The following is a 72,089-nucleotide window of genomic DNA, read 5'->3' on the forward strand; positions in this document are numbered from 1 at the left end:
CAGGCAAAAAGCTGAGTGACTGCCAGAGCAGAAGAAGGCTTCTCACATGCCACCATGACAGGTTCTAGTATCATTGAATGGGAGAAGGGATTCGGAAGATGCCCATGAGGACAGGAGCACCTCAATGAGAACAGTTGTCTTAATTTCTTTGGCTGGCAATTGCAGATCTAACACCTCAGCTGGGTTAAGCGTGATTTATACAGAGATATGAGTCTGGCATAGGTGTTCTGGTGGGGAAGTCCATAACCAGCTCTGGTGAAGTATCTAAACCACTGACTGAAGAGAGGCCTTGAATTTTAAGAGGGTTATGAACTGGGGCACCACCAGACAAACAATTCACACGTCAGAATCTGTGCCACATATTTCATGGAGGCGTGATCTATAAGCCTTCTCTTCAAGTAACTTCTGGGCCTGAGTGCAAGAGTGAATCTAAGGCTTGACATAGGCCACTGAAGCCGTCAATGCTGCCTATGGAGCTGAAAGAGCAGGCAGTGATAGCGGTGCCATCAACAGCATCAGCTGCGGCACCAAGAAGCGGAGTGATGGATCACAGCAATGTAATAAAGGCACTGGAGCCGGTAGTACAGTGATGAAGGACACTGGCTGAAAAAGCATGAACAGTGGAAAACCTGATGGGGCCGTCAGGCCCGAAACAGAGTAGGATGGCAATGAAGCCTTGACAAAGATCAAAAGCATGGCAATGAGAAAAACTGCAAGGTCTGATCCTGGAGTCTGGAACTCAGGAAAAGCTGAAGTTGGAGTTGGTGGCTTAATAGGTGAATGTGTCGCGCTGAAGGCTCGGTAATGGAGGTCTGTCTGGTGCTAGGTCCATAGGAGGAGCAGGGTTGGTGGAAGAGCCATCAGCATCAAGTCAACAAATCCTGGTTTCAAAGACAAAGCTCCTGTAGGAGACAGGGAGCAACAAGGAGGCTTACATTTTGAGTGCTTTTTCTTCTTCCTTCTAGGTTTTATCTTCTTCTTAGCCAAAGATAAAGATAGAAGGAAGGAACAGCAACGGAAATGCTTCCTATGTCGATGGTCATCCTACGCTCCTTGATGGCCTTGGAATGCACACTAAGGCACGAGGAGCAGTTCTTCAATCATGGTCAGATCCCAAGCACTACACACAGACATCATGGGGTCCGTAATGGACATCTGTCCCTCACAATCCCTACGAAGTTTAAGCAAAGACTTTTTGGGAGGAGACATGGTACTGCACATTAGTTTAAAGTTGGGGAAGAAAACTTCCTCAGAAAGTGAAGCTCCAGAGCCGCGTTGAAGGAGCATAAAAAAGGGAACTGGTGTTCATGCACCAAGACAGGCGCTTTATGCCTCAGAGATGTTGCCTGATGTCGCTTCTGACATCGACTGAGTGCAGTGCTCTCTACCAGGAACACCACTGCTTTGAAGTTTCCCGGATCCAGTTTGATGCTTGGGGATTGTTCTACATGTAAGGAATCTGCGTGCAGAAGGATTCATCTGAAACATAACTGTTCACATTTTTTAGCAAACATGTCAAGCGGAAGCTAAATGAGTATAAGATTAATGAAACACTACCCTTTACCTTTTATCAACCTCCCACATGAGACAACCATTAACATGTCAAAAGAAACAGTGGTACAGCAAAGTGAACTGTGGGGCAGAGGGCTGACACAATAACTCAACGGAGATGGTACAAATAATGATCCTTACTAAGATACTCGGGTACGTGGCCTCCCCCCCTGTATGGTACTTAAGTGAATGAGCTGCTCCAAATCCAGGTCTAGTTCACAAAAAGTGCCAATATTATTGTATTGTTCTGATATACCATCTTAGCATAAAAACATCACTTTACCTACCATCCTTCCAAAAAGATTTCCCCTGCGGCAGAGTTGGGCTGGTTGTAGTTACATTCACCCTGCAAAAGAAATAAAATGTAAGTAATGAAGAGCAGCAAAACTGCCATTAAAAACAGAAAAGAGGCTTTATATTTTATGTCTGCCACAGAAAAACAAGTTTCTTACCTTCGGTAATTCTCTTTCTGGTAAAGACTCTATCTAGCAGCAGACTCATCACTTTCTGAATATTCCTCAGGAGTCAAGACTGCATCCAGAAAATATTCAGCAGTACCTCTGTGCTCAGGTAGGTAACACCATATGGCTCCACACTGATGCCATTCTGCTCCAGAAATGATGTGTGGAGGTATATAGGCACCACTCCCTGATGCGGACATCAGATGCTTTCTACAGTACCCCCAGATGGAGAGGCCCAAAACCAAATATGCATGACCAGTGTGCAGATTCCTATCCATTGGATCTTATCAATGGATAGAGTCCAACCATAGAACTGGGAGGATGGGAGAGTTGATGAACAATCTGAGGCTAGATACAGTCTCTACCAGAAAGTACGTTAACCAAGGTAAGTAACTTGTTCTTCTGCTAGAGACTAACCACTGATTCCTCACCTTTTAAATAGATAGGAAAGCAGTACCTATTTGGAGGTGGGTCTGTGGATGAATTCAAACCCGAATGTCCCGCAGGACCGAGCTGGCAAAATGCCTCTCTTGACAAATCCGAATGTCCAGACAATAGTGCTCAGTAAATGTATGTAAGGATGCCTTCGTAGAAAAGTGGCAAATGTCCAGGACAGGGACTCCACATGCCACCGCAGTGATAGCAGGTAGCAGCTTTGGCCCTGGTAGAATGAGCATGCAGTCCTTTCAGAGGCTGCTTTTTAGCCAATGTATAGCAGATCTTAATACACAGCACGATACAGCAGCAGATGCTGCTCTTTAGCACACCCGTGCCTTTTTTCTCTCCTGAGAGCCCCACAAAGAACTGATTGTCCACCCGCTGCTCTTTGGTACAATCTATTTAAAAGCTCAGGGCTCTCATGGTGTCCAAGCAATGGAGACACTCTTCCCCCTTACAGGGATTAGGTGGAGCATAGAACACTGGCAAAGGTGAGGAAGGATGTCACAATTTTAGGCAACGAGGATGCCCATATCCACAAAACTAGCTTGTTTGGGAAGAAGTTGGTGTAAGGCGGGTTGGCACAGAGAGCCTGGAAGGTCACTCACACACCACACCAATGTTATGGTGACAATGAACACTATCTTGAGGGTGGAAAGCAGCAAGGAGCAGCTGTGAAGCAGGTTGAGGGGGGTGCACATCCAAAATGTAAGGAACCATTTAAGGCCCTAATGTGGAATTACAAAGGGAGAGGGAGCATGCACATGTTGTAAATCTTTCAAAAAACACATAACAACTGAGGACTTGAACAATGAGGGCTCATGAAATGTGAACATGGTTTGAAAGTTGCCCTTTATTTTGGGCCTACTGAGGCTTTAGATCACATTGCAGAGCTGCATATACCACCTGGCGTGCTCAAACAGAAGGATGCAGGATGCCACCAATCCCAGCAGCCTCAGAGTCAACCTCACTGCAACCCAGGATTGCAGCTGAAAGATCAATATTATAGCCTGAATGTCCTGGACTTTCTTTCCCGGGAAAGGTATGAAACTGAACCATGTGCAGAATGGCTCAAATGAAGGGGAACATATTAGAACCAGTCAGGTGTGACTTTGGCATATAAATAGTGACTCTCAAAGATGACAGGAGTTTTGCTGTATTCTAGAGGTGGTTTACAACTGCCTGTGACAAGCCCGCCTTCAACAGGCATTTATCAAGGTAAGGAAAGACTGCTACCCTGACCTACAAAAGTGTGCTGTTAACACCATTACTTTCATGAACACCCAAGAAGAACTGGTGAGACCAATGGATGAACAAACTAAAAATGGTCCTGTTCCAAAATGAGCTGCAGGCTGTGTTGAATGACCCCCAGGACAAGTATAAGGGAAGAGGCATCCTGCAGACCCCACGCCACCATCCAGTCTCCATGGTCGAGGGCAGACAAGACGTGGGCCAAGGTGAGAAACTTGAATTTGTCCTTCCTGAAGAAAGCTTTGAGAAAGTGCAGGTCTAAAATAGGATGAAGGCCTCTGGGAATAGCAACCACACCCCACTTCAGGCACATGCACCATCTCAATAGCTCCTTTGGCCAAAATGGCTTGCACGTCCTGCCGCAAGAAAGACAGTTGGTCCTCCGTCACTCATTCCTAGGACAATAGAAGGTGCGGCGGAGTGGCTAAGAAGGGTAACGTTTACCCTTTCTGGACAATTTGCAGGACCTATATGTCTGATGTTATGGCCTGCCAACCTGGCAAGAAGCATCTGATCCTCCCTCCCACCAGGTTGCTCTGCTCCTCTAAGGATATGCTAAAGGGGTTTGGCAGGTGGAGCTGCAGAGAGGGAGTGAATTGGGTGGCCCGTTGACTTTGACCATTGGGGTAGTGGGCACCATGGGCTCAACCACAAAATTGTTAGGATCGTTGTGGGGGTTGTATTGACTGGCAGTATGCGGTACCTTTGCTGAAGCTGCGGAAGGAGCAGTAGGGCTGATGCAGCTGATAAGGTTGGGCTGAGAACCCCAGACAGCTTGCTGTGAGCTGCTCTCCTTGAACCTCTCGAGAGCGGAGTCTGCCTTGTCCTCAAGAAGATGAGTTCCATCGAACAGCATGTCCATGAGGGACGACTGGACATTGACTGAAAAACCAGTAAACCACAGCTAAGCGTGGCGGCGAATGGAGATACTGGTGCCAACAACACACCCTATGGTGTCCAAGCCACAACAAATTGTGAAGTTGGCCGTGTCATGACCGTCCTGTATGGCTGGAGGTGCACAGGTTGGAAATCTTCAGGAACAACAAGGAAGACTTGAGCCACCAAAACCCAAAGGGCACAGGAATAGCGCCCCATCAGGCATTTACTGATAGAAGAACAGGCTGGTGGACGAAACAACTCTTTTCCCTAACGTTTTCAACCATTTGGCTCCCTGTTAGGAGGAGTACTTGAGAACGTGTTGGGGTAAGTCTTGCTTGAAGACGCCTGCAACCCAAGCTTTCAGGGTCGGGGTGGTGCCTTGCCCCAAATCAGGGGAAATATCAAGGCCAGTGGCCTCCTGCAGGTTGTCATACCAATCCTCTTTGTGACACGGTTGGCAATCTCATCACCTGCATCGTAGTCATTATCCAAATCTGTAAAGAACAGGGAATGCAGTGTGTGCGTTCATCATTCTGGGGGCAGATCAAGTGGAGGAAGTGGGGGAAAGCGGGGTATCTGCTCCACAGGAAATAGGAATAAACATTAAATATAATTAAGTTATCCCTGTCTAGAAATCAACTACACATTTTGTTCTTCAACTTCAAGTGTGGTGATTAACTTTAAAGATGCCTACTTTGCCATAACAAATAGTGCCTTGCACCTGGGCAGAATCTTCCTTTATTCCCCCACTCAGGAAGGTGCCAGTCCTAGCGGGAGAGGAGATGCCCTTAGAACTGTTTTAGAGTAACCACAGAGGAGAGGTTGCTCATTTCCTTGGCCACACCTCTGGGGTGGGCACACAGGCTCTGCACATGGGAAGAGGGTTTCACTATCCTGGATTTAGACAGATGGGAGCATCCTGGGATTGTTTGAAGTAGGGAACACAGGAAGAGCCGCAAAGGTTGTTAGGGTCAGCCTGGAAACATTTACCCTACTGGTTAGGGAGGGATTTGGAGTCATCTCTACGCACAGGCTGGTGCCAGGAATAAATGTGGCACCCTACGTTACCTCCTTAGTTCACTGTCTGGACCTGTGGAAGAACAGAAGAGAACTGGATCCGCTGTACGAGACCTGAGAAGAGCCCAAAAGGCTGGACCTGCTCTCCTACTTGTATCCAGTACAAACAAGTTGACTCCAAAGGTCAAAAGGCTGACCTCCTGTTCAAGCTACAGGGGCACAACACGCTACAAGAGACCCTCCCTGCAAATTATGAGCCGACCAATCCCAACTGGACCTGACATGGACCCTGCTGTTGGCCTGTTATGAAATGAATGTTGACCCACAAGTGATGTCCTTAAGGTCCTGGACCCCTGGTTGGTGTGAAAGTGTACTCCTACTTTTCTTGAAACATGGGACTTGGAAACTTGATGGCTTTTAGAACCTCCGGAGAACCAGGCCTATCCTGCCAAGCCAATCTGACAAAGGTGCATTTCCACTTGGCCAAAGATTCAAGTTGCTCCCACAGTGCTTATCTGTTATAGCAAATCCGGTTCAGCTGGACTTTGTGGAGAAGATATCCAGCCCCTTGGAGCCCTCTTTGGCTACAGGCTGCAGCCCTTCCCCAGTGGAAGCATCTGAGTCAACGCCTTCACCAAGACCTTGTCCAGCAGCTAACTGACGTTACAGCAGCTAACTAGCATCTGCATGTAAGGAGATTTGACTCTTGATTTCCTTGTAACAAACATGCAAGTGTCTACTTTATAAGAGGTGCCTGGCTCCTGACCCGTTCTGCTGCACAGGCTAGACCTAGTTATTTAAATTTTATGTTTTCACCATTCTCACTATTATTTTAACTTCACCGTTGTTACCAGTAGTTTCCTGGTACAGGGGAGCCTGAGTCCAGGTAGCAGGGGTTGCTGGACCCCAATTAAGTTCTTTATGTGCCCAACTGCTATCAAATCCAAGCGCTGACTCACGCTCAGCTTCTATGGCACACTTCTGGCCACGCCCCCATCCTGGCCCTTATAACCGGATGCAGAGCGTGTTCGCGCAGCGTCTGCATCTGAGGAGACCTGACTTTTGATTTTCTTGCAACTGACACACAAGAGTCTACTTTATAGGAGGTACCTGGCTCCTGAAATGTATTACTGTATGGGCTAGACCCAGTTATTTTAATTTTATGTTTTTGCTGTTCTCACTTTTGTTTTAATGTCAACTTTGCTACCAGTAACTACCTGGTACAGGGGAGCCTGAGTCCAGGTGGCAGGGGATGCTGGACCCCAGTTAAGTGGCACTTGCCAGCCCAGCACAACCACCAACCTGGACCAAATAGTAGAGAATTTAAACACCTGGATCACCAATGCAGCTGATCTAGTCACCCCTACCAAGCCACTCAAGACACAAAGACCCATCAGACGAGCCAACCGAGACAGCTGGTACACACCTGGACTTGGCACATCACAACACGAATGCAAAAAGCTGGAAAGAAGCTTCAGAACCTGCAGAAATTACACTGACCATGCCGTCTACAAGGCAGCCCTCAAAGACTACCACCACCGGCTCAAAGCTGCAGAAAAGGAGGCCCTCACACTCCAGATCGAGAACAGCTCCAACCAAGGCAAGGAACTTTTCACCATCATCAGAGAATTCACATGTTCGTCAGCCACACAGAACTCAATCCCACTCTCACAGGAACTCTTTGACACCCTCACCGACCTTTTCCACAACAGAATAACAACCATTGACAGAAATTTCAATCTCCAACCCTCTGACCTCCTGAACCGATCAACCGCAACCACCAACCACATGCTCACCGTATGGGAACCACTAAGCACACCGGAAACAACCAGCTCTCCATCAACACCAGGAAAACTGCAACACAGGCCCTCAGCAACCCATCAACCGCAACCACCAATCACCCGCTCATCGCATGGGAACAACTAAGCAGATTGCCAGATGAACGTCATCCACTCGGAAGCACCCACTCACCCATGCCCCCATCGACTCTTCAACTTCGGAAGCAGAGATCAGCCACCAGCTCGCCATCATCCTCAATGCTTCCATAACTAATGCCACCATTCCCAACGCACGGAGGCACGCAGAGGTGAGACCTCCTCCTTAAGAAATTGTCGGACGACCCCAGCAAGCTTCAGAACTCTCAACCCATCTCCCTTCTTCCGTTCCCTGCCAAAGTCCTAGAAAAAGCCATCAACCTCCAACACACCGAGCATCTGGTAAGAAACAAACTGCTGGACCTTTCCCAAGCAGGCTTCAGAAACAATCACAGCACTGAGACAGCCCTTATCACTGCAGCAGACAACATTCAAGCTCTTCTTGACAGAGGAGAGTCAGCCACCCTCAACCTCCTGGACCTCTCTGCAGCTTTCGACAGTCTTCCACCACACACTCATCAACTGGCTATGCCTGACTAGAATCACTAACGACATGCTCATATGGATGGCATCCTTCCTCACAGGGTACACCCAGAGAGTTTGTCTCCCTCCCTTCTCCACACAAACTAAGCACACCATCTGCAGAGTAACCCCAAGGCTCATCTATCAGCGCCACCCTCTTTAACATCTACATGACACCGTTCGCAGACATTGTCAGAGCCCATTACCTCAACATTATCTCTTACACCAACAACACACAGCTAATCCTCTCCTCACAGAGGACCCCACTTCAGCAAAGACCAACTTCCACAACTGCATGACGAGCGTTGAGAAATGAATGAAAGACAACTGCCTGAAACTCAACATAAACAAAACAGAGGTGCTGATCTTTGGCAGAGACACCACCCTCTGGATAGATTCCTGGTGACCAACACAGCTCGGCTCAGACCGAAAGAACACGCCCGCAACTTTGGTATCATCCTGGACAGTGAACTCTTCATGAAATGACAGGTCAATGCCGTCTCCGCAGCCTGCTGCTACACATTCTGCATGCTCTGAAAAATGATCAGATGGCTCTCCATCAACACCAGGAAAAATGTAACACAGGCCCTACTTGACTACGGCAATGCTTTCTATGTCGGCACCACCAACAAACTCATGCAAAGACACCAGACTACCCAGAATGCAGCAGTCAGACCGATCCTCAACCTCCAGAAGAGAACACAAAACCCAGCATCTAAAAGACTTCCACTGGCTCCCCGTCCAGAAAAGATGCCATTTCAATCTCCTCATCCACGCCTACAAAGCGCGCTGTGACCAAGGCCCAGCCTGTTGAACCACCTCCTGACCTTACACCTACTGGCTAGAAACCTCTGCTCTGCACACCGTGCCCTCGCCCAGACACCATGCATCTTCCGCAGACGCTTCAGAGGACGCTCCTTTGCCTACCTCTCCACCAAAGCCTGGAATGACCTGCCCCTTCACCTCCGCACCACATCCTCATTGAACCAATTCAGGAAGGGACTCAAGACCTGTCTTTTCAACTGAATCCTGCAGCACAGCGCATGGATACCCCTAGGGGTGATTAGCTGCCATATACAAGTATATTTGACTTTGACTTTACTTGCCCAATTGCTTTTAAATCCAAGCGCTGACTTGCACTCTGCCTCTAGGCCATGCCCCAATGCCGGCCTTCATAACCAGACGCAGAGTGTGTTCATGCAGCGTCTACATGTGAGGAGACCCAACATTTGATTTGTAACTGATATGCAAGTATCTACTTTATAGGAGGTGCCTGGATCCTGAACTGTTCTACTGCACGGGTTCGACCCGATTATTTTATGTTTTTGCAGTTCTCACTTTTATTTTAACTTCAACTTTGTTACCAGTAGCTATTTGGTTCAGGGGAGCCTGAGTCCAGTGGCAGGGGTTGCTGGACCCCAGTTAAGTTCTTTATTAGCCCAATTGTTTTTAAATCCAAGTGCTGACTTGCGCTCAGCTTCTAGGCCACGCCTCCGGCCATTCCCCTATACCAACCTTCATAACCAGATGCAGAGCGCGTTTGTACAGTGGTGCACCACTGGCATGCCGAAGGCACACCTAAGACAAGCCTGTCAGTGCCTGATCCCGGCCGGACTGCAACCGGCGCCGGGACCCCTGCTCAATTTCTTAAATACTTCAAAGAATTGCTACTTCATCTTGAAGCGACCTGTAAGTCTTATTCATTATGTCCCAAATTTAAACTCAGCCTGGAACACCACAACATTTTCTGTAAAAATAGTCAATATTCTTGCTATATTAAGCCCCTTCTGTACCAAGCTATATTTAATCAAAAAAGTTCTCGGATACACCCATCTAACCAAAATCCCCAGAACTCTAAACTTAAATGTATGTCGCAGAACAAGAGTTCACCACTGAACAAGAGTTCAGTTATAAAATTGAAGTAGTTAGGCATTTGGACACAAATGCTCCTGTTATCGCATTTTTAACTGAAACTTGGGTGGATAGGTTTTTCGATCCAGATCTAGCTACTATATTGTCTTTTGAATATGATATTATTAAAATAGACTGAGTAGGAAAGCGAGGGGAGGGTAGCATTAATTTATCATGACCACCTCATCCTCACTGGTGAACAATCCAAAACAGAGGACTGTGAGGCTCTTTCCTTCAAGTGTAAGGTGGATAGTAACTCTATGCCTTAAGGACTACTCGTTTATAGACCTCCAGGACCTAAAACTAAATTTCTGGAAGCACTCAACCAGTTCCTGGAAGCTAGCATCCAATTTGTAAACTATACGATCATAAGTGACTTTAATTTTCACCTGGAAAATTTAAACAATAGAGATACTAAAACTTTGATTGATAATCTAACTTGTTTTAATCTCCTCCAACGAGTTGGTGCTGCTACACATACTGGCGGTCATATTTTGGACGGCGTTTCTACTAATCATCCAGACTTACAGCTGGAAGAAAAACTTCCCTTCAAATGGTCAGACCATATGGTGTTGGGTTTTAGTTTTAACTTATATTCAGGCAAACCTGTAATTAAAAATCTAGATCAGACCAAGTTATTGAAGGCTTGGAATAAAATAGACACGAGTGAGCTTTGCCATAATTTGGAGACAGCTCAACGCTCTCTGTCAGATGATCCTAACACTGCTGCCGCAGAATACAAAAAGTGGCTTAACCTAGCTGCCAACAGCTCCAGTTAAATCCATGAAATCTTTTAGAAACAAGGTGACAGTTCCTTGGTTCTCCTCCAATCTCAGAAAAATGAAAAACACATATAGGAGACAGGTAAGGGTTTAGAGTAGTAACTACTCCAGTGAGGAGAAGGTCAAATATACATCTTTGATTCAGAAGTATAAAAATATGATAATGAATGGAAAAAAGCTAAATTCTACACAGAAAAAATAAATAAGCCAAATAAACTAATCTCAAGAGCTCTTCAAAACGGTGCAGGATCTTATATGTCCTCCTTCTTGCAGAAAATTGATTCCTAGTCAAAATCTTTGAAATAATCTAATGAATTTCTTCAAAAATAAAGTAGAATTTGAATTCAAGGCATTTGATGCCACATTAAACTCTAGTACCTGCCCCACGACTAATGACGTGGTCAAGATGAACCATCCTAAGCTTCTCGGCTTTACTGTTCTCTCTACTGAAAGAGTGCTCACTCGGATTCAACAGACAAAACTGGGCACTTAAAAGGACCCCTGTCACTGAAATAATGTCATGAGATAGCAGATCCACTATGCCCTCCTCTCACTTCATTACTAATCCAGGTTATCAAGACAGGTATCTTCCCTTCAGAGGAGAAGAAAGTAAACGTTTTGTCATTACTTAAAAAACACACATTAGATCCTCAGGAAGAGAAGAATTATCGTCCTATTTCTCACCTTCCCTTCCTCCCCAAAATTCTAGAGAAAACACATGAACACTGTGGTTTCAGAATACCTTGACCATAATGAGATTATGAGGAAATTAGGGACATCATGGACAATGGAGGCAGGGCTGCAGTAGTCCTATTGGACCTATCCACAGCCTTTAACACCGTAAGCCTGTCTTCCCAACCTGTAGTCCGGGGACCCCTGGAGGACCTCGAAGCCTCCTCAGGGGTTCCATGACCACTGAGAAAATTAACTAATATTAACATTATTAAAATGTATATAAAGAAATGGCTAAATGTACAATTGAGATTTTTAAAACGTACTGTAACTGTCAAGGAATTTGACATTGGAGGCTAAAAATTAAATCAGTTCCTTCCGACTGACTCGTGCGAGCGGTGCAGATGCATCAAACAGAATATAGTATGGACAATGTGTGGCTTCAATTCAATTTAGAAAATCTCCAACCTTCCTATTAAAATGTTATTTTTTTTAATTGTATTTGCAAATTAAATAACATTTTATTATTTGTGTATGTGTTTCATGGAATGCTTGTTTCTGTATTTTATGTGTATTGTTTTTGGTTCAAATCATTGACAATGCTGAGGCCTGGGACTCTCTGGCTTCCAGTAATGACTCAGTTGGGGTTCCCAGCTTCCCATAATGATTAAGTTGGGATTCTAGTAACGATAAAGTGGGTGTCCACAGAAGTCAAAAGGATGGGAACCACTGCCGTGAGCTACCCGGTCTAATGCAAAGAATTGCAGGGATAGGGATAGGTGGGTCAGCCTAATATCTTCTCGGTTTCTTCCTGATGGAAAGAGTGTAACTGGCTAGGGGACTTTGTCTCCAATTCCTCCTTCTTACCACGTGGTGTTCCTCAGGGGTTTTCGCTTAGTCCCAACTTGTTCGACATTTATGTGGTTCCTTTTGTGAAACTTATAAGATCCTTTGGCTTCACCACCATCTCTTTTGCGGACAATACACAAATTGTTTTATTGGTCAGCAGTAACATTGGGGAGGCAGCATTGAGGTTCAACAACTGTATGCGAGCAGTGGTTACCTGGATGGGAAACCACAGTCTTACGTTGTACTCAAACAGAACTGAGGTACTCCTCTTGGGGAGAGACACTACTTCTTGCAATGCTACTTGGTGGCCTAAGAACCTTGGTTGTCCTCCCACCCTAGTTCCAAAAATAAGGAATCTTGGGGTAATATCTGATTCCAAACTTAACTTTTTGGATAAAATGAATAACCTTATTTCCATCTGCTTTTTCTACCTAAAAATCCTAAAAAAAGATTCTGCCTTTTCTTCCTGCAGACCTCCAGAAATCTGTTGTGATCTCTCTGGTCATATCAAGGTTGGATTACTGCAATGATTTCTCTTTGGGCTTGCAACAGGCCTCCCTTAAGAAATTACAGAGAGTGCAAAATGCAGCAGCACAACTGACTGAAAATTACAAAATTCGATTCGGTATCAAAAGCCCTTGAGGATCTCCACTGGTTTCCAGTAAAAAAAACAAGAATGGCTTTCAAGGCTCTATGCTTAACGCATAAAACAATCCATGGTCGGGGCGTGGCCAAGATGGCGGCGTGAGCGGACGTGTTTGTCCGTGCTCCGCTGCCTAGGCCTCCGATATGGCTCTGCGACCCCAGTTGGGGTGAATTTTGGCGGCCCGGTTACCGTGCCCGACGCCCCAGACAGCGGAGTGCCCCAGGGGACCCGGGGCACCTGCGGAAGCGCCGCGCAAGAGAGCGGAGCCGCGTGGCCGGTGCCTGCAGCAGGCGGGTGCAGCTCACGGCGGTTCGGGTCCGTGGTGGCCTTTGTGCCTGGTGGCCTGACGGCCGTGAAAAGTGGTGCGGCGGCGCCCCAGGAGGACGCCAGGCTGCTGGTGCTCGGCGGGGGTTGTGCTGTGCTCCTGAAGTGGCGCGGAGCACCGGAGCATTGAGGGCCGCAAGGCCTAGGTCCTTGGCTAGGGAGACGAGTGTCCTGGTGCATTGATGGTCAGCCGGATCTGGGCGTAGAGTGGCCCTTGGCGACATAGGGCCCTGGGTCCATTGATCGGCGGTGCAGGAGGCCCGTGGCGGACCTTGCTGGCGACAAGGCACGAGGGGCGGTGGAGAACCGACGTGCATTGCCAGTGAGAGGAGAGGTTAGTGGTGGCTGGTGACCTCGGTGGGTCTCGGGTGGCCCGACCCCTGGGCGTACTTGTGAGGAGGCTCCGATTAAACTAGACGCACAACGCAGTGAGGGAGCTGGAGTGATGGCGGCCGCTAAAGGCAAGCGGGAACGGACTGTCAGAGACATGCTCACTGGGGGTCGCCCAGTGCCGGGTGGGGCTCCTGAGGGGCCACCTGCTGCGAGGTCTCTGGAGGAGAGGGGTGAGGCGGAAGAGGATGAAGGGGCCCCGGTTACGAGGGGCTTTCTTGCCTCCCTGTTTGATTCGCTCCAGAGTGATCTCCAAGAGCTTCGAAGAGACATTTCTCATGAGGTAAAAGAGCTGAGAGCAGAGGTCACCTCCCTAGGAGGAGGTGTCGGATCTCCAACAAGAATGCATTCGCTTGCGGGAGCAACAGGATCTCCTTCAGCTTGCGGTGGAGGACCTAGAGAACCGGTCACGCAGGCATAATATTCGCATTAGAGGAGCACCGTCTGGGGCTGAGAAGGAGGACATCGGAAAGTTTGTGGTGGAGTTATTCCGTTCAATTCTTGGCTTGGAGGAGTCCCGAGAGATTACGCTTGATAGAGTGCATCGGGAGGGTCGAGCTCGAAGTGATGGAGATCGCCCCCCCCGGATATCCTGGCACGCGTCCACAATTATGGGCTCAAGGACACTATATTGCAGCGGGCACGCAATCTGCCGCAGATACAATTTAGAGGGCTCCAGCTCCAATTATTTCAGGACCTCTCGGCACGGACTTTGCAGCAGCGGCGTGAATTCAAGCCTATTACGGAACACTTGCGAGCACAGGATGTGTTATACTCTTGGGGTCACCCGTTCCGCCATATCTTTCGCTGGGAGGCGCAGCTCCATCAAGTGAAATCCATATCGGAGGCAAACCAGATCCTGGTGGAAGGTGGCCAGGACCTGGGTGCGAAGCCGGGCCCGAGCGGGGAGGACCGCCCGAGCTGGAGGAGAAAGGAGAGAAGGAGGAAGTGACAGCGACCTACTGCGTCGGAGCAATTGTCGGAGCGACAGTCGGCAGTGAGCAATGTAGCAGCTGGAACCAACATTTAAGACTGGGGCGCCTGAGGGCAGCTGGTTAGAATTGAGTCGCTTATTCGCTGGCCTGCGGGCTGTTAAGGAGGAGCCTGGGTGGCGGGGTGGACGGGCCTGCTGGTGAACTTGAGGGGGTTTCACGGCCCAGTTGAGACATTTTCCTCTTTGGAGATGAGGACGAGAGGGCTTTATGGTTGTGAGCACCTGTTGTGAGCAATGGCTATTTGTTGGTGTGCTTCCTTGGGAGTCCGGTCTATGAGTAGTGTTGGCGGAGTAGCCCTGAGCTCTTTTCCCCTGGGTGACTATCCCCCTGCGACAATATGACAGTTAAGTGTTTAAGTTTGAATGTTCGTGGGCTTAAAAATCCAACCAAGAGGCTGGCGATTCTGTCAGGTCTAGAGAAATCTGAGAGTTACATTTGTCTATTACAAGAGACCCACTTGATACACAAAGATACACTACGCATGCGCTCAAGATGGTTCCCTAGGCAGCTTTGGTCCTCAACTACCACGAAACGCGCGGGGTGGCAATATTGCTTTCAAGGACGTTTGCTGGGGAGATAGTTGGGAAGATATATGAAGTCCCAGGTAGGTTCCTGGCCATTAGAATGCGGCTTGGGGCGTTTTCTTTCACTGTTGCTTCCCTTTATGCTCCGAATTCCCAGCAGGAGGCTTTCCTGAGAGAGTCAATCTCCCCTTTATTTAGTTCGCCAGATAGCACCATCTTGATAGGGGGAGATTTTAATATAGTGATGGACAACGAGCTTGACCGCTCAGGTCAACGCTTTGGGCAGACTGGGGCATTGTCGGAGATGGGGCGTCAATGGATAGCTGAGTGTGGGTTGGAGGATGTGTGGAGGAAGTCGCATCCTACACTCCGAGATTATTCCTTCTACTCTGTGGCGACCAACACTTATGCACGGCTTGATCTTTTCTTGGCCTCGCAGGAGTTTATGTCCCGGGTTAGAGAGGCTACGATTGAGCCCAGGGCCTTGGCTGACCACGCCCCTATTACTGTTGAACTGGCCATAGAGGTAGATCGGATCGGTACCCCGAGCTGGCGTTTTAAGGATTCCCTGCTTCAGAGTGATTCAGCGGTGGAGTGGCTTCGGCGTGCGATTGTGGACTATATCGTCTTTAATGATGACGGCAGCACTTCCATGGAGACTGTCTGGGAGGCGTTGAAGGCTGTAGTGCGGGGCGAGGTGATGTCATTGTCAGCGAGGGATAATAGAGCGAGGAGGCAGGTGAGAGAGAAGTTAGAGCAGAGAGTGGCTGTCCTGGAGCGTTCCCATAAATTGACGGGTGCGCCCAGAATCTGTCGAGAGTTAGAGAAGACAAGGCAGCAGCTGAAGCGACTAGACTGGGATAGGGCGGAGTACGCAGTAGTACGTCTTAAGCACAAATATTATATTGGGAGCAATAGATGCGGAAAGCTATTAGCGCACCGGTTGCGAGCGCAGCGTGCGGCATCGACAGTTAAACGGATTCGTTCTCCTTCTGGTGAAGTGGCCTGCATGAGTGATCAGATTGCTGAGGCCTTTGCGGGGTTTTACCGGGGTTTATATGCGGCGGATGAGCAGGACGATGCTGCCCTGGACTCTTATTTAGAGGGCATAGCAATCACTCCTCTTGGGGGGAGGGAGGCGACGTTATTAGAACAGCAGATAAGGCCAGAAGAAGTTATATCGGCGATCTCCCGCCTGAAGAATGGGAAGTTCCCCGGCCCAGATGGGTTCACGGCGTTGTTTTATAAGATCTTTTGTGTGGAGTTCGTCCCGCTACTCACACAGCTTTTTAATTATTTTCGGACGACGGGGACCCTGGCGCCGAGTATGCTGGACGCTACCATTGCTGTTATACATAAATCGGGTAAGGATCCAGAGGACTGTGCTTCTTATAGACCGATCTCGCTTCTGAACATAGATGCCAAATCATTCACGGGGATACTTGCTTTTTGCCTTAATTCTTATATGCCGGGTCTTATTGATCCCGATCAGTCAGGTTTCATTCCAAATCGACAATGCAGCGCTAATACGAAGTGGCTTTTGCATCTGCTAGATAAGATAGATCTCGTAGAGAGGCACTTTTTCTCTCTATCGACGTGGAAAAGGCATTCGATAGGGTTCATTGGCCATACCTCTTCCGGGTCTTGAAGCGCTTCGGTCTGGGCCTGGGCTTTAGATCTTGGATCCAATGTGATTATCGGTCCCCTAGAGCGGAGCTTCGAGTCAATTGTGTGCTCTCTGCGTCGTTTCCGGTTCGGCGTGGGACTAGACAGGGTTGTCCACTTTCTCCCCTCTTGTTTGCGCTATATATGGAACCCCTCGCGCAGCGCTTGAGAGACAGCCCCTCGGCCTCTGGTGTGAAATTTGGTGGAGACCACCATCTTATTACCCTATACGCAGACGATGTGATTCTTACACTTGCGGAGCCTGCTACCTCTTTGCCAGCGCTTATGGAGCTATTAGTTGAGTTTAGCCAGGTTTCGGGATTTAAAGTGAATATGCAGAAGTCTCAGGTCCTTAGTCTGTTTTTGAGCGCAGACCATGAGGAAGATTTGAGAGCTCGATATTCCTTTATTTGGTCGTCCTCGCGCCTCTCCTATCTTGGGGTTGAGTTAGCGACGTCTGTCGCAGAAACGGTGAGCCTGAATTACACAAAGCTGGTACGCGATATACAGCGGGATCTGGAGCTGTGGGGGAAACATAAGCTGTCTTGGCTGGGTAGGGCAGCTGCGGTCAAGATGACAGTCTTGCCACTAATATTGTATATATTTCAGGTGCTCCCATTGACCCCATCCCCACGGACGATTGCCACCCTACAATCGGCGGTCCTGAGATTTATATGGGAGGGTCGACCGTCGCGTCTACCGCGGCAGGTTTTACACCGCCCCAAGAGCAGTGGGGGTCTGACGATCCCGTGTCTTCTGAGATATTTTCAGGCAGCAAAGCTGCGCTTTCTTGTAGAGTGGTGTCGCCCACTCACGGAGAAACACTGGTGTTTTATGGATCAGCCCGTAGCGGGCTCTCATATCTGGAAGGAGCCTTGGCTCTGGTGTAGGCATAGCGCTGGAGGTCTTTATCCGTCCCCGATTACGGGGACAATGTTGCGGGTATGGGATACGGTGGCCTGCCGTTTAGGGCTGACTTCTTTCCCCTCCCCGATGACCCCCATAGGTGCGAATCCTGATCTCGAGCCTGGACTCCGTCTGGAAGGCCTGAGACGTTGGTATGAGGGGGGCTGAAGGAGGGTGGGAAGCCTTTTTGATGAACATGGGGTTTTGTCCTTTGACCAGATGAGAGAGGCCTATGGCTTAGTGGAGGCGGATAGGCTGATGTATTATCAGGTTCGGCACTGGGCTCTCATGCCGGCGAACAGAGCTTTGATAGATAGGCCTCTCACGCCATTTGAGAAATGGCTGTTCCTAAAGAAGGATGATAGGAGAATTATCTCGGAGCTCTATCGCCTCCTGCAAGGAGAAAGCCGCCCGCCTAAGTCAAAGGGTCAGCTGAGATGGGAGAGGGAGTTGGAGAGAGAACTCTCGGATGAGGAATGGGACAGCATATTCTACAGAATACACCATACAGCATATAATGCTGCAGGGACAGAGACATCATACAAAGTCGCCTCTTACTGGTACTACACTCCTGCGCGGTTGCATGCATGGGATCATGATAAGACAGACCTTTGCTGGCTAGGGTGAGGAGCGACAGGCACACTGGTGCATCTGCTTTGGCACTGCCCCAAGCTACATCGTTACTGGGAAAACATTATAGATGATATAGACGCAGCGTTCCAGGTTAAGATCCCTAGATTCCCATCATATATCCTACTGGGGCTGCCCAATCCTCTTACTTTTCCTTTAAGATCTCTAAAAGGGAGGCAGAGGGCCCTAGCACTCAATGCAGCGCTGCAATTGATTCTAGCTCTTTGGGGTACAGATAGGGTCCCGACTCGTGTCTCATGGCTCCAGAAGCTCTGGTTTATTCTTGCAATGGAGAAACTTACATTAGCCTCCCAGCAGCGGGTAGAAGATCTGGGCGCATTGTGGAAGCCGTTTCTTCAGCTTCTTTCTGCAGAATTTACTGAGCTGACATGCCCGACCTACCTGAGAGTTTTGAGGCTGATTTGAATCATTGGTTGGTGTGTTGCGCGGGAGGTTGCTGGAGGGGGCGTGCGCCCGGATGATGTAGGGCTTAAGGAGGGGAAAGGTAGAAGGATGACACGGACTCTTGGAGGGAACCATTGTTGCAATGTTATTATTTATATGTTTATGTGGTTCTCATCTGTGAGACTGATATCTTGGATGACTATTGGACATCGCCAGTGGGCACTTGGCTCAACAAGGAGAGGATTGACTGAGGGGTTCCTTTGAGCATGGCTTTGGGATTCATGAGGGAGACCTCTGTATGAAGATACGACATAGCTTCTGTGCTGATATATTTCATCTCCGTTCCGCGATGAGTGGTGTTTTGTATGTTTATATCTTTATAAAACAATAAATAGATTTGATCTTAAAACACTCCATGGCACTGACCCAGGCTACCCTAGTAATAAGCTCTCCTGGTATGTCCCAGGTAGAAGCCTTCGATCCACAACACTGAAATCATTCAAGGTGAACAGAATTCAAATCGCCTCATGTGGCGGAAGAGGTTTTATCATTTCGGTGAGCAAAGCTTTATCGTTTCGGTGAGCAAACTTAGGAACCAACTCCCTCTTTAACTCAGAAGCCATCAAATTTGCTGACTTTCAGGAAACTGCACAAAGCTTGGTCATTCCGACTTCGTATGTAGCCAAGATATCTTTTATTCCTTCACAGAACTTCTTCTCATGGAGATGTTAGCGCCAAGACGGCCTCAGGCATATGTTGCGCACTACAAAATATATATCATATCACTGACGAAGTGGAGCTCTTTTCAGTCATAGTCTGCAGCCTTGCCCCACTGAGTATTTTTGATTTCCATTTCAGAAACTAATTCTAAACTTTTGGCTAGGTTGAACCTGGTTTCTGTATCTGACCCAGGATCTATATCCGTTGACTTTAACACTTTTTCAAGCTATTTTTATATTTGACATTTAAAAATTCATAACTCTTTTCTCCCTTATTAGATTTTTGTTTTGGTGTCATTTTGTTCATTAAAATAGTCAATATTTTTCTAATGGTCTGAATTTATTACTGTTTTGGTACTATATATATATATATATATGTATACATATATATATATATATATATATATATATATATATATATATATATATATATACTTTACACTTTGCTTCTAATTTATTCCTGTCTGCCCTATGCTATAGCTACCGGAGAGTTGTGCTCATTTTATATTAGTGCCTTTAGTGTCAAGAATTGTGATTATTATTTGAGGTGGTTACAGACTCCCCTCAATTAATCTCTCCAATTTCTTACAATAACCAAACTCGCAAATGTAATTTTATATTATTTCTTTCTTCCTGTGGCACAGTCACAATTTGAAATACTGTGCGCTACTTTCCTATGAAATATTTATTTCCCTTGATAGCCAATAAGTGCAACTATATGTGAGTATGTAAATACCTATAGATATAAATAAATATATATATATATTTACAGAAAGAAAAACAAAGGTTACAGGGACGTTATAGTTAGGCTCACATTTTAAACGCACAAACCAGTTACAGTTATTTCAACAAACCATAATTCGTGCACTAAGGTAACTATAACTGGCACCCCCGCCATGTACAGTTTTTTTGTCAAACATTTTACTGCAAATGTTACATTGATATTATTAATGATGTAATCAAAGATGTCATAAGTGCCATCACTTGTGGGTAATTACCAGTGCATGGCGAGGGCGCGAGTTATAGTCACCTTAGGCACGAGTTATAGTAAGCTGAGATAACTCTAACTTTAATTGGCTAAATTCTAAGGTTTTGTATATTTAAAATGTGAGCCTTACTATAACATCCCTGTAACCCTTGTTTTTTTCAGTGAATTTCTATGTTTTTTTTTAGTATATAGTAATTTTCATTACTATATGTTAATATGTGTTAATACAACCACTGCCACTAACCACTAATTCCTCGCAATTTGAATAGTAATTAAAGAAGTACCTCCCAAACATGGGGAGTCAGTGGAGGTAATCAGATCAAAAAGTTCTGCAGAACCGAGTGACAGAAGTGTCCTTCCTGCCAGTCCTGGCTGTCAAGGCTGTAGTGCTTTGTAAATCGATGCACTGAAGCTCACATTGCAGCCTGGTGGATGTTAAAGACAGGCACCCCTTGCACCAATGCTGTCGTAGCCACCTTGGCCCTGGTGGAATGGACTGTCAGACCTTAAGGAGCTGTTTCTTTTGGCCAGTGTGTAGCAGATCTTGATGCAGAGAACTAACCACCACGAAAGGGCCCTGTTCAAGAAAGCCTTCCATTTCTTCACTCCAAAAAATCCCACAAATAGCTAATTGTCCCCCCAATGGCCCTTTGTACAATCAATATAAAACCTCTCCTCGTTTGAGGGGTGAGCAAAAGACTGCTAAACATGGAAGTGAGTCACAACTGTAAGTAGGAAGGTCGCCCGAGTCCTCAGCATCAACTTTTCTGGGCAGAAATTGGTATAGGGCAGATGCACTGACAGTATCAGCAGTTTGGTCACGCAATGAGCAGACAAGAACAGTTTTTAGAGTCAAGACGTGTATCAAGCAACTATGCAGTGGCGTGAAGGGTGTACACATCAGAAATATCAAGACAAAGTTAAGGTCCCACAGAGGCATCACAAATGGTTTGGAAAGAAACATGGGAGTCAAACCTTTAATGAACTGTATCACAACTGGCAAATTAAACAAGGACGGTAGGTCCAACAAATATCAAAAGTTTGAAAGGGCTGACAAATATCAGTTTGAAAGGGCTGACAAATATCATTTTGCAGTGCCCACCGGAAGGCCTTGCTGGGCTAATGACAGAACAAACAAACAAAGCTGGGAAAGCTTGGCTTGTAAATGGTTACTGTCTCTGGCACCACACCAGGTTAAGAACATGTCCCTACACCCACCATAGATGTTTTTTGTGGAAGGGTGTCGGGCAGCGAGAATGACATCCATCACCTCAGACAATAAGTGAAATTCAGTTGATTGTGTCTGCTCAAACTCCATGCATAGAGGTGCAAGATGCAGAGTTTCAGATAAAGGACCCTGCCCTTGTGCTGGGACAGAAGATCCCACCAAACATCAATGGACAGCTGCTCATGGTCTAGAGTTCCAGGTATCACACTCTCTTGGTCCAGTCTGAGGCAAGTACGATTATTTTGTCCCAGTTGACGTTGATCTTCTTCAGAACTATGGGCCGAAGCGGCAACAACTGAAAGCATACAAGAATGCTTTCACAGAAAATCTGACAAGCAAAATTGTTGACACTGTGCATTCTCGATTGTGGCAAATAAATTGAGCCTGGGCTTTCCCACTGATCGAATACACCCCGCACCACCTCAAGATGTAGAAGCCACTCATCATCCGCCAAATGAGGTCTGCTCCATTCATCTGCTCTGGCATTCAGGGACCCCACCAGAAGAATGGCTCCGAGAAAGTTGTCCTGCTGCTACAGCCACCTCCCAAAAATATAAAGCCTCTTAGCACAACACAAAGAAACTCACTCCGTCCTGCTTGTTGCAGTTCCACCTGGTAGTGATGTTGTCTGTGAAAACTCTCACCAGCCTCCCCATGATGGACAGCAGGTAAGCTTTCAGGGACAAACAAATGGTTCAAAGCTCCAGAAAGTTTATGTGAAGCTGGCTCCACTGGAGACCAGATATTTTTGAGCTCCATCTCCTATAGATGACTAATTCAACCCAGTAGGGATGCATCCGTCGCCACTGTGAGCTCTGTGTAGGTAAGGAAGAGAGAACTGCTACAAACAAATTGTGATTGGTCAGCCACCACTGAAGATCTTAGGCTATCTCATGCAAGACCTGATGGAGTCGAAGAGGCAGCTCTGATGCTGGGCCCACTGGGATTTAAGGTTCAAGTACAGGGCCCGGGCGTGCCACAAGCAATTACTGATGAGGCAGATACACACAGCTGAGAGACCACAAAGCCTCACAGTCATCCTCAGTGAAATCCAGGACTGACCTGAAATATGGGGATCACAGCCTAAATGTCCCAGACTCACTGTGGTGGAGTCAGCCTCATCTTATCCAGTATTGCCCCAGTGAATGGAGCCTCTGTGAGGGGATCAGATGGGTCTGTGGATTGTTTATGGTGAAACTTAAAGAAATTATGAGTTCTGTCGTTGTCCAGAGGTGGTCTATGGCTGCCTGCAGTGAGTCCTGCTTCAGAAAACAGTCTTCAAAGTGAGGATGTAAAAGAATGCCCGACTTCCAAAGACAGACACCAACGATCACCTTTGTCAATACCCTAGGTGAGGCTGAAGGGGATCACGGCTAATTGAAGTGTTCCTGACCCACCTTGTACTGCAGGAAATGCCTGTGATAATGAAAGGTAATTATACGAAAATACGCATCCTACAACTGCAAGGACACAGACTTCCTGGTCCAGAACAGATAGTAACTTAAACAATGTGAGCTTTTTAAATGTATTCTTCCACAGGAAAGCATTCAGGGGTCAAAGGCCCAGGTTAGCCTAGGGCCCTCATCATTTCTCAGGACACGAAAGTAGAGTGAATAACAAACGTTGCCTCTATCCAAGTTCGGTACCCATTCAATGGCACTCTCAAAGATTATAAGAGATATACCTCCTGCAACAAGATAGACAGATGTACCACAAAAATAGGTATTGTGCATTAACCGTATAACTATACAAGGCAAAGGCCCACTGTGCCTGCAAGATAAATTCCACCGATTACTCCAATCAAGAACAGCACACCACTTTGTTTAACCCAGAGCTACTTCTGATAAATGGAAATCACTCAGAGCTACTAATATTAATAGTGCATCAGAAAAGAATAAACTAGAGGCCAACATGTGCAAGATTAGCAGCAGTGACCACCTCAGTGCAGGGTTGCTAGCAATGATGCAAAAAAGGCTTTGTAAATTTGAGGTGCCTCTACATGGGTAATACATAACATTGATAGCTGCAATGCCAGTGACTCCACGGTAATATTATTAATAATTAATCTCCAATGTTGTATATTCATCAGTCAAATACTTGATTTGAATATATTTTGAAAATTATAAGATCTTAAAATACACACATTTTCATCTCGAAAATGCACTTTTCTTTTGTAGTATTCATAAATATTAATTCAACCAAACAAAAGCTTCTAATTTACGAGGCTGGGCTGCATACAGGAAATCTCTTTACAGGTAGCTGGAGAGCTACCAGTAGCTCATGAGCTACTGGTTGGACAAGCTTGGTTTAAACATTCCCTCCCACAGGAAACAAAGCATTGGAGGAACAGCATTCTCAAAATATGGAACTTCTTGCCAACTAATATACAAAGTATAAAGGTTAAAAAGTTCAGAAAGAAAGTAAAGACCTGATTCTTCTCAGAATAAGGATAGAGAGCCAACGTAGCATCACAGTGGCAAATTTACTTCTCAGATAAAACTGGTCACAATTTGCGACCACTAAGCAATTTTCCAAACCAGCCTATGCTCAAGTAACTTGTTTCGGAAAATCAGATTGTGTCAGGAATGGAGGATCAGATTCTGCTTATCTCTTTCATGTTATTCACTCAGCAGCCTTAACAAAACATATTTTATGTAAAGACTACAAATCCCATAAGTCTTTGCACAGTTTAACATAACAACCATAGAGTAAGTCCCATATATACGACATCAAGGAAAATCACTTCCTCTTTCTTCACTGCTCAGCAGCCAGATAAGTGCTTTTTCTTGATGTTTTGATGTTGTTCTGCTATTGAACACTGCACGACTTATTGCTGTTATTCTGCCCGTAGTTTGTTTGCCGCACGCGCTGGAGTTTTCCTCAACTAGAATGGGTTTTTCTCAGCTCCAGTGTGGCGTGTTGCACGCTGGGGGGCGTATGTAGTGGCATGAACTCGCAGCAAATAGGCGAGTCCGTGTTGCATCACGTTCTCATGGGACAGACAACAAGGGGTCAGATGGGTGCTGCCTTTGGGCATTCACTGCTTCCTCGCCCCGCTCACTGCAGCAATCCACGAGGACTGTTGGCAGTGCTGGGAGGCCTGCAGTGTCTGCACAGCCTCCACCACATTGCTAACATTTAAATCTGTGCGGTACAAAGGACGCACAACTCCCCCTGTATGTTCCTCACATTCTAGAGTGCGTATCTCGGCATCTCGATGTTCGGCTCTCTTCCGCTGTCAATGAAGGGCAGTCAGCATGATGAGCGCTCGAGATAGCACCTGATTGCCCCAATCTTCTTCCTAGGTATTGCTCTAGGCGGTAATCTAGAGAGCGTTAATTACCTTGAAGGCCTGATATCTTTAGAAAGGTCGGTTCAGTGTTTTCCCTTTCACATGCAACAAGCATTGGCTAAGCCAACTTTTGCCTGGGCCTGCAACAGAGGTTTTATCACAGTGGCCCCCTCACTATTTCTGTCTGTGCCTCTAACTCCACCTAATCAACAATGGCAGGTGCTTCTGACGAGTACTGGGAGTCTGCTGAGGAGGAGCAGGTGCTTCTCCCCATTCATGAAGAGCAGGTGGATGACACTGCAGCATCCCTGCAGAGGGCCCGGTCGCAAATGGGGGTTCTCTTTGGAAAATCCTTTATTAAGACGTTGTCATTTTTCGGCAATACCTTTGCGTCCCTAGACAAGGAGGTAGGGTGCGCTCTGCCGAGTGTCTATTTCCAACCTCAGAAGCTTCAAACAAGGTGCTCCATCCAATGGCAAAACCACAAGAAATTTGGAGGGTTCTACACTTCTAGCGGTCGTGGTAGAGGATGTGGAGGCAAATGAGACTTCCGAGGGGCCAGCAACGGGCCAGATAGCACAACCAGTAAGTGATATCCCTTTTTCCTCACAAGGGGTGGGCGCGTGGGTGCTTCAGACTGTGAGGGGGTTTAACACAGCTTCTACAGGACACCCTGGCAACGCTTCCATCCTCATCCCTTAGTCTTTTCACACGAAGGGATGCAGGTGGTAAACCAAGAGATGAGAAAGGTTCTAGAAAGGGGCAATTAGACACTTTGTCCTTCACCCAAGGGGCTTCTTGAGCAACTTTTTTTTTTTTACAGACAAGTTATAAACTTGAAAGATTTCAACCAATGGGTGGTGTATCAGCATTTCAAAATGGAGGGCATTCACTTCCTCAGAGATATTTTGCTACCCAACAACTGGTTGGTAAGGCTCAATCTTAAAGACACCTATCCCACCATTCCGATTTTCCCTCCCTACTGACGGTTCCCTCTGTTCGCGTTGGACGGACAGATTTTCAAGTTCACATTCGGGCTGTCCTTGATGCCTTGGTGCTTCACCAAGGTGCTGAGGTATGTCATGGAATAGTTCAATGCACAGGGAGTCTGGCTAATAGTGTACCTGGACAACATTCTCCTAATGCATCAGGACACGTCCTCTTTAGCCTCCCCACTTCAGATGACAAGAACTCTGCTACAAGATCTAGGGTTTATTGTAAGTGTTCAGAAATCACTTATTGTCTGCCACAACAAATGACCTTTTTGGGATTTGAAGTTGACACAGTCCCAGAAAAAGTTGCTTCTGTTTTGTCAGGAGTTGGGCAAGATGCTGGCCAGTGAAACATTCTCCCTCCACCATTTGGCTGGGATTGTAGACCTCTTGTCTTCCTCTATCCATGCGATCTTCCCAAGCCTACTGCACTATCGAGCTCTGCAAACCCTTAAGGCTCAACACCTCAGGAAGGGCCTGACGTATGCACAAGAGATTTCTCTCTCCCCAGAGGACTGGACGGAACTCCGTGTGGCTCGACCACATGTATGCATGTAATAATATGGCCATCTTTAGGTCAGTCCCCAACCTGATTATCTAGTCCGATGTCAACAGTGAGATGTGGGGCTCATGTTGTAGAGATATTACCACAGGAGGATAGTGGTCAGAACAGGAGCAGGCCCTCCACATCAACTATCTGGAACTCCTCGCAGGCAACAAGGTGTCTAGTCCCATTCTCCTGAAGATGGACAATATTTTCATAGTGCAATATGTAAACCGCTTGGGTATGTACATGGTCCAAAGTACTGGAGGATCTGGCCAGGGACTTCTGGAACCTGTCTGAAACACAAGGTATTGATGACGGCAGAATACCTGCAGAGGAAATTCAATTAATCAGCAGACTGGCAGTCCAGAGACCTGAAGGTTTAGAGCATGTGGAGCTGGATCCCTCTAGTTTTCAGAAGGTCAAGGATCGATGGGGTCCATACCAGGTGAATATATATGCGTCAAGACTCAAATGCCGGCTTCCACATTTTTTGAGCTGGAAACCGGACCCTCTAACACAGGCGACAGACGCCTTCCTCCAAGATTGGAGTAAGCTTGGGGTGTATGATTTTCCTCCTTTCTTAATGATAGCCAGACTCACAGCATTGGTCAGATGACAGAAAGCGGAAGTGAGCCTGGTGACACTGCTTTGGAAATCACAAGTATGGTATGCAGTTCTTCTGGAAATTTCTATGGATTTTCCAATCCCACTTCCCCTAACTTCTCATCTACTGCCAGATCCACATAGCAACTTGCACCAATTGGTTCAGGATGGAACTCTTCTACTGATGGTTTGGAAGATTATGGGGTACATTGGGAAGTCCCAGGCATTTTGACACAGGCTGCCTTCCTCATCAGAAGAGCATGGGCAGATTCTACTGTCAAGAGATACGGCTTGGCCTGGAGGAGATGGTCACACTGGTGTATGCGACAGGATCTTGATCCTGTGGATGGAGGTGTAGTGCATGTAGTAAATTACTTGTCTGATTCTGCGAACAAAGGGTTGGCATACTGTACAATTAACGAATGCGAATCAGCAATTTCTGCAGGTTGTATGTCCCTTTGTGGCATTCTGGTATGTGAACACCCGTTAGTCTGCCAGGTTTTGAGGGGCATCCGGTTGTCTTTCCCACCTGAGCCGAAATATTCTTCCTTATGGCATGGTAATGTAGTACTCTGAATGCTGCATTCATTTCAGGATAGTCAACATTTGTCTCGTAAGGCATTAACAGGCTAGTTGACAATTCTGATATGTAATGTGACCCTGAGGTATCGAGGCGCTGAACGCATACCGCTGTGGAACCCCTCCTGGCTTTTCCCTGTGAGGTGACCACTCCTGGACAGACCCCAAGGTGAAGCCAGGCATCCCAGCACTGTTGGGCCGTTGTGGAGATTAAGCAAGCTAATTGTAAAATTGTAAAAAAGTGTCTGGTGCGTGGGCCTTAGATATTACAGCGCGTATGTTTAGCCCAGAAGCGGTGTCATATACTATTTTACGTGGTACCAAATCCAATACTGGGAGGGGGGGGAGTGTCATTATTGAGGCTCTCAGTTTTCCGTTTTTACTGATTTTCACTGGTAAATACAGACAGAAAAAAATTGTTTGCTGTCTGTAATTTCTTTTTTATCTGAAAATTACAGAAAATAAGTGCTTCTTGTGAGTGACTCTCAATGATATTCTTCATGAATTCCAGGCCAACAGCTGAATAGATAGATGGTGAATTAAAAATCAGGATGAGCTTTCCTTAAATAGAGGCAACAGTCAACATCTGTTTTATATAATAATGTAATATTTACATGTAGGTGTAGTATTTTGTTATATTTGGCTCCTCAATTTGCTAAAACTCGAAAGGCATCAAAGTATGAGTACATGTTTATTAGTTAAATAAATGTGGAAATATACCATTTTACGACTCTGCTTATTCTCAAAACACAAAATAAATATGGATAAATACCAGTAAGATGGCCAAAAAATTAATATGGATAAATACAGACGGAAATGTTAAAAAAAAGAAATCATAAAATCGGGAGCCCTATTCATTACCATGCTCTACTTGGGCATCCCAAATGATGTGTGGTCCATCGCCTGAGGGCATACGAAGCTATGAATGGGAAACATAGGCTGCATGGGACTGCACAACTATTTATTTCCCTCAAGAAGCCATTCAAACAGGTTTTGGCGATGACTATTGCTCCTTTTAGGCCCCACCCCTAAAGCAGCTATGGCATTGAAGGCCTTCTCTAGAGGGGGGTGGTGTTTGGCTTGGAGGAAGTCCTTAGAGCCACCGACTGGTCTTCACACTCTACTTTTAAAACCTCTTTTTTTTAAACCAATCACTGGCATGGCTTCACTGGTTGTCAACCACTCTACTTTTAAGACCTCTTTTTTTTTTTTAAACTAATCACTGGCATGGCTTCACTGGTTGTCAACTAGCTTTATGGTTTAAATCTACACCTACATCCATTGGCAGATGGAGAAAGGTTTTGCTACAGATTGTAACATAACTAGGGGAAAGAAAACCCATGAACGAGGGAAGGGAGAGGAAAGTATTGACCTTTACGTGGTGTAATATCAGTAGTGACATTGGTGAGCTTTGGGTGAGCTAGATAGTGTAGGGGTCTAGCAGTGCCTCGTATCTGAGTAGTCATGTATTAAGAAGTTACTTAGGGAAGTGTGCCTGCTGAGTAAGATGGAGAACCCACACATAGCTTGGGCAGGTCAGCTCATGGAATTCGTTGGGCAGGTATTGTATGCATGGTCCCCAAATCTTATCAAACCATGGAAGGCTGCTGGACACCACAGCTGTCAGTTTCTCCATCCCCAAGAGATCCCACAGCTAGTATAGCCAGTTTGTCTTAGAAGGGGTTGCCTCTGAGCCCCAACAAGCAAGCAGCACCTGCTTGGTGGCCATTATTGCTAGTGTGAAGGCCCGTCCTCTAACTGTCGTGAGGGGATATGATAGAGGATTAGGGATGACGAAAAGAATATAAGCAGAGAATCTGGGAATATCTATGTCACAAATGACTTCTACCGCCGCCAGTACCTCCGTCCAGTAATGAGTAATTTTAGGGCATTGCCATAGGAGGTGAGTGAGTGTGCCAACCTGGCCACAGCGTCGCCAATAGGTTTTCTCGCTATCTGTCTTCCGTTTGGCTAACCGTGCTGAGGTATAGTACCAATAATGTGTTATTTTGAGAAAAATCTCTTTGCTGGAGGTGTGATAACATTCCTTTCCTTAAGTGAAAAAGTGCGGTCACTTTCCTCCGCTCATCAGCGCTGCGCCGATGTTTTCTGCATTGGCACAGGTTTGTTCAGGAGGGCATAAAATTGTCAGACAAAAGGCACTTATCGGAGGTGAGGGTGAGCACCCATTTCTCAAACGGTGTAAGAGGGTGGCTCCCTTGCACTCAAAACTGTGGCTGAGTGATCCGGTGACGGATGGATAGATATTGCCAATCCAGTGTTGCATAGCTAATTATTGCCAATGAGCCAAAGATGGGATGCCAAAGGCACCCCTTACATCAGAGAAGGCCATAATGCCATCTGTTGTAGTTGTGTATAGTTGTTCATATATACAGATTGTTATGAAGCTGTATATCTTTAAATTGAACTGTTAGCTCATGCAAGATATGCTCTCAGTCTACTAACTGGCAAAGTTCTGTGGCTTGTCAGTTGGAGACTGGGGGCTGTACTGATGAGCAGACATCGTAATGTTGGAATATTTAACACCATCTAATAAATTACAAATCAACTGGTAAAAGATGGAGTCCTCATAACACCATCTTCATCAGATATATACCGATGCGTTTGCTGTTGGCTGCTTGCCATTGGGCGAAGGCAGAGGAAAGCAATGCGGGTGGAAAATCCGGGTTCCCCATTATTGGGGTTTGTGGGGAGATACGAGTGGACAACATCCACTTTGTCTGGGTCTTGTCTCAGGCTCCCAACGTAGCACAGAGGATCAGGGGGCATATACTCCTACCGGGCAGTGCAGTTTCGGGAGCCACAGCACGGATGCCTGCCACTGCCTGGTCAATGGAGCACCAGTGTTTTTCCGAACAAGTCTGTAACCACTCCACTCCATATCTCAATTGAGCGGCTTGATAGTAACATATTAGAGGGTGACACCCAGTCCCCCCTCTGCTTGGGAGAGGTAGGTTTGCCTATCCGCCATTCACGCCCTTTTCTCATCCCGTATGAAGCCCTCAAACAGGCGCTGCATTTTGTTGAGTATCTGGGGGCGGGAGTGGCAATGTTTGCATTTCTTATAGTATTTCAGGCAGCGTCATCTTTACTGCATCCAGCCGTCCCAGCCAGGAGAGACCAGGCTGTCACCACAGACAGATCCACACGTGTAGTTGTCAGGATCTGCCGTGCATCCGACAGTAGAGTGTATTTGCAGGAAGTAGTAGTTTTTCCCTTGAGGGGACCAAGAAAATGGGAACTGACTTTCAAGTAGTGCCCGTTCCTGCTTTGAAATAGAAATATTTAAGGTTAAAGACTGCTGCAAGTTAGTTTTAAATCCAGCGGCTCGGCCGGAATTATTTAGTTTGTGTACCACTGCAGGCATTGAGGCTCCTGGGTTGGACAAGATCAGCAGGACATCATCCCCGTACAATGATGCCTCAGGTTCTGTCCTGCCCATGGGTATCCCGGATATATGTGGCACCATATAGAGGACAAACAGAAGAGGGGGCAATGGACACATGTAAATAATTCATATCATATCATAATAATCCCTGCAGACACTAAAGGATTGTGACGTAAGGCCATTAACTCTCACCACCGCTTTTGGGGAGGCATAATTACAGAGGATCCATTCCTGGAATCAGGGTCCAAGACCAATGCGCACCACTACCAACTGCAGGAAGGGCCAGTGCACCCGGTCAAAGGTCTTCTCTGCATCAAATGACAAGAGAATGGCTGGGATGTTTGCACACGGTGGCATGTCCAAAAGATGACCAGTTCACTTAGTTAGGCCCTCATTATGACATTGGCGGTAAATCCCACTTAACGCCACTCTGACTGCCGCCAACATACCCCCACTGCGACGGATATCCATTCACCATATTATGACACGCACACACCAATCCGTCAGTATCCAGCCACAGACAAAAATCTCCACACCAAAGGTCAGTGATAAACTGGCGGTATCCAAACCCACACCGTTACGCCATCAGAGCAACGCCAATCATATTATGACCCGCGAATCACCACGGAGGACATTCAATAGTGGTAAACCATTGGCGGTACATACCACAGCGCTCAAAATACACACACTCAAATAAAACAACACCACATTGGACAATTCAAACAACACACACCTGACACCCATACAAACACAACACCCGGACACCCACACCACTATAAAACACACACCCACATTACCCGCAACCCTTTACGACTACAAACCATTGGCATAAGACAGACACCATGACAACAGACAAAACCAGAGCCACACACTACCTACACCTATACACCACCCACACACCCCAACACATCACCCTACACACCCTCACCTACACAACTCACACAGCACCCATGGCACCACAAAGACACCCCCCATTCTCAGAGGAGGAGCTAAGGGTCATGGTGGAGGAAATCATCAGGGTACAGCCAGAGCTATTTGGAGCACATACTGATAGCTAGGAAGACAGAGATATGGCAAAGAATCGTGGACAGGGTCAAGGCCGTAGGACAGCACCCAAGAACCAGGGATGACATCAGGAAGAGGTGGAACGACCTACGGGGGAAGGTACGTTCTATTGCAGAAAGACACCAACTCGCTGTACAGAGGCTGGTGGTGGACCCCCACCTCCTCCCCCATAACTAACAACATGAGAGGAGCAAGTCTTGGCAATCATGCATCCTGAGGGCCTGGCCGGAGTAGGAGGAGGACTGGACTCTGGTAAGTCAACTCTATACTATTTCTACCCCCCTAACTGCATGCCATCACATACCCCCACCTTCACCCTCACTCCCATCACTCCACTACTTCCCACACACCCCACCATCACATCTCACTCATTCCAATGCAAAGCCCTGCATGCCATACCAATGCATGGACACCACTCACAGACGTGCATGGACACCCATCACTAAAGCATGCACACTAGAGCTATCACACACAGCTATCCCACCACATACCAACTTGCACAAGTGGAAGCTGCCAGGGCAAATACAACCAAAGAGGGCAAACCACTGATGCACAATATGTCAGACACAGAAACAATAACACGTCATTTACATTCCCACAGGTATCCCAGCCAATGTCACCGGAGAGGAGGTGCCAGCAATAGCCAGTCCCCCAACTGAAGAGGCCCACAGTGATGACAGCAACGCTGGTCGTCTGGATCTGGATGACTAACCTGGCCCATCAAGGACCTCTGGACAGTTGTTTACCCAAGTCCAGTCACAGACAACCACAGAGCCTCTCCCATCTGGAAACACCACCACAGCACCCACCCAACGTACCCACACCTCTGTACCCAGGACACGTAAATCAGCAGTGTGTCCACCTCTACAGGCACCCCAGGGCACACCTCAAACCCATGACAATTAGGAACCTGAGGTCAGTGGCAGTGGGCACACGGTTCAGGGGACAGAGGCACAGGACAACAGGGAAACAGGGAAACAGGGAGGACTGCTATGCGCTAGGGGGAAGACAGGCCCAGGGAACTGACTCTCCATGAGGCACCTGCAGAGATCCTGGGAGCATGCCAACATTCCCAGGACACGATGGGCCAGATCCTGGACAATGTGCAGGAGAACAGGAGGCTGCAGGAGGGACAGTACCAGGGGATCAGGGAGGATTTGCAGGCCATCAACACCACCCTGGTCTCCATAGCAGGGGTGCTGGCAGACATGGCAAATATTGTGAGGAAGGCAGTATCACAACAGCGGGCCCCTGCTACTAGCAAGACATCTGAACAGCCTTCCACATCTGCTGCCGCTAGTGGACAGGAGGCCCAGCCACATGACTCCCAGGCCACCAGCCCTCCTCCCCCTGCAGGAGGACCACCCCGCAAACGTTCCCTGCGATCCAGGCAGAAGCCAAGACCTCCGCCAGGAAATGAGACTCTCCTGACTGTCACCCTTGTGTCCCACTCTGTCACCTTGTCCACCTTGACCTGCCATTGCTCCTCTTCCTATGTCCCCATGGACAATGCACTTGTTCCCTGACTGGAACTATACCCTGGCATTTCCTCCATCATCACCTCATCCCATTGCACTTACCCCTCAATATCTTCAATAAACACCCTTGAAAAAAATAGAAGTATGGAGTATGCCACATTTTGTAAATATGTATACGTTTAACCATGTACAAACATTGCAATTCAACTGTACAGTAAATGAGCACATATGAAAGACCTGTAGTTGGCTGCAGTGATCACACCAGGAGCTATTGTGAGGCACCAACATCTGTAAAATTAATTGCCAGAGGGTACAGTAATTGGGCATATAAGTGGGAAATAGCAGCATGCCAGTGCCAAAGAATTTCAAAATAATGACAATGAAATGTGAAGTAACACTGTCTTACCTGTGTGTCACTGGAAATATTGTCTGATCACTGCTGTTCTGTTGTCTTCATCCTCATCCTCTGCCTCCTCAGCCTCACTGTCCACAGGGTCCACTGCTGCCACACAGGCATCTCCAGCCTCCTCCTCCTGTAGAAAAGGTAAATGCCTTCAGGGCAAGGTTGTGCAACATGCAGCATGCCTCTATTATCTGGCAGACCTTCTTGGGTGAGTAGCACAGGGATCCACCTGTTAGATGGAGGCACCGAAACCTGGCCTTCAGGAGGCCAAAGGTTCTTTCTATGATCCTTCTGGTTAGCCCATGTAACCGCATTGTAACATTCCTCTGCCCTTGTCCTGGTATTCTTCACAGGGGTCAGTAGCCAGGTTGGGGTAACCAGAGTCACCTGCAAATATTAAGGGACAACATTTAGCAACACACTATCCCATATGGCCCACACCATACCCATACACCAACATATACTGGGTGGGGACCAGGGCTCACGTGTTAGCCACACCCTGTGCCTCTGTAGTTGGCCCATCACATTTGGGATGCTGCTATTCCTCAGGACAAAGGCATCATGCACTGTCCCAGGATACTTAGCATTGACATGGGAGATGTACTGGTCCGCCAAGCACACCATCTGTACGTTCACTAAGTGGAAACTCTTACGATTTCTGTACACCTGTTCATTTTGAGGGGGGCGGACAAATGCAATATGTGTACCATCAGTCGCACCAATTATGTTGGGGATATGTCCCATTGCATAGAACTCAGGGCAGACAATACTCTTGTCAGCACAATAGAGAACATTGGCTGTGACATTCCTGCTGCCAAGCCCACTGTCACTTGGAAAGAACCAGCTGCCAGGAAATGGAGCACTGATAGAATTTGCACAAGAGGGGGGATCACAGTAGGGTGACGGATAGCAGATATCAGGTCAGGCTCCAATTGGGCACACAGCTCTGTGATTGTGGCTCTGTCAAGTCTATAGGTGAGGATGATGTGCCTGTCCCCCATTGTTGCCAAGTCCACCAGGGGTCTGCACACTGGGGTATGTCTCCATCTTCTATTCATCCACAGCGGTAGCAATCTAAGGGACGAAAGAGTGAGGAGCCGGTCACGAACTGAACAATGGGGCAACAACAGAACAATGCATGCTGTCAAACTGTAAAGGGTCAGTGAGAATTGTCCTGTATGTCGAAATTTAAACAGTGACACAGTAATTATCCAGGGCCTACCCCCCTGAAATGGCGTCTGCCTGTTCTGTGTGGAGGGGCAGGTGGAAGTGAGGTAATTCCGCTGATGTTGTGCGCTGTTGCGGGAGGCAGTCGTGAAACGCTGTGCAACTCCTCATTGGTTAACATTTGGCCCTATGGGTTACAGTGGCCAATGGTGATGTACGCCGGCGGTGACGGTATGCACCGCCGTGGACGTGACTGCCATTTTCTGTCATATTCCTCACTTTCTACCTCACATTCAACAGGAGAGGACCTACACTGCATGTGCTGCTGTGACCTGTGTGTGGAACCTACCACGGCCCGTGTGACTGGGGAAAGGGCCCCTGCCTTCATTTCGGCAGAGTTGGAGAGACTGGTGGATCGGGTCCTACCCCAGTACGGACTGCTGTATGGACCTTCAGACCAACAGGTGAGTACACTGTTGGCACAATGATTGTCGCATGAATGGTGTGTGAAGGCATTGTGTAAGGGGGGGTGGGTAGATGTCCCCTGGGCGGCATATAGGTTGTGTGCTGTGACATGTGTGTTTAAATGGTGATGTGAAGGGGTATGGTGGGCCATAAGTGTAACAGGCAGGATATCTGACTAATGCTATTTTCCTGTGTGTATTCCCTCTGCAGGTCAGCGCCCATCAAAAGAAGGGTTTATGGCGTGCCATCGCCAATGACGTTCAGACCCTGGTGGTCTATGGCAGACAGAGCACCCACTGTTTGAAACGGTTTGGTGGACCTGAGATGATGGGCACGGAAGACGGCAGAGGCCCAGCAGGGGATGGCCTCCCAACGAGGAAGGGGTACCTAATGAACCCTGTCCCCCTTGATGGGCCGCATAGTGGCGGTGGCCTATCCTGAGCTGGATGGGCGCTTTAGGGCATCACAGCAGCCACAAGGGGGTGATTACAGTGCCCATCATTACAATTTACACATGGTAGGGTGGTATCCGGGTGGACATGTGTGTTAGTGGGTGCCCCTAGGCCAGGCCTGACATTGCAGCATAGGTCCCCTGGTGGCAAGGGTGTAGAAGGGATAATCCTGCTATCTAGCTCATAGCCATCCACTACTGGTCAAGGCTGCGTGGGTCCCAGGTGTGCTGGATTTGCCGGTGTGTGCCCCTCCCCATGCCTTGGTGGCTGACAATATCACTGGTAGTGCAATGCATAGTGCGTAAGCTTGTACCCTGTGTGTGAGTGTGCTGTGTACACCAACGGTGGTGTTGGTGCAGCCATTGACCGAGTGTATCCTTTGTCTCCCCCACCCTTTTTGTTTTGTCACCCTGTCCTTATGTGCATTAGCATCATATGGCAGATGAGCATAGGCACCGGCGACGGAGGGAGCTGCATCCCACAGGAACCAGGAGGCAGAGTCCACCGACGCTGAGGGCACCTGTGGGATGGAGGACATGGGGAGAACCACGGCAGAGACTGGAGGGGACAGTTCAGACACAGATCCCTCTTCCGATGGAAGCTCCTTGGTGGTGGCGGACACCACTGTGACCACTTCAGCTACAGGTACAGCCACCACCCCCGTACCAGCACCGCCCTCCCAGCAGCCCCTCATAGAGCTGCCAGTGCCCGCTCACCCAGGAGGGTGGGCATCTCCTTCGCCCTAGGCACCTCAGGCCCTGCCCCAGTGAGCTCTGCTGCCCTGAGTGAGGAGGCTATTGACCGTCTGAGATCCATCTCTGTGGGGCAGTCAACACTTGTGAATGCCATCCAGGGGCTGGCAGCCCAGATGTAACAGAATAATGCTTTTCTGGAAGGCATTCACACTGGCTTGGCGGCCCAACAGAGATCAATCAAGGCTCTGGCCTCCGCTCTGATTGCAGCCATTGTCTCTGTTACCACCCTTGCCCCTCCAACTTCCTCTTCCAAATTCCATTCCTCTCAACCCCAACCTATCCCAAGCACACAGGCAGACGAGCATGCATACAAGACAACACACAAGTGTGGCACAGGCAAACACAAGCACCACACATCATCCCACAGGCACTCACACAAACACCATCCAGATGCAGACATGCCAACATCCACAATTTCCACTGTCTCCCCCTCCTCCTCCTCTTCCACCTCCCTCCCAGTTCCGTCTACACTCACACCTGCATGCACTACACCCTCATCCACTACCAGCATCACCACCACACCTAGCAGAACACACACCTCACTGACAGACACCTCCACAACAGCCATGCACACATCCCCTGTGTCCTCTCCCACAGTGCCTGTCCCTCCCCCTCCTGAAGTACACAAACGCAAGCACTCAGACACCCAACAGCCATCCACCTCACTACAGCATCCAGCCCATGCACCTGCACCCAAAATCAGCAGACAGACACCTCCTACAACCACTCCCTCTTCCTCCACTCCCAAACTTTCTCCCTCTTCCCGCCCCAATGTCCCTAAAAAGCTTTTCCTATCCACCATTGACCTCTTCCCTACATCCCCCCCACCTGCACGTCTGGCCAGGGTGGCAAAAACTCAGCCAAGCACCTCAGCCACCCAGTCCACGAGCCCAGTAGTCACCACACCCACTTGTGGTGGGAAAGGATCCAGGGCACATGTCCTGAGGGTGAAGGAGCCTGCACCAGGCAGCCTCAAGGGTAAAGAGCCTGCCCCAGCTGCTGCTAGGAAGACCAAGGGGTCTGCCCCAGCTGCTCCTAGGAAGACCAAGGAGCCAGCACCAGCAGGCAGGAAGGGCAAGGGGCCTGTGGTAGGAACTCTGTCAGAGCTCCCACCACCAACCATGGTTGTGCAGCCATCCAAGGCTGCAGGGGATGGGCTGGACCCTCCCCCAACCAGAAGCAGCAGCACCACCACCACCAGTGGGCAGCCATCCCAGGCTGGAGGGGATGGGCTGGAGCCTCCCCCCACCAGCAGTAACAGCACCAGCACCACCACCACCACCAGTGGGCAGCCATCCGAGGCTGCAGGGGATGGGCTGGAGCTTCCCCCACTAGCGGCTGCAGCAGCACCACTATCACCACTGAGCAGCCGTCACTGCCGGTGGACATTATTTAGTCCTGCCTCCATGGGCTGCTGTGCCGCCTGCCCCCTGCAAATCCAGTAGGTATGACACCCACCTGAGAGACCTTGCACTCCCCAGGATCAAGAGCACAGGGCACAATGCCCCCTCCAGAACCAGTGGATAAGACACTCACCAACCCCACCCTCCCCAGGATGAAGATCACAGGGCACGATGTCCCCTCCAGAACCAGTGGGTAAGACACCCACCAACCCCAGCCTCCCCATGATCATGAGCACAGGGCACGATGCCCCCTCCAGAGCATGTGGGCAAGCCACCCACTTGAGAGACTGTGGCCTTGTAATCCCCAGGACCAAGCACAGGGCATGTTGCCCCCTCCATAGCATGTGGGCAAGGCACCCACTTGAGAGACTGTGGCCTTGCACTCCCCAGGACCAAGCACAGGGCATGTTGCCCCCTCCAGACCCAGTGGTCTTGTTCCATCTCCCGGCTTAGGTGCCCCCCGTCCCCTGTCCCCCTGAGGTGCCTGCCTATTTACCAACTGATGCCCCTGCAGTGTTCTCATGTTGATGCAGGTGACAAGTGGGGCCTTGGACTTTGGCCTGTGGCCATGTGGCCCAGGCAGACTGAGGGCTGGACAGTGTCCCCTGAACTGTACAATTGTAAATATCTGTGACATTGGCTAAGTTATTTTTATACTGTGTTGGTATTATTACACTCACTTTAGTATATTCAATTTGTCCTGGCATTATTCAGCAGATTTAGGGAGAATAACTTGTTTTTTTGTGCATCTGGTTGTGTGTATGGCATGTGTGTGTGTGTGTGTGTGGGATGTGTGTTGTGCGTGTGTGTGTCACGCTCTTTTTCCTCCCCCCTCCCTTGTGTGCTAGGCGTCTGTACTCACTGTTGTCATCTTCGCCGTCGTTGGTGTTCGTGGTGGAGCAGCACGTAAAAGAGCATGGGGAAGACATGCAGCTCGGGCTCCCTGGCGGCTTGGTTCTTCCCTGTGTCTCCAATGGTGAGTCTTTTCCCTTCTGAGCTCAGTTTCCGCCAGGCTTTTGATGTCGTTGGTACCGCCCCGGAAAAGGTGGCAGATTGGCATGTCTTAATACAGTGGGCGGAACATTGACTTCCGCCTGGCTGTAGGCGGCTACCGCCGTGGTGGCTGTTATTTCCGTCCTGGCAGTCGGTGTGGTAAAGAGGCTGTCTATCGGAGATCTATCCGCCATGGTCATAATTTGGCGGTAATTACCGCCACCCTGTTGGCAGTATTACAGCCACTTTTGCACCAACCATCAGGGTTGTAATGAGGGCCTTACTGTTATCACTGCATCCCCGTTCAGGAATAAACCCAGTTTGATCGGGGTCGATCAACCCTGCATACAGGGGGCAAGTCGGTGCGCCAAAATCCCGGTGAAGACCTTAACGTCTACATTTAATAATGAGATGGGACGATAGAAGGAACATTATCTAGGATCTTTGCCCAGCTTAGGCAACACTGTGATCAAAGCCAGTTGCATAGTGTCTTTAACGGTGCCAGTCTTGCTGAACGAGTTATACAAGCATGCCGGGGTATTGGCCAACAGTGTCCCGAAAGTCTAGTAAAAGTCAAGGCTATAGCCATCTAGGCCAGGAGCTTTGCCCGCTGGGAGTCACTGAATGGCCATCAAAACTTAATTTACTGTGATATCTTGGTCCAATAAGGAGACCTCTCCCAGCGGGATCACCACCCCTGGAGAATGGGCCAGATGGGCCCAGCATGCTCCTCCTCCTGAACCTCTGACGAATACAGTTTGGTGTAATACTGCTAGAAGACTGTACTATTTGGGCGTCACACAAAAATGGGTGGTTTGGTCAGAGCCTCTGATCTCTTCCACTCTATTCCTGGCTATCAGAGAGCACAGTCTGTAAGCCAATAGGCTTCCTAATTTATTCCCTTCCGCATAAACCCTCTGTTTAGTGCACAATACTGCAAATTCTGCTCTATCCATATCTAACGCCTTAGCTGTTTCCACTCTGCAGTAAGTTGACGTCGTCTAGGAAATGAGCTTGTGTGTGTATGTGTTTCTTCTAGCTCCTTTACCGTTGATTCTAATTGAGGTTGAGTAATCTGCCTATCTTTAATAAGGCACCCCGCTACTACTATGAAATGGCCCCTTATGACAGCCTTACATGTGTCCCATAAGAGCCTAGTACTGGTGTTTAGTGTCATTTGTGGCTAATAAAGTGGAGATAGCTGCTGAAATTTCAGTAACACAGCCTAATGCGTCAGTAATTTGGAGTTTAGACGCCAGGTGTGGGAGGATGGGACGTAAGTAGGAAGGGTGCATTATAACATGAGTGGTCAGAGAGGGCAGGTGCACCTATCTCTATAGATTTTGTAGGCTGAGTGATACGTGGGGATGTAAGAAAACGATGAATGTTTGGTGACTGGTGGAGAATAAGGTGTATTCTTTATTTGTGGGATGTTTTGTACGCCATACGTCCACCAACCCCAGATCATCCAGCCAGCGCTTGCACGTCAGTGTAAAAGCCCCAGTTTGCCGAGTGGATCTGTCCATAGTTGTGTCAGGGACAATATGGAAGTCCCCGTCTATAATGATGTTATATAAAGAGGAGAAAGGCACAAACAAAACTTTGTATAACCAAAATATGCCCCACCTGGGAATCTAGCATCCAAACTTTGGTGTTCATGTCGACGGCTGCACCAGCAGCAATCTAACATCATGACGGGATTGAGAAGCTCTGCCGCCCAATGAACATGTCAGTGTTCATAGGCTGGAATGCCAGTCCCCGCAACTGATCATGTCTACTGTCTGTGAGGGACTTTAATGGGTCCCACCGACCTGGGTCTGTCTGGGGCTAAGTCTGTGACACATACGGAACGAAGCTTCAGTGTTTGCTATCTGGCTCAGAAGTGCTGTCTCGGTGGTGGAGGTGTTGGAGCAATGCCTCCCGACCCTTCTGACTCCGACGTCCTAGTAAGCTTCTTCCTAGAGGAGCAGGACAATCTCTTTGTTTTCAGTGGGCAGAGTTTAGGGCTCTGTTGTGGTAAGGTATCAGACGTTTCTTCTGGGAGGTTGTCTATGTTTAACAGGGCACGAGCTTTAGCCATTATGCAAACGATTTGGGTTTCATTGCCCCATACAAATTGGAGGTGGAATGGGTGTCCTCATTTATAGCAGATGCCCTTGGCTCGCAAAAATGTAGTCAGTGGCCTGAGTGCTTTGCAGTGTTGCAGTATTATTAAGGATAAGTCTGGAAAAAGCCCTATCTTTATGCCTTCAAAGCTAATGGTATTTCACTCACGCACCACATTCATGATGGCTTCTTTTTGTTTATAATAGTGAAGGCAGGCAAGTATGTCTTGAGGTTGGTCCAGCAGCTAGCCGGCGGGCTGGCAGTACCACCATATCTATGAGTACGGTCAAGTACAGTGTCCTCTCCTGCTAGTTCAGGTGCAACATGCCAGAACAAGCATTTGACATATTCTTCCAGCGAGCCAGGCACTGCCCGTATAGGGACTCCTTTGATGCGAAAGTTGGCTCTCTGGGAACGATTTTTCAAATCTTCGGGTTGGTAGAGCAGTTCCATATTGGTATCTCGCAGCTCCAGAAACTCTTTGTATTGGGTCTCAAGTTCCTCTTCCCAAGCATCACTGGAGCGTTCTATGTTGTCCACTCTCTGTTCCAGATCATCAATGTCCCACTGCAAATCCTTAACTTTGGCTGCTATGTCGCACTTTAGCTCTGTTATGTCTTCAAATAAAGTCTCAAACAAACTCTACAGAAATGCCTTCGTGATCAGGGTATCTCCATCTCGGGCACCTACCATTGCCCCCTCATCCTCGTGTGCTGAATTAGGTTGTCAACCTGTATCTGCAGCCATCTTCTTAGGCTGTATAGAAAACATGTCTTTCAGTGAGGCATTTTTTTTGCATGCTTATGAATAGCCATAGCCGGTGGCGGAGGGGCCCCTATTGTCCTCTGCGCTCCTAATGCAATGGCCAAGACGTAGATCTGAGGGAGCGTCTGTGTGCCAAATAGTGCTTAATGGGGCCCCAATGGGTGGCAAGTGGCTTGGTTTGGGGAGTCTCCCCCGCAACCTTCCAAATCTTTCCATTGTCGCTGCGGCCCCAGCCAACCAACCCAGGGGCAGGGAGGCTTGCCGCAGGCCCTGAGGTCCAACTGACCAGCGGGCACAACCTTTGTTGTCAGCTGCTGTTGCTTAGAGTCCCCAGACCTAAGCAGTAAAGTCCAGATATAACATGGCCCAAGGGGCTTAGAGGCGGGATGAGGAGGTCTACAGTGTCCAGATTATCGGCTGGACCGCCATTCTGCTCCTCCGGTCTCAGACAGATCTCTTAGGCTCAAAGATCAGTCTCCTGTGATTGTATTAGCCGCCCCGCCAATCCAATCAGCACCTGGGCAGAGGGATGAAAGTGTTTTGTGGGCCTCGATGCATACTCCCTCCCAAGAGCAGGTTGTGCACCTAGTAGGCCACCCTGGCGGTGCAACCTCTGTCACATACCTCTTCATGGACCACCAGGGTCGTTCTCCTCTGTGCGCCCACAGTCAGGAGTGTGGGCCCGTGCAGTTGCGATCAGGCGTATGTCGTTAGGTGGCCTGAGCGGGTGCCTGAGGTGCCGGGAGTAGTGCGGTGTGTTTGCTTCAGGTCGCAGCAGTCCCTCCCAGCAGCCAGTACAGTGTTGGAGTGAATCTTCGCGGGTCTCCCAACCAGCCTTAGCACGATGTCTTCAGTCACCACCAGCCCATCTCAGAGGCTGATCTGGCAGACCAGGGTGCTCGGCAGCACTGCTCCATGGCCATTTTGTGTGTGTACCGGCTTAGACCGCTGCATCGGTGCATGTCTCTTTGTAGGGTCTCTCGGGCCGTTCCGCTCTAGATTCTCAGCACTCCCCATTTCCAGGGGTCCTCTAGCGCCGATCCAGGGCTTCTGGACCTCTGTGGGATAGGACATCCTCCTCTGGCCCGGTTAACTGCAACAGAGCTCCGAGAGAGCGCTCATACTGGGGCGCCTGTTGGACACACTCCATCAACCAGCTTTAAACTAGCATAATCTGAGCATCCGTTCCTGATGCAGAATAGACAATTTCCTAGCCATTTGTGAAGGAAAGTTTAAATTCTATCAAGGACACGGAGGTGAGGATTACCCCTCCGATTGGGTACATTGTATCACACTCCCTGTACATTTAGAAGTCTTCTATGTTAGATAAGTATATTTATGACTATTATCGTACCCTCAAGGGTTCCAAAACAAGCTACATACAATGTTTACTTGGAAGTATGCTTCACTACTTTGTTCTCATAAAACTTGTTGATCTTGACGCCTTGCATGCGTCGGATGGATGGGAGCCGCCCAACTCCTTGGTGGGTGTGTGGTTCAGACAGCTCCCGCATGTCCTAGCACCCACCCACTGGGAAAGCGCTGGCACTACCCCTGGGGGCCATCACTATACACCACCCCATCAGGGATGGTAGCTGAAGCACTTACGCTACCATCCCTGCCCCCTCCACCGGCGATCTGATCACATCAGAGCGCAACCCGTGCGCCGGCATATTCAGAGCAGGCCAGAGGCACTGGAAACCATTTGCTTCCGCCGCCAGCGGAGAAACGAGGTGTGTTTACTCCTCGTGGGGGTGGGGGTTGGGGGTGTATGGCTGGTTTCAAAGAGGTACCTGCAGGAAAAGAAAGAGTTTTTCATTTCCCCCTGGTGTCTCTTTGAAATGTATTTCTGCATGGGGTCGCATTCATGCAACAAGTATACCCACAAGGCCACTAGGAATTTTTGTATGTGTGTGTTTGTGTTGTGTTTAGTGGAGTGGCCCCTCGGGCAAGGGAAGTTTCCTTTAGAGGGCAAATATTTTGGCTATATCTGCACATTCCCCCCACAAATTGTAGAGAAAGATTTCTTGGGCAAGGGCTGCTTCCCTTTCGGGGGACATTTTTCTGGCCACTTCTGCCTTCCATGGAGCAGATTGGTCATTTTTTTAAGGCTCATCTGGCCCGAGGGAGGACAGAAATTTACTAGGCCACCAGGGATTTTAATTTTGGCCACTTTGGGGAGCAGCCCTTTGAGCAAGGGTCGCTCCCCTTCAGGGGGCAATTATTTTGACCGTTTCCGTGCCCCCTCGGGGGCCAGATCAGCCATTTTTTTTGCCCCATCTGCCGCTTAAAGTGGGCGGAAACCACTAGGTCACCAGGGATTTTCATATTTTCGTTTTGGTGATTGTGGGGAGCAGGCCCCTGGGCAAGGGTCTCTCCCCCTTAGGGAGGAATTATTTTGGTCTTTTTTGCCCTACTTGGCAGCAGATCAGCCATTTCTTTAGGACAATCTGCCACAGGGGGTGCAGAAAGCCACTAGGACACCAGGGATTCAAATTTTGGCCATGTTGGGGAGCAGCACCTTGGGCAAGGGTTGCTCCCTTTTGGGTGTCATTTATTTTGTCTGTTTCTGCCCCAAAAACCACTACACACTAGGGAAAGATTCTGAATGCTTGGCTAGTGGTATGTGTGGACTTGCACTTGGCTGGCGGTGTGCCTGGATTGGTGCTTGGCTGGCGGTGTGCGTGGACTGGCGCTTGCCTGCCGGTGCACGTACAATGGCACTTGCCTGGTGGGTTGTGTAGACTGCCGCTTACCTGGCGAGAAATGTTTGATCTGGCGCATCATTTGTGTTTGTGATCACAATGTTTTATTTCTCCTTTTGCACATTTTTGGTAAGAAAACTTTTTAGTACTGTTTACTCCAAATGAGTATCATTGCCATGTATGAATGAGATGTTTGTAAATGGTGTAATAAAAGCAGAATATTTAGCTTAAATTTTATTGTGTATGAAATTCTCATGGGATTCGTGCATGATGTGTACTTTGTTGTCTTATGTTTAATTATTTTTTTGTAGGATATTGTTGGTGCTTGCTGTGTCTGTGCAGAATAGGTGCTAGTGAGTGTAGCTATCTCTGGCCAGTGAGTGGTATCGTTTTTGAGTATATAGGTCTTTAAGATAAAGTCACACTTTGTTTACTACTTATTTTACACAGTGTTGGTTGTTGTTGACTCATTTGTAAAGTTACTTTTATTAGTAAGAATTATGGCTAGCTGCAGAATTACCACTCAGCAGGTTGTTGGTATGCTCTGACAATGACCATGATTATGAGACTGACTTTCCAGCTGAGGCAGAGGAGGAAGTGCTAGATTCTGGCAGTGAATTTTCTGTCTAAGAGGAATCATCTGATGATGAAGCCACTTTCCGTGTGGATTAAGTGCCTGTTTTAGAGGAGGAGATTGATATGCCAATAGTGCAGGAAGATGCAACTGGATTGCAGCCCAAGGCTGAAAGGATCCCATTGGAAGAGCTGATTTCCTGATTTACCTCAACACAGTGCAACCGGGACTGCCTGCCTTTACTGGTGTCACAGGGTGTGGAGTGTATACTGAAAACGTTTTTCCTATAAATTTCTTTCAGTTGTTTATGGATGAGATTTTTTAGCAGACTAATTTGTATGCCGAACAGTATTTGAGGGACAACAGGGCCAGACTTAAGTCTTGCTCTTGAGCTACCTAGTGGACTCCCAAAAATCTGGATGAGTTGAAGAAGTTATTGGGTTTAACTTTTTTGATAGACTTTATAAGGAAGTTGTCATTGTCTTCATATTAGCTTACCAGTCCCTTGATGGCAAAGGTCATATTTCCAGCAATCATGATTCGTGATCGGTATTTGCTTCTGCTTCAGATGTTGCATTTTGTTGACAATGTTTCAGCATTGCCATGAGATTACCCTGATTATGACTGTTTTTTTTTTTTAATTAGGCCGGTGCTTGATCACTTTGTAGATCGATTTCTCAAGATCTATTTTCCAGGTACAGAAATAGCTGTGGATGAGTCTTTGGTCCTGTTCAAGGGCTTTTTGGTTTTTAGGCAGTGTATGCCTAGCAAGAGGTCACGTTATAGAATTAAGAGGTATATGCTGTGTGAGTATAGTTCATGATATGTATATAATTTCCATGTGTACAAATCAAATCAAATCATTAACATTTATAAAGCGCGCTACTCACCCGTGCGGGTCTCAAGGCGCTAGGGGGGAAAGGGGGGGTTATCGCTGCTCGAACAGCCAAGTCTTTAGGAGTCTCCGGAAAGCGGAGTGGTCCTGGGTGGTCCTGAGGCTGGTGGGGAGGGAGTTCCAGGTCTTGGCCGCCAGGAAGGAGAAAGATCTCCCACCCGCCGTGGAGCGGCGGGTGCGAGGGACGGCAGCAAGTGCGAGGCCAGCGGAGCGGAGGGGGCGGGTGGGGACGTAGAAGCTGAGGCGTCTGTTGAGGTATTCCGGTCCCTTGTTGTGGAGGGCTTTGTGTGCGTGGGTGAGAAGACGGAAGGTGATCCTTTTGCTGACTGGGAGCCAATGCAGGTGTCTCAGGTGTGCGGAGATGTGGCTGTTGCGGGGTACGTCGAGGATGAGGCGGGCCGAGGCGTTTTGGATGCGTTGCAGGCGGTTTTGGAGTTTGGCTGTGGTCCCGGCGTAGAGGGTGTTGCCGTAGTCCAGGCGGCTCGTGACGAGGGCGTGGGTCACGGTTTTTCTGGTGTCGGCGGGGATCCAGCGGAAGATCTTACGGAGCATGCGGAGAGTGAGGAAGCAGGCGGAGGACACGGCGTTGACTTGCTTGGTCATGGTGAGAAGAGGGTCCAAGATGAAGCCGAGGTTGCGGGCGTGGTCTGCGGGGGTCGGTGCGGTGCCGAGGGCCGTGGGCCACCAGGAGTCGTCCCAGGCGGACGGGGTGTTGCCGAGGATGAGGACTTCCGTTTTTTCAGAGTTCAGCTTTAGGCGGCTGAGCCTCATCCAATCTGCGACGTCCTTCATACTCTCTTGTAGGTTGGTCTTGGCGCTGGCGGGGTCCTTGGTGAGGGAGAGTACAAGTTGGGTGTCGTCGGCGTAGGAGGTGATGATGATGTCGTGCTTGCGTACGATGTCGGCGAGGGGGCTCATGTAGACATTGAAGAGTGTCGGGCTGAGCGATGAGCCTTGAGGTACGCCGCAGATGATCTTGGTGGGTTCTGAGCGAAACGGAGGGAGGTAAACTCTTTGGGAGCGGTTAGCGAGGAAGGAGGCGATCCAGTCCAGGGCCTGGCCTTGGATCCCGGTGGAGCGTAGGCGGGTGATTAGGGTGCGGTGACAGACGGTGTCAAAGGCAGCCGAGAGGTCGAGGAGAATGAGGGCGACTGTTTCCCCGTTGTCCATCAGGGTTCTGATGTCGTCTGTGACTGAGATGAGGGCGGTTTCCGTGCTGTGGTTGGTTCGGAATCCGGTTTGTGAAGGGTCGAGCAGGTTGTTGTCTTCCAGGAAGGTGGTCAGCTGTTTGTTGACGGTCTTTTCTATTACCTTGGCTGGGAAAGGTAGAAGAGAGATGGGGCGGAAGTTTTTCAGGTCGCTTGGGTCAGCCGTAGGTTTCTTTAGTAGGGCGTTGACTTCAGCGTGCTTCCAGCATTCGGGGAAGGTAGCAGAAGAAAAAGAAGAGTTGATGACGGTCTGGAGGTGCGGGGCGATGATGTCGTCGGCTTTGTTAAAGATGAAGTGCGGGCAGGGGTCCGAAGGGGCGCCGGAGTGGATAGAGTTCATGATGGATTTGGTTTCTTCCGTGTTGATGTGGGTCCAGTTGTTGAGGGTGATGTCCGGGGAAGCGGGTTCAGTGGTGTATGGTTGGGTCTGGTGTCCGAAGCTGTCGTGGAGGTCGCTGATCTTGCGATGGAAGAAAGTGGCGAGGGATTCGCACAAATCCTGTGAGGGCGTGACGGCGTTGGCGCTGGCGCTGGGGTTGGAGAACTCTTTGACGATGCTGAAGAGTTCTCTGCTGTTGTGGCTGTTTTTGTCTAGTCTGTCGGTGAAAAAGTTCCTTTTGGCAGTGCGGATCAGGTGGTGGTGTTCGCGTGTAGCGTTCTTGAGGGCGGTCATGTTGTCAGCGGTGTGGTCCTTGCGCCAGGCCTTCTCAAGGGCACGACAAGTTTTCTTTGATTCTTTGAGGGTGTCAGAGAACCAGAGAGGTTTTTTGGTGTTGGTCTGTCGATGCGTGCGTTTGAGGGGAGCAAGGTTGTCAGCGCAGTTGGAGATCCAGTTTGTGAGGTTGAGAGCTGCGTCGTTGGGGTCGGTGGTGAGGGTGGGTTGGTTGGCGGCGAGAGCGGAGAAGAGTTGCTCTTCAGGGATCTTGTTCCACTGTCGATGAGGGATGGGTTGAGTGCGGAGGTGGGAGGTCTCGCGTCGGAATGTGAAGTGGACGCAGCTGTGGTCGGTCCAGTGTAGGGCAGAGGTGTGGCTGAAGAAGACGTGTTTGCTGGCGGAGAAGATAGGGTCGAGCGTGTGTCCGGCGATGTGGGTGGCGGTGTTCACCAGTTGTTTGAGGCCGAGGTTGGCGAGGTTGTCGAGCAGGGTGGTGGTGTTGGGGTCGTTGTTTTGTTCCAGATGGAAGTTGAGGTCGCCTAGGAGGATGTAGTCCGGTGAGGCGAGGGCGTGCGGGGAGATGAAGTCGGCGATGGCGTCGCTGAAAGAGGCGCGAGGTCCGGGAGGACGGTAGACGAGGGATCCTCTGAGGGTGGTCCTTGGGTCGGTGCGAATCTGAAAATGCAGGTGTTCAGCGGCGAGGGGGGGGGTCTTCGGTGGAGGTGGTGACGCTGATGGAGTCTTTGAAGATGATGGCGACACCTCCTCCTACTTGGTTGGTGCGGTCTTTTCTGGAGATCTTGTAGCCTTCGGGGATGGCGGGTAGCGATGTCTGGAGCAGAGGAGGCGTTCATCCATGTCTCCGTGATGAAGGCGACGTCCGGGGCTGTGGAGTCCAGGAGGTCCCAAAGTTCAACGGCGTGCTTGTGGACGGAACGAGCGTTGATCAGGATGCACTTGAGGTGGTTGATGGCGCGTGGGCTTGTGGTCGTGGTAGTTGCGTGGTGGAAGATGCGTTTGCAGGAGTTGCAGGCGAAGGGTCCATGGGTGCGTTTGGGGTGAGCTAGGAAGCAGGTTTTGGAGCGCCCTGGGTTGAGGGCGTGGAGGGTGGTGGGGTCGTAGCGGATCAGCGGGGCTTGGGGGAGCTGGGGACCAGGGGTCGTGGCGCTGGGCGCGGGCCAGGCGCGGACGGGCGCAGACGGGCTTGCCTCTGGCGCGCCTCTGGCGCGCCAGCGGCGTGCCCGCTGCGCGCGCCCGCTGCGCAGTCGCGCAGCGGCCGCCATAAGAGGTAGGAGGGGGTGGGAGGGGTCAGCTGGGGGCGAATGGGAGCTGGGGGGCGGGGGCGTGCAGGAGGTCGCGGCGGGAAAGCGCGAGGGAGGGGGGGGGACAGGTAGAGTGAGAGGAGCTGGGGGAGGGGGTTTAGGGTGGAGGAGGGTGAGTGTTAGGAGGTTTGGAGATTAGGGAGAGAGATAGGAGTAGGGTTGTGAAGATAGGGGAGGGGGGGTTGTAGAGGTGGGTGAGGGAGAGAGGTAGAGTGAGAGGATAGGGAGATAGGTAGTAGAGGGGGTGGCGGGAGGGGGGGAGAGATAGAGAAATAGATAGAGAAAATAGATAGAGAAGTCGATAGATAGGGAAATAGATAGATAGACAGATAGGTAGGTAGGAGGAGGTGGAGAGTGGGGGAGTTAGATAGTGAGATAGGGAGCTAGAGAGATAGGAAGATAGGAGGAGTGAGGGAGGTAGATAGCGAACGGGTTAGCTAGGGGTGAGAGAGGGGGAGGCGAGTGAGGGAGGGGGATGAGGAAGGAGCAGGAGGGCAGGCTCGGGGGAAGAAGACGGAGGAGGTAGAAGAGCCGAAGACAGGAGAACAGAAGACAGAAGAACAGAAGACAGAAGAACAGAAGACAGGAAGAACAGAAGACCAGAAGAACAGAAGACAGAAGAACAGAAGACAGAAGATCGGAAGAGCAGAAGAACAGAGAAGAACAGAGAAGAACAGAGAAGAACACAGAAGAACCGAGAAGAAGAACACAGAAGCACCGAGAAGAACAGAGAAGAAGAACACAGAAGACCGGAAGAACACAGAAGAACAGAAGGGAAGAACAGAAGAACAGAAGAGAAGAACAGAAGAACACAGAAGAAGATTGCAGAGGGGGAGCGAGGAGGAAGAGACAGAGAGGAGGAAAAGAAGCAGGAGCAGGAGAGAAGGTGAGTGGCGCGGGGCAGGGCGAGGGGCTGGGAGGAGGGGGGTACTTACAGTTAGGTGGGTCTCAGGAACACAGGAACTCGGGAACTTGGAGGAGCTGCAGCGGCAGGGGGAGCGACCTACCCTTGGGTCAAGGGTCGCTACCACTGTCGCGCAGCGGCCGCCATAAGAGGTAGGAGGGGGGGGGGAGGGGTCAGCTGGGGGCGAATGGGAGCTGGGGGGCGGGGGCGTGCAGGAGGTCGCGGCGGGAAAGCGCGAGGGAGGGGGGGGACAGGTAGAGTGAGAGGAGCTGGGGGAGGGGGTTTAGGGTGGAGGAGGGTGAGTGTTAGGAGGTTTGGAGATTAGGGAGAGAGATAGGAGTAGGGTTGTGAAGATAGGGGAGGGGGGGTTGTAGAGGTGGGTGAGGGAGAGAGGTAGAGTGAGAGGATAGGGAGATAGGTAGTAGAGGGGGTGGCGGGAGGGGGGGAGAGATAGAGAAATAGATAGAGAAAATAGATAGAGAAGTCGATAGATAGGGAAATAGATAGATAGACAGATAGGTAGGTAGGAGGAGGTGGAGAGTGGGGGAGTTAGATAGTGAGATAGGGAGCTAGAGAGATAGGAAGATAGGAGGAGTGAGGGAGGTAGATAGCGAACGGGTTAGCTAGGGGTGAGAGAGGGGGAGGCGAGTGAGGGAGGGGGATGAGGAAGGAGCAGGAGGGCAGGCTCGGGGGAAGAAGACGGAGGAGGTAGAAGAGCCGAAGACAGGAGAACAGAAGACAGAAGAACAGAAGACAGAAGAACAGAAGACAGAAGAGCAGAAGAGCGGAAGACCAGAAGACCAGAAGACCAGAAGAACAGAAGAACAGAAGACAGAAGATCGGAAGAGCAGAAGAACAGAGAAGAACAGAGAAGAACACAGAAGAACACAGAAGAACCGAGAAGAAGAACACAGAAGCACCGAGAAGAACAGAGAAGAAGAACACAGAAGACCGGAAGAACACAGAAGAACAGAAGGGAAGAACAGAAGAACAGAAGAGAAGAACAGAAGAACACAGAAGAAGATTGCAGAGGGGGAGCGAGGAGGAAGAGACAGAGAGGAGGAAAAGAAGCAGGAGCAGGAGAGAAGGTGAGTGGCGCGGGGCAGGGCGAGGGGCTGGGAGGAGGGGGGTACTTACAGTTAGGTGGGTCTCAGGAACACAGGAACTCGGGAACTTGGAGGAGCTGCAGCGGCAGGGGGAGCGACCTACTCTTGGGGATTCCAATATTGACCCACCTAGTTGTCCGTCAACTTTCGAGTTAGTGAGAAAATTGTGTGGGAACTTGGCAGAGAACCTTTTAACAAAGGTCACCATTTACACATAGAGAACTTCTACAATGGTGTGCAATTGTTCATAGTGGATCCTGTGCTTGTGGCACAGTCCGCTCTAACCATAAAGGTTATCCAAAGGAGCTTGTTGGTAAAAAAACTTAAGAGGGGACAGTGCAGTGGCTTGCGTAGTGATAAACTGCTTGCTGTGAAATTTGCAGACAGGAGGGATGCCTACATGTTGTCTATCATCCATGGTGAAAGTACTTCACCTGTGACTGTTTAGGGTCAGTTTGCTGAAGTGTGCAAACCTGTGTGCATTTTAGACTACAAAAAGCAGATGGATGGTGTAGATAGAGTAGAGAAGAGGTTGGACATCACACTGCTGTTCGTAAGGCTTTAATATGGTATAGGATGTTGGATATCCATTTTTTCCATGTAGCAACCTTTTATGCTTTTGTTGTGTTCAAGGATTGTTCTGCAGAGTCAAGGATGACCTATGTTCAGTTTGTCGAGTCTGTGATAGGCAGCCTTGTTTTAATGGAACAGGCAAGTGTACCTGGAGTTGGAGTAGTGGAGGACGTGGCTAGATTAAAAGATCCCACTTTGCTGACTACATTCCTCCAACGAGCAAAACAAAATCCCTGTAGATGTAGAAAAAAATAGATGTAGAGTCTGTATGAGAAGAGGCAAGCGAAAGGATAGTCATATGCACTGCCCTGAGTGTTCTTCTAAATTTGGGATGTATGTGCCTGCATGTTTCAGATTATACGACATGCAAAAGAGTTTTTGGGAGCACCCATGAGCACTGCCTGGTCATTATTGTTTTATATTTTTTGTTCAGTTTCAAGGTTGGCATTATGGTGATGTATTTAGTAAGAGCTGTTCTGTTTGTAGTTCTGTATTTACTTACAATTGGTTTGTGTTTTCTTTTTTGTAAAAAAATATGTGATGGAGGTGTGCGTGGACTGGCACTTGGCAGGCTGTATGGGTGGACTGGCACTTGCCTGGTGGTGTGCGTGGACTATCGATTGGCTGGCAGTGTGCGTGGACTGGTTCATGGCTGGCAGTGTGTGTGATCTGGTGCATAGCTAGCAATGTGTATGAGCTGGCATTTGGCTGGTGCTGTGTGATTAGTGACTTGCTGCTAGTTACTACACACAATGCTGACCAAACTCCAGGTTAGTGCCTGACACGGCTTTACAGCTTACGAGCTGTAAGTCATTGGTTCACTTTTTTGAACTTTCCATTATTAACAGAGCACTTAACTTTTGTGAAATCTCAGTATGTCTGTGTACCAATAAAGAGAGTGAGAAGGGAGACCTCGGTCATCTTCCAAAATTACTATCAACAAACACAAAAAGTGAGCCCACTACCAATTCTCTTATTTCTTGTAAGGCATTAACCGCTTTTCAGTCCATTCACAAACCTTTCTTGACTAAGAAAAATCTAGCAACTCTAGATACGTTTGAAAACTAGACACAGAAGGGAGTAGTATATAGTGGTGAGCCTCTAGTGGATCCCAACAGGTTTTCTTACCCACAATGCACTGCAAACCTCAAAATGTGAATAAAATCACTCATTTTCCTTGCATTTTTTGCCATGTTCTTCCAAAAACAGAAATAAACCCGAAATATCCCACCACGACAGCGTTCCTCTAGGTCTCCTGATAAAAATGATACCTCACTTGTGTGGTTGCCAACAGCAGGGTCAATGCTAACAGCAGAGTCAATCTAAAAACATTAAAAAAAACAACTCTACACGTTTTTGGCCCTTCCCTGTTACAGGCACTTGGCCCACCCACACAAATGAGGTATTTTTATCCGGAGACCAAGGGGAATGCTGAGTGGTAGGAAATTTGTGGCTTCCCTCAGATTCCAGAACTTTCCATCACAGAAATGTGTTTTTTAGACAAATTTTGAGGTTTGCAAGGAATTCTGGGTGAAAACCTAGTGGGAGACACTCAAGTCACCACATCCTAGATTCCCCTAGGTGTCTAGTTTTAACAAATGTACAGATTAGCTAGGCTTCCCTAGGTAACGACTGAGCTAGGGCCCAAAATCCACGACTAGGCATGTTACAAAAAAAGGGTCCGTTTTCAGGGGAAAAATGTGATGTGTCCATGTTGCGTTTTGGGCTGTTTCTTGTCGCCGATACTGGGCCTACCCACAAGTGTGGTACCATTTTTATGGAGAGACTTGGGGGAATGCTGGGTAGAAGGAAGTTTGTGGCTCCTCCCAGATTCCAGAACATTCCACCACAGAAATGTCAGGAAATGTGTTTTTTAGACAAATTTTGAGTTTGCAAGGGATTCTGGCAGTGGTAGCTGCTAGCAGGCAGGGCTGTTGGGGCAGGGTGCAGAGCATGGAGGGAGGTTGGGGGGGTAGTAATATATACATTTTTCAAAAAGCACTTACCTGCTGCCTCACCTCTGCCGCTCTGCTGCCTTGGTGATTCCTTAGCATCCCTCCACACCCAATCCAGATGCTTCTCTCATGCTCTTACACGTTGCAAAAAAAGGGTAATTTTTCAGGGAAAAATGTGATGTGTCAGTGTTGCATTTGGGGCTGTTTTCTGTTGAAGGCACTAGGCTTACCCACACAAGTGACATACCATTTGTATTGAGAGGCTTGCAGGAACACAGTTTAGTAGAACAAGTGTTACTACCAATTGTCTTTCTCTGCATTTGCCCCTTCCACATGTAAGACAGTGTATAAGAAAGAAATCATTTTGAGAAATGCCCTCTAATTCAACAGCTAGTATAGATACGCACAAATTCAGAGATGTGCAAATAACCACTGCTTCTACACTTCATATCTTGTGCCCCTTTAAAAAATACATAGGTTTTTTTATACCTATTTTTCACTCTTTATATTTTACCAAATGAATTGCTGTATACCCAGGACACAATAAAAAACACTGCAAGGTGTATCTCAGTTATTGGCTCTGAGTACCTTGGATTCTTGGTGAACCTACAAGCCCTCTATATCCCCACAACCAGAAGGGTCCAGTGGACGTAACGGTATATTACTTTGGAAAATCTGCCATAGTCGGAGAAAGTTACAAATGAAAATGAAGAAAACAAATGGCTGTTTTTTCAACTCAATTTCAATTTTATTTCAACTGTTACTTTTATAGGAAAACCTTTAAGGATCTACACAAATGACTGACCCCTTTCTGAATTTAGAATTTTTTTTACTTTACAGAAATGTATAGCTTTGCGGGGTTCACCATTGGTTTCACACCAAATTCTACCACTAACTGGAAGGCAGCTGAAAGCCAAAAAATAGGATAAGTGGGCTATGTCCCAGTAAAATGCCAAAACTGGGATGAAAAATGTGTTTTTCTAATTTGTCTACCAGTACCTGATTTTAGCACCCCAAACCCTTTGTTAATGCCATATGCAGGGAAAAAAACAGACGCTTTCTTGTGCATCACGTTTTTCCCATTTTTCCCCCCAAAACTAAAATGTAGCTGTATTTTGGCTAATCTTGTGTTTCCCTAAAAGGGAGTCCACAAACCCTGGTTATCTTTAGAATCCCCAGGATGTTGGAAAAAAGGACCCGCATTTGGCGTGGATACCTTATGTGGACAAAAAGGTATGGAGCACAAAGCACAAACTACCCCAAATAGCTGAAAAGAGGCATTGCATGGGATGTGGTGGGGGGGGGTCTGGGGCTAGCAGCAAAGCGGGTTAATGCATATTTAAGTGTCTGACAATGTTTTGTTGACATTGATGATTGGTTTGAGAGGTGATTTTTGATATTGGGAACAGCTTCCACGTCTGCCTATTTCCCTTAGGATCAGACCAGAAACAAGAATTCTGAAAGGAAAGCTGAAATAAGGATGTCTAGCTCAAACAAAGAGGAAGTGCTTTTCCTTGATGTTGGATATATAGGACTTACTCTACGGTTGTTATGTTGAACTGTTGCAAAGACTCACTGGATTTGCAGTCTGAATAAAATATGTTTTGATAAGGCTACTGAGTGAATGAAATGAAAGAGATAAGCATAATTTTCGCTTCCATGTCCTTAACAGAATTGAAACTTTCCTTCACAGCAGCTAGGAAATGTTAGTTTCAGAGTGCTTCTCAATCCGACTTACCTCATTACTAATCATGTAGTAGTCTGCTAATTGAAACACAATCCAACTGGAGGCCATCATCACAGAGCAGACCACCATATCTGCATACCAAGGGGATCCACAAATGTTTAGAAAAGTATTAGCAAATAGTGAATAGGTATATATGTATGCATAAGTATATATATAAAGAGAGAGGGAGAGAAAAAAATAATATATATATATATATGCCTTAAAAACAAAGGTTACAAAGACGTTATAGTTAGGCTTACATTTTAAACGTACAAAACCAGTCCATGATTTCCTGAAGATTCATCAAACAGCACCAGAGTTATTAGCAAAACAATAAATGCATTTTCTATAGAAACTAGGCCCTAACTGAAGGAAAGTGCCAATTTTGGCAAGGTTACCCCCCCACGTTTTGCCTGATATTGATGCTAATTTGACAGAGTGTGTGTTGGAATTCTGCTAACCAGGCCCCAGCACCAGTGTTCTTTCCCTAAACAGTACCATTGTTTCCAAAACTGGCACACAGTTAAGTCCCTTGTAAAAGGTACCAGTGGTACCAAGGGCTCTGTGACCAAGGAGGGTCCCTAAGGGCTGCAGCATGTATTGTGCCACCCTAAGCGACCCCTCAAAAAGCACATGCACACTGCCATTGCTGATTGTGTGTGCTGGTGGGGAGTAAAAGGTATAGTCGACATGGCACCCCTTCCAGATTCCAGGGTGCCATGCCCACAAACCACTGCCTGTGGAATAGGTAAGTCACCGCTCTAGCAGGTCTTACAGCCCTAATGCAGGAAGCACTATCCCACAGGTGAGGGAATAGCTGCATGAGCAATATGCCCCTACAGTGTCTAAGTCCATTCATAGACATTGTAAGTGCAGTATGGCCATATTAAGTACATGGGACAGGAGTTTTTCATTACAAACTCCAGGGCTCCATGATGGCTTCGCTGAAGGCTGGAAAGTTTGCTATCAAACTTCTCAGTACAATAAACTCAGTACAATAAACTCACACTGATGCCAGTGTTGAATTTATTGTACAATGCACACAGAGGGCATCTTAGAGATGCCCCTGTATTTTACCAAACCTTTTAGTGCAGGACTGACCGGTCTGTAGCAGCCTGCCACTAACAGACACGTTTCTGACCCCATGGGGTGAGAGCCTTTGTGCTCTCTGGGGCCAGAAACAAAGCCTGCCCTGGGTGGAGGTGCTTCACACCTCCCCGTGCAGCAATTGCAACACTTGGCGGTGAGCCTCAAAGGCTCAGGCCTCCTGTTACAAAACCTTTGGGCACTTTAGCTAGTGGAGATGCCTGCCCTCAGACCAAGCCCCACTTCTGGCAGGAGGTCCGGCGGGAAAATTAGGAAAAACAAGGAGGAGTGACCACTTTAGCTGGGCTCACATGTAAGGGGTCCAGAGCTGAAGTGACTCCCTCCTTGCAGAATCCCCCATCTTGGTTTGGAGGAGAGGGACCTAAAGGAATAGGAATGTGGCCCCCTCCCCAAAGGGCACTGGGAACAGGAAGGGTGTAGCCACCCTCAGGGACAGGAGCCATTGGCTACTGCCCACTGATCCCTGTAAGGCCCCTAAATCTAGTATTTAGGAGCACCCCTGAAACTTAGTCACCAGATTCCTGGTGACCTCAAGAAGAAAGAAGAAGGACTGCCAAGCCAACCCCACTAGTGAAGACTCCAGACAACAACTGACTTGGCCCCGCATGGAAGGAACCTGTGGGCCAGGGATGCTCCCAGAGGGTCATAAAGATAAAGGCTATCAGCGAGGGGTGGGGGGACGTAAGCATGAATGACTAGCGGCAGGAGAACTGAACGGCCTGGCCCCCAAAGGAGTGGCAGCAGTGGCGCAGAAAGACGAAAGTAGCCGGCAAGAATAAAATCCGGCACACTGGAGAAAAAGGGCTAAGGAGCAGAGTCTGGTCAGAGAAACCCTGGGAGGGAGGTCAGATACCCGCAACGCTACTAAGGCAAGACATCACTCTGAGGGGACAGGAGAGGCCAGGGGGTAACAAGTAGGGAGAGCCGGCGATGGTCGGGGCAGGAGAGTGCCCCTGATAACAGACGGATCAGAAGAGACAAGGAGGTGGTGGCACCCCCCAGAAAGAGCCCTGTGAGAGACAACCTGAGGAACAGTGGCAGGAGCTAGACCTGGGAGCTAAACAGAACTAGGCTGGAGACATCCTGAGAAGCCGGGGCTTGGCCAAGATACAGCCAGAGAGGAGTGAAACAGCTAAAACACCCAGGCGGAGGCACTCCAAGTGGGAACCCAAAGGACATTGACCAGTAAAGCAACCCACCACACTTGGCCAAAGAGCGCACCCCTGCAGTAAGATACAGGAGAGGAGCCTGATATGAAGGGGCGCAATCAGGGCCTACAAGCAACACAGACTAACAACCTGGACAAATACACTGTGCAGGTGAAGACAGCTGGATTGGAGAGGGACACATCAGTCTATATAGGGATGGGGGCCCGGAGAGTGAAGATCCTTTGCTGTGTGAAATCATGGAGGCCATACAAGCGTTTAAGAGCAAAATTGAACTGAAAATCAGAGCAGTGACACTCAACGTCAATTTACTGTGAGCGGACCTACGCAAAGTAACGGACATGGTCACCACGGCGGAGAGTCAGACTGACGGGCTTCAAACCCTCACCAAAAGACTAGAAAAGCAAGTACAAGACCTGACCAAGAAGCAGGCCGAGGTGGCGACGAAGTTGGAGGATCAGGAAGGTAGAGCCCTCCGCAATAACATTAGTATATCGGGTGTTCCGGAAGGTGAAGAAGGGCACAGTACAGAACTGACCCTATCCTGAATAAACTGAGCCCCAAACAATTGTCTAACTAGGTCACTATCGAAAGAGCACATAGGGGGCTGACACGACCACCCCTGGCAGGAGCTCCCCCACTGAACAATAATCTCTAGAGCATTCAATTTCAGGGACCGAGACGCAATCCTCCAGACGACCCGCACAAAAGGGGACATGAAATGGGAAAATGCACTTATCCGTTTCTTCCTGGACTTCACCCTTCATGTCCAGAGAAACCACTTCGAGGAGGTGAAAAGGGCCTTTTGGGCAAGGACATAAAATACATGATGATATTCCCAGACAAACTAAAGATAGGGCAAGACAGCAGGTCCTGGCTCTTCCAGTCCACGGAGGAGACCTGGGACTGGCTAGAGGGCTGGCGCAAGACAGAACGGCGCGCCTCTGGAGACAAGAGACGCCAAGGGAGGAGGGGGCCCCACGACAGACCCCATCGAGTGGCCCCAGGACAAATGGAGATCAACAAGGGAACCCGACTGCAAGTGAAAGACAGAGGAGCAAATCCCCGCCCAGCCCGGATGAAGAGTCGAGCCGGGAGGGGCTGGGTTCAATCCAAGCAATAGGAGGAGAGAATACCTGAGACTTAGGCAAGAGTCGGGGCAAAGGCCTGGGAGCCCTGGGCGGCACTGGAGATGAACCCTACCAATAGACTGGTCGTACAGTAATGAACAAGCAAGGTCAGTGGAGAGCCGAGACAAAATGGCGGACCATCTGCTATGGTTTGCTTAACACACACACAAATTGTTTTGAAAGTTTTGGGGCGGGTAGTTGGGGTCCCGCGGGGCAGGGTAGCAGGTGGCTCCTGGGGGGGGTAGGGGGGAAGACAATGTTCAACTGTGGCAGTTAATGAGTTTCATTGTTCGAAGTGTGCATACAAAAGTGGGGATTGGTGAAGAGGGGCTTCTAGACGGAATACAACAAAACACACGGGTTCCAAAATCTGGGGTGAATGCGGCACAGTGGCCGACCCATACACTCACAATGGCTAACAGATCACATAAGAGACTAAGCATCTTGTCCTGGAATGTGAATGGGCTGTGGAGCAAAATTAAGAGGACAATGGTTCTACAGTCACTCAGGCGAATAACACCAGATGTCGTCCTCCTGCAGGAGGCACACCTTAGAGGGAACAATTTCAAGACCCTAAACAGATTCGGGTACACTCTGGTGGCCCGCGCGGGATACTCCTCAGGTGCCAGAGGGGCGGGTATTCTTGTTAAGATGGCACTGCCATTCACACTAGTACGCACATGGACGGGCCACATGGGCCAAATTGCGGCGATCACAGGACAGTGGGAAGGTCTCACACTAAACAAATGCTCAGTTTATATCCCACCACGCCTGCACAGGGTGACACTGCTGGAAATCGGTACCTTCATGCTCGAATTATCGAATGGGATCCTTGTCATGGGGGGGAGACCCAGAGGCAGACAGACGGACTGCATCCCCCACCCCTGGCGAGGGAGGGCCACTGAGGTCATTTGTAGAGGCAATAGGAATGGTAGACATCTGGAGGGCACTACACACACACAAGAGGGCAGATTACTCTGCCTCACATGGCAGTTTTTCCCAACTAGACCACATATACATACACAGTTTACATATTGGCCACTTTGGAGATGCCCAACATGGGGCACTAAGGATCTCCGATCACTCGCCAGTGATGACACCACTAAAGGGACCGGAATTAGAATATGCAATCAAACCCAGACTAGACACATGGTATTTGAAAGACCAGGTCACTGGGGAAAGGTTGAGGGAGGGGACGGATCTCTATTTCAAAGAAAACACAGGGTCTGTCTGTGTCCTCAAGCTGTGTGGTATGTAGGCCTTTAAGGCAGTCCTCCGCGGACAGGCTCAGGCGCTGATTGGGGGTAAGAAAAAGGAGAAAATACTACAAATTGAGGCTCTAGAGAAGGAAGTAAGAGCGCTAGAGGCCAAGCTGCCTGGGAATAGCTCAGAGGGGGTACGTCGGCAACTGGCTGAGGACGAGACCAGGAAAAACACATAAGCCACACAGAGAAGGCTATATGATACCGGAGACAAAGCAAGCAAACTGTTAGCATGGTTAGACAAAAGAGACCAAAAACAAAGTGAAGTATGTGAGTTAATGGATGACTTGGGAATGTCAAGACGATCGAGCCCAGAAATAGCGGAGACCTTCGCCTCCTACTATGAGAAGCTATATACCACTAGGACCCTCATGACAGACGAAGACTGTGACAATTTGCTTAAAGATGTGGCCCTTGTGGCCCTCAAAGAAGAAGATAAGGAATCATTGGAAGGGGATCTGACGGTGGAGGAGGTAGGACAGGCAATCGGATCCTTACAATCTGGAAAGGCGGTTCGCCCAAACGGGCTCCCAGTGGAGCTCTATAAAGGGGTTAAAAGTAGGGTGCCCCCACATCTTACTGAAATGTACCATAAGACACTGAAAACCCAGCAGCTGCCGGTAGATCAGAGAACAGCAACTATAGTGGTCATACATAAGGAAAGGAAGCCGGCAATGGAGTGTGCATCATACAGGCATATATCCTTATTGAATGTGGAGGTAAAGGTACCAGCCAAGGTGTTGGCAACCCAGCTGCAAGCAGTGATCACTTCCATAGTCCATCCCGATCAATCAGGCTTTATGCCCCGTAGAAGCACCCGGTTTAACATCCGTTGATTATACAGAGTGCTCCACATGAGACAGTCACAGAGGGGCACCCAGGCAGCTCTGTTAGCCCTAGATGCCAAAATGGCATTCAATAGTCTTGAGTGTGGATACATTTTTGCAACACTTTGCAAGCTGGGATTTGGCCCGTGTTTTTGTGCATGGGTCAAACTGCTCTACCAGAAACCACTGGCGAGGTTGAGAGTAAATGGGACAACTTCCTGCACCTCTGAACTACAGAGGGGAACAAGACAGGGATGCCCGCTTTCCACTATGCTTTTTGCACTGGCTCTAGAACCGCTTGCAGCCTGGATCCGACAGGACCCAATGGTTCGGGGGAATCCCGGGTGGGGGAGGGTGGGAGCAGAGCATTTCCCTAGACGCAGATGATGTACTACTATATGTCACGGATCCAGTTCTTTCTATAGACAGGCACCTACAAATCTTTTGCATCGTCAGAGAACACTCCGGGTATAATATTAACTGGGATAAGTCCCTGCTATACCCCTTACCGGGAGTGACCCCTAGTCTACTTCCCTGTGCAGCTATTCCAGTGGCACCCAATGGTTTTAAATATCTTGTGATACACATAACCTGAGACCCGCAAGAATTCCTCTGGAAAAATTTGACCCCGCAGCTCGAAAGATTAGAAAGGGATGCAGAGCACTGGCAACAATTACCATTGACAATAATGACTAGAGCGGCTCTATACAAGATGATAATCCTGCTCCGGCTGCTCTACGTGTTTCAGAACACCCCGGTGGCGATCCCAAAGGGGGTCTTTCGGAAAATTTTACCAGATCCTTAGATCTCTGTTATGGGTGGGGGGACTCTCCCGAATAGCGCTGAGGGAAATCCAGAGGGGGACTCTAGCCATCCCAGACGCCTGGATGTACTACTGGGTTACCCAGCTGGTGGTGATTAACGAGTGGGCCTTTGCAGAACCCAGGGACCCAGCCTATAGGAAAGTTAGAGAAGCGATGGGTAGCTTGGGCTATGATAGAATCCTATACTGCCGGCGGGGGCCCCAGGATCTACTGACTCATACCATGACAGTAGTGCAAGCGTGGAAATTGTTACCTGGGGGAGGGGGAGTCTGAACATACCCCACCCTGGACCGGAGATTACTTGAACAAGGTGAGTGCAATGAAGAAGTTCTCTAGATGGGCCCTGATCAGGACAGAACACCTGAGAGATGTATGGAGGGATAACTCTATGATACCCTTTGAGGATCTGCAGACCGAATTTGCCTTGCAAGACATGGAAAGATACTGATATCTGCAGCTGAATCAAGCGCTCCGTAGCCACCTACATATGGGAGAGCAAATCAGGAACATTACATTACTGAAGAACAGGGCCCTCACAGAACCGCTGCAAGAGCAGACAATCTCGACAATTTACAGGAAACTGACCATCAACTCCCCTAATTTGAATGAGCAGTTGAGGGTGGCATGGGAAGAGGATGTAGGTCCCAAGGATGAGGATGAATGGGCTGACGTGTTGAAAAGCGCCAGAGAAATTGCATTTTGGACTGGTGCAGCTTCAGATAGTGCGCAGGTCTTATCTTTCCCGGGTGCGACTACAGCGGTTGGGACAAACCTCGTTGGATCTGTGTGTGAGAGGGTGTGAGATGCCGGGACATTTTATCACATTCTATGGTCCTGTCCCCAGATACAGTTGTTTTGGAGAGATCTGGTGGATGAGATGTCACGAGTGATAGGAGGTACGGTCCAGATGGACCCCAGGTGGCTGATCCTATTAATTCCTGGGGAAAACGTATGGAAAAATTCCATGCAAAGGTTAGCAGCAGTTGTGGCTAAGAGGAATGTGGCCAGGGCATGGGGAGCATCCCTTAGACCCAGAGTGGTGGACTGGGCGGCAGATATGGGCTGGTGCTGTAGGTCAGAAAGAGTGGTCTACCAAAGCAGGGGTTGCCCAGGAAAATGGGAAAAGATATGGGGACAGTGGAACGCCACCCAGGGCATGTGAAGAGATAGAGGGGACATGAGGAAGAGGAGAGGCTGAAAAGGGTATAGAGACACGACCGCTTTGCTCGGGGAGAGGTTGGAGAGAGGAAGTGGGCTAAGTTGGATCCAGTGGTCAAAACTGCTGAGAAGGTTTCATACTTAGTTGCACTTGTTCACCAAATGTAATGTAAAGTCTCTGGTGTGTATATTGTATGTCACGCAGTGTTTAATAAAAAGATTTCAAAAACAAAAAGATTTACAAAGAAAGTCTGTCACTCCTTTCCAAACACCACACTTGGAGTGCCATGATCCAAAACAGGATATGAGGACCACTCCGGTCTTTCATATTTCCACACAAACTACACTGCAAATACAACATCCTTCCAATTAAGCATTCCATCAAGGCATATCTTGTTACCCATCCGTCAATGTGCTTTGGCGACTTGCAGAAGATATGTAGCGCTATACAAATGCAACTATAAATACAATTTATAAAGCAGTCACCACCCAACTAGGTCTACTGGCACTTGGTTTGAGAGTATTTTTATCATTTCTACTACTTCTTTAGGAGGGCAATTTGTTCCTGTATAGCGTTAATATATTGCATTTTTGCAGTCATAGTTCACTGGCATTTACTTTCTGTTTCATGGCAAGCAGTGGTGGTGGCTGCGCACTGTATGACTATGCATGGTGGGGGTTGTGCGTGAGCTATTGGTTATATAGGGTGAAGTGTGTGTTGTGGATAATTCAAAGGGTTGTAAGCAACTTTACTGTGTGTTTGAATTCTTTAGCCCAAATATAGGAAGGGCCTAGCGCCAACTATCGCCACATCAGCTTACATTTTTTTACCCTAATGTGACGATAGTGTTGCAAAAACATAGCCCCATATTTACAAACTGCTGCAATGCTTGCTTTGCACCACTTTGTAAACCCTTGCGCCACATTATGCCTGTGGACATTCCCCTGGTAGGGTGCCGGCAAAAATGGCGCAGTGGAATCTATGAGATGCCTGCACAGAGCAGGCGTTAAAAGGAGGCACAATGTTGTTTTTAATGGGCCTCCATGTACTTTGCAGGATTAGCACCAACATTTTTGGTGCTAATCCTGCAAAGTACAACAATAGCATAAAAAATGATGACGCTATTGTCCCTAACCTGCTCCACGGTGTGTCGTATGTTAAATATGCCACAAACATGGTGGCGTTAGGGGGTCGAAATAGGCCGCCTGAAAAGTGGCGCTTCCAGCCGCAAGAAAAGTGACGGTTCATGACATGAAGCGCCACTTTTCTTAAATCTGGGTCCTTGCGTGTAATCCGAATCGCCTGATGTATGTTTTTGTTTTTCTGACGCAAGTCTGTTTTTAGAAGAAAAAAAAATATTGACGTCAAGCAGTTCATTTTTGTGCATTTCTTATGGTCTCAAACTCAATTTCACTGATTTGTGCGATCGGGACTAGAATGATCAAAACATTATAACAGTATTATGTATCCACACAGCACGATATGGCAAATTAGGGGTGCGACTCAAGTGGTACACTATCCAATATTAAAATGGATTTCCTACCCAGATACTTCCTGTACAACATAGTACCAGTTATTCAATCTAGTAACTCGTACTGATAATCCACAGAGTCCCTTCCTCCACATTTGTGCCTTGTTCATTCATCAAACTCCTGAGCGACACTGGCAGCAGCCAGTGCCATCTTGAGATTTTCGGTACCCCAGCAAAGATATTTTTTCAGGGCTTCTGTTCAGGACAACTTTGAAGGTATTACCCATTTTTGGTTAATTCAAATTCTATGATGGCAAACAAATGTAAATTATATGTAAAACTTTCATAAACTTAGGTACACAAAGAGAGCCACATGCTAAAGCTGACTGGCGTCCATCAGCCAAATAGGAACACAGGAAAGCTTGAATAAGGACTGATGACGCCATTTCTTTTTGTTTTGGGGTCTAGATTTCTTTCCTGCAACAGCAATATTTGTCATGGAAGTTAGCGTCTAACTAGCCTGCACCTCCCAGTGAAAAAACTTTTAGTAAGCGCGGAGGTGGGGCCAGCCAACATGGCCGACCGGTCGTTAAGCCCGGAGGTTCCACGACCGTCCGCGCCTACATACCCCTTTTTTTTTATGTCTGGGGGGAGCCGTTAGCAGTGAGGCTCCCCAGATGATGGTGTGGGCCTGGGGAGTCAGTGAAGCGCACCGGAGCGCCTTGAAGGACGGTTGCCGCCTGCGCTGCCGCGGGCAGCCATTTCACAAGCCAAGAACTCGGGCGGGCGGCCCGGAAGCCGCGTACGTGTCATAGACTCAGGAGGCAGCAGTGGTTAGGCGGAGGGGCCCCCTTGTCATCTACGGGCGGCCGCGCGAGTGGAGAACCGTGGCCGCATTTCTTCTGCTGAGTGCTCTGGCCGGCCCCTGCGCGGAGCATCGGCTGGGGGCCGCAAAGAGAGGCTTTTTGGGCTGGATGAGCACCCCCATGGCCCCGAGGCTCGTTTCTTTTTTTTTTTTTTTTTTACATCTTTGGGGACTGCCTGACCTGGATGCCTGACCCTAAGATGGCGTCCAGTGCCAGTCTGTATGGAACTTTCCTGAAGCAGCCCAGCAGTGAGCCAGTGTAGGAGGATCGACTCACCTGTCCCTACATAGGGATTTGGCTTCTGTTTTGCGTGTACACCAGCATTTTTACGGTGAGAGATATGTCCTAGTGAGTAGCTGCTGGGGGCTAACAGCAGGGGCGGCGCTTATTGTGGACAAGAAGACCACCACGGTGAGTGAGATCTGTAGGGCGCTTATGCCTCGGAGGAAGCTACAATCTAATAGGGTCTCTGATTATTTCACGCCTGCCGGATCTGAGATCCCTGAGACGCAGAGACACGGCGGCATGGTGCTCGCTAAGGATGATCTTTTGGCCTCCCTCCGCACCTTTAAGGCAGAACTACGAGAGGAACTCACGGCGGATTTGAAGTCGGCGCTGGAGGTGCTTCAATCAGATGTTACAAGTCGCATGACCTCTCTACGAGCAGATGTGGATTCGGTGGGGACCCGCACGTTAGACCTTGAAACCCAGGTCCAAGAGATAAATCCTTTGGAGAAGGAGGTATTGCAGCTTAAATCGCAACTCCAACTATCAATACTTAAATGTGAGGACTTTCAAAACCGTTCTCGATGACACAACATTAGAGTGCGAGGGCTGGAGGAGGACAGTGAGGGTCCAGAATTGCAGGCATTTGTGGTGGGTCTCTTCTCGCAACTTTTGGGAGATAATCATCCCGAAGTTCAGATCGAAAGGGTGCACAGGGTGGGGAGCCGCCCCACCATTGAGAATAAGAGACCCCTTGATATTCTGGTGAATTTGAGCTCCTTTAAGGTTAAAGAGCGCATACTTCAGAAGGCGATGCAACAAGACGTGGTGTCTTTTCAAGGTGCTCAATGTATGTTTTTTCAGGACATTGACAGCAGCGATTCCGCCTGATTATGGATGAGTGAAACATTCAGTACAGATGGACATTTCCATTTGGCTTTGCTTTTGAACATAACAATAAGCTGTATCACTTTGTGGAATATGGAGAGGCAGCAGCCGCGCTGGGTCTCCTGGAGACAAGTAGGGGCAATGGTCTTGTGAGAGGGGGGAGTCGCGACGTTGATGAGGAACCCGGCACGTCTCCTGGAGGAGACCGTTGGAGATTGCCACAGAAGGGGAGGAAGGCTTCCAAGGAGTAGATTGTGAACTTCTCAACCGCCTGCAGGTGGCTCTGGGGGGGGGGGGAGGGGCGGAAATGAATGCGGTTTGAGATGGGCTATGTTGGATTCTTCTGCTGGGGAGAGCGTGGTGGCACTGGATGGACTGGCGATCTGCTGATGGCCTGAACGTTTTCTGAGATAGTTCTCTTATCACTCCTTCAAGGGCAATGAAGGAAATCTTTGCACCAGACACTATTTGAGCTTCTGTTAGGGGTCTGTAGGGGGTGGAGACCAATGATCACCCCCTCCAGATCATGAAGACTACACAGAGTTTTCTGTTCCCATGTGGGAGACTTATAGTCGTTATGATGTTATGTTTTGGGTTATTCAGTCTGTTGTTTGATTATTGTTTCTGGAAGAACAGTTGGGGGTAGGGGGAGGGAAGGGCAAGGGAGGGAGGTGGAGCACTGGGGGCTCAGGAAGACGTGCTAGGTCAGAAGTACTCATGGGCGAACACCTCCTAGCCACTTTGGTATAATGGTACACTTTTTGACCTGGAATGTTCAGGGGTTGAACTCGCCCAATAAGCGGTCACAACTACGGAAATTCTTTGATGATCACCAATACGGTATAGTGGCATTGCAGGAAACACATCTCAGTAAAGGTGACGGCCATAGACTGCAGCATAAATACTACCCGCAGATTTTCACTGCGTCCGCGACAACAAAACACTGTGGGGTAGCCCTGCTGTTCCATAGATCCATGTACTTTCAGCTTTCGGGTCGCATTTAGATGAGGGCTGATTTTTGTTGGTCAAGGGATCCTTGGGCGGACGGGTTTGTACGATAGCCACACTCTATGTACCTTATAGTGGCCAATCACACTTTCTGGGTGTGTTGGGGGGATTTGCAGAGGGCGAGATAGTGCTCTTGGGAGACTTCAATCTGATTTGGGATACCGCTCAGGCCATGACACACCCTCAGAGACCGCTAACTAGTGTCTTTACCAATTCCGTTAAAATGCCATTTTATAGACTGGGGATTCTTGGCTCTTGGCGTGCGTATCACCCCACCGTAAAAGACTATACTTTTTTCTCCCACTCTCATAGGTCCTATTCTCGTATCGATTATATTTTCGTAAACAAGCCCCTGCGGCAGCTCCTCCGAAGGGCCACTATCCACCCAATAATCATCTCCAACCACGTGCTGGTGGAGGTGAATTTAGAGTGGACCATCCCAAACTCTTGGAGAGGGCGCTGGTGTTTTCCACATGTGCTAACTAGAGACTCTACAACTCGAGATGCACTGAGGAGAGCTATGAGGGAGTTCGTTCGGAATAATCACCCAGGGGATACCCCTCTACCTACTACTTGGGACACGTTCAAAGCTGTCACCCGGAGCACATGTATCTCTTTAGCAACCTCATTGTATCGGTTAAAGGCTGAAGAGCGACTAGGTTTGGAGAAGGCACTGCAGGAGGCTGAACGGGTACACAAGCTCTCCCCTACTTGGCAGAATCAGAGGAAGATAACCTCCATAAAGGGCAAACTGCAGTCTATCTATATGAATAGGGCAGAGGTGGCACTATTACGACTCCAGAGGTATCATTATGATGGGGGGAACAAAATTGGCTCTCGCTTGGTTAGGCAATTGCGGGTTAAGCAATCGAAGGGTTACATTGTGCAAGTACGTGACGATTCTGTGGAGTACCATTCGGAAGAGGAGAAAGCGTGGGCTTTCAGGAAATTTTATACTCGCTTGTATACCTTGGATAACCTGAGTGTTGCCGCCCAGGAGAGCAATTAACAACACATTCAGCTTCCGCAGGTCTCCTGGGATACTAATTAGTTTTTAGAAGCCCCATTCACTTTAGATGAAGTATGGGAGGCCATCAACTCCCTTCCTCTGCATAAAACCCTGGATCCCGATGGTTTCACTGCGCATTTCTACAGGACTTGTGGGGCTGAGCTTGTCTCACACGTAACTGCATTGTTCAATTTCATACGATCTGAGCATAAACTCTCCCCTACAATGGGGGAAGCCCTGATCTCACTTATTCCCAAGGAGGGGAAGGATTTTAGCTCTGTGCATCCTATCGTCCCACTGCCCTGCTTAATCTTGACACTAAGCTGTACACCAAAATGCTGGCACGGAGACTGGAAGGGGTGTTGCCGGATTTGGTTCATCCAGATCAATCTGGTTTTATAAATGGTCGTCAAACCCATGATAATCTTAGAAGGGTTATCCATCTGATGGAAAAGGTGGGGAAGAAGCAGGTCCCAGCTATGTTATTAGCACTAGATGAGGAGAAAGCTTTCAACCGGGTGGAATGGTCCTTTTTGGTGGCAACCCTTCTGCACTTTGGGCTTGGGGATAAGTTCATAGCTATGGTGATGAGCAACTATTCGGGCCCCCTGGTCATGGATATGTGTTAATGGGGTGACATCGGATTTTTCTGACTTGTCCAGGGGAACCAGGCAGGGATGTCCTCTTTCTCTGCTGCTTTTTGCGCTAAGCATGGAGCCATTAGCGGCCCGGATAAGGGCAGATCCGAATATTCAGGGCATTCAATTCGGCACCGATCAGCACAAGATTTCATTGTTTGCCGATGATATTCTGCTTTTTATCACTAATCCAAGCAAAACCCTTCGGGCTCTCTCGGAAGAGTTAAGTCTCTTTGAGCAGGTAAGAGGCTTCAAAGTGAATAACGGGAAATCTTATATCCTCAACCTAATGGTCCCTTCTGCAGAAATTAGTGTGGTGGCCTCCGCTTCTCCATTCGCCCTGACTCAAAAATAAATCTTATACCTGAGAGTTCGTCTCACCCCCAGGGTGACCGACCTATTTAAGGCAAATTTTCCACCCCTCCTTAAGACATTGCGAACTGATTTTAAGAGATGGTCCATACTTTGGCACTCTTGGTTAGGCCGCATTAATACCATTAAGATGACGGTTGTCCCGCGGTTGTTATACTTGTTCCAAAGCCTGCCTATTGACATTCCCCAGGATTATTTCACCGAGCTGCGTAGGTTGTGTACTCAGTTTATTTGGCAGAACACAAGAGTCCGGCTCTCCAACAAATTGCTTATGCACCCCAGAGATAAGGGCGGGCTAGCTCTCCCGGACCCTCTTCTATACTATAGAGCAGCACAGCTCCAGGTTATTGCGGAGTGGTCTCTCAGAGAATTAGACAAGGTGTTGCTGCATATGGATAGAGCAGTGACGGGGCAACATGTGTTGGGGAAACTTAGGGGTGACCACCTGAAAAATGCTTATCTTAGCACTCCCACGGCTACTACTCCTAAGGTGTAGGACACGGTGACAAGCACCCTCCGACTCACGACCTTCCCCTCACCACATACCCCAATTCACTATAACACGGCCTTCCCTCCGGGAGCCACACCAGGACCTTTTGATAAGTGGAGAGAGGGGGGTTTCTAACGATTGCTGATCTTTTTCACGGGGACCAGGTGCACTCCTTTGAAAATTGTTGTAGATATTTTCATCTACCCATCTCCGAGCGCTTTCATTATAATCAATTACTCCATTAGGGAGCTTTTTCCTATTGAGAGATTTGTTCACCAGGGGGGCTGGCTCAGGGCAGCATTTCCACACTATACAGATTATTGCTATCAGCACAACATACATATACTCCCTGTCATTTGGAGTTTTGGGAGCGGATGTTGGACTCTCCGGTGGAGGAGGAACTTTGGTCCTACCTATTCCAGGATATACTCAAATATAACCACTCCATGGGGACTAGGGAAGCTCATTATAAACTTCTTTATAACTGGTATCTTTACCCGGAGAAGCTTAAAAAACTCTTTCCTCAGGCATCGGATAGGTGCTGGCGGGGATGTGGGATGTTGGGAGATTTTAGGCATATCTGGTGGGATTGTCCCGTTATTCGGCCATACTGGAATGAAATTCTGTCACATCTAAAAGAGATTCTGGGCTATCCTATTACAGCATCACCAGCAGATGTTCTATTGGGTCTGCGCGCTCCCGAACTGCAACATCAAACACAGGGTGATCGCTCTATCCTTTGGCTGGCACTGGGGGCAGCAAAGACTGTCCTAGCGTCATACTGGAAGAAAAAAGATCCGCCCCCAATGGTGCTGTGGTATGCCAGACTCTGGCGCGGGCTTGCTATGGAGCGCCTAGCTGACAAACTGGATAACTCTAGGAGGAGCTTTGACTATATCTGGGACCCCCTAGTGAGGTTTCTTTCTAAGGGTGTACCGCTTACTGCCTGTAGTCCACGGGAAGCATCCTGAACAACTAGGTCTAAACCACTACTTGCCTGAACCACTATTGCTAAACAACTAAAAATTCTCTACAACTAAGTACTGAACAACTACTGTCTAAAGAACAATTGTGCCTGAATAACATTTGCCTGAACAACTAATTTTAAAGTAAGATTATATTTATATATATATATTAGTTGTTCAGGAAATTGTTATTCCGGCACAATTGTTGTTTAGACAGTAGTTTTTCAGTACTTAGTTGTATAGACTTTTTAGTTATTTAGTAGTAGTGGTTAAGGCTATAGTTGTTTAGGACCTAGATGTTCTGTCACATATTCGTAGTCCATGTCTAAGGGCCTTACACCTCTTTCATGTATAGGGCTCAGTCCGGGTGGGCGACACCGGGGAAGGAGAGGGGGGATGTGTCCTGGGGGCAGCTGCACCCCTTGTCTTCTGGTACTCCAACCTCTGATTGTATAAGATACACTGTAGGAATATGGGACATAGAGTTTTGTTGTTAATATTATGTTATTTCAGTTTTTTTCTTTTCTCTTAGCTATGGTTTAATTTGTTTTGTGTTTTTCTCTTTCTCTGAAGTGTACTTTCAGAAGTTAGCGGGGTGGTGTATACTCCGGGGGGAATTTTGAGAGCTCTGTTTGCATGGTAACTTAGTTCCTCATGAATATAGAGAGGATTTCCCCTCTAGCGAGGGGGGAGCTAACACGTTTGGCATGTTGCCGGAGTATTTGTGTGGTCTGAATTGTCACTTTCAGTGTTTCTTAAGTGATGAATGTCAATAAAAACAGTTTCACAAAAAAAAATATAGTAAGCGCTACTAAATGGATGTTTAGTGGAAACATGCATTTATTAAAATAAGACAAATGGACATTTAACTGAAATTTTAGATATAATTGTCACACAGCCGTAATCACAATTAATTCCCCCACCAAAAATAACATTCTCACTACAACAGTGAAAATCA

Source organism: Pleurodeles waltl, chromosome 9 (genome assembly GCF_031143425.1).
Source record: "Pleurodeles waltl isolate 20211129_DDA chromosome 9, aPleWal1.hap1.20221129, whole genome shotgun sequence".
NCBI classification, from domain to species: Eukaryota; Metazoa; Chordata; class Amphibia; order Caudata; family Salamandridae; genus Pleurodeles; species Pleurodeles waltl.